The sequence below is a fragment of the Lolium perenne genome, chromosome 5 (genome assembly GCF_019359855.2).
Source record: "Lolium perenne isolate Kyuss_39 chromosome 5, Kyuss_2.0, whole genome shotgun sequence".
Lineage (NCBI taxonomy): Eukaryota > Viridiplantae > Streptophyta > Magnoliopsida > Poales > Poaceae > Lolium > Lolium perenne.
In genome coordinates, this window is record NC_067248.2 from 236060833 (window position 1) to 236132921 (window position 72089).

General features: G+C 45.7%; 2 protein-coding genes across 2 annotated transcripts; both read right to left on the reverse strand.

The window, feature by feature from the left end:
* Positions 1-26042: 26042 nt before the first annotated feature.
* LOC127302337 (probable protein S-acyltransferase 7) lies at positions 26043-31727 on the reverse strand. Its single transcript, XM_051332766.2, has 5 exons — positions 31365-31727; positions 28732-28914; positions 27347-27646; positions 26992-27225; positions 26043-26896 (listed from the first exon to the last, which is right to left on the reverse strand). Exons 1-5 carry the CDS (start codon positions 31449-31451, stop codon positions 26369-26371), a joined length of 1332 nt encoding a protein of 443 aa, XP_051188726.1. The 5' UTR covers positions 31452-31727; the 3' UTR covers positions 26043-26368.
* Positions 31728-37385: 5658 nt separating this feature from the next.
* LOC127304205 (leucine-rich repeat receptor protein kinase EMS1) lies at positions 37386-55765 on the reverse strand. Its single transcript, XM_071821098.1, has 5 exons — positions 55455-55765; positions 55158-55367; positions 52725-53008; positions 37772-37928; positions 37386-37670 (listed from the first exon to the last, which is right to left on the reverse strand). The coding sequence occupies exons 2-5, from the start codon at positions 55356-55358 to the stop codon at positions 37386-37388; spliced, it is 927 nt and encodes a 308-aa protein (XP_071677199.1). The 5' UTR covers positions 55359-55367; positions 55455-55765.
* Positions 55766-72089: the final 16324 nt, after the last annotated feature.

A 72089-nucleotide genomic window follows, 5' to 3' on the forward strand; every position in this document is an offset into this window, starting at 1 on the left:
CCACTTCCCAAGAAGAATCAAGCCAATGCTCCCATTGTGGAGAAATCTAGTGAGACGAAGGAGAAGAAAAGAACTTGCTACATATGCCGTGAGAAGGGCCACATCTCCTCCTTTTGCACTATTGGTACCTCATCCAAATCTATCACCATTGATGATGTTTATTCTCTTCGTAAGGATGAGGGTGGCAATGTGTTTGCCAAATTTGTTGGTGCTCAAAGTGGTGTCAAGAAAAGAACCATTTGGGTTGCCAAGCCTATTGTGACTAACCTCTTAGGACCCAACTTAGTTGGGGACCAACAATCCAAAACTTGATCAATAGGTGCTTGTTGGAGGGCATTGGAGACTTGGCTACATCATGAAGAATTAAGGGATCTTCATCATTTATATTATATAAAGCCAAGTATTTTGATTATCTTGCTACTATCATATATCCAATGTTCCTCCTTGCGGTAACATGTTCTCAACTCATTTATATTGAAAGTTACCCGCCCCTTTGCATGTGTTAGTTTTGTTCCTAACATGTGTTTGTATATGTTGTGCTTCCTAATTGTTTTGCTTGAGAAATCAAGTCTATGCATGTTGGGTTGCACACCATGTATTTGTGTTTGTGTTGGAGCCTCTTTGCATCTTGTTGTATCTTATATGGCTCTTATGAGCGATTAATGGACTATCCCATTTTGGAGGAGTGATATTCCTTTGGGAATTTCATGATCCTAACAATGTGTGTACATGAGGAGTATCACTTAGAATTGATATTGCAAGATTATCTAGTCTCTATGTGGTATGTCATCTTCATGGGAAATTCAAATTCTAATGTCCATTAATATCTCTAGTTGGATCTTATTAGCCTCTTGTGAAAATAAATTCCTTATCACATTATGGGGGAGTAATAATCTTTGTGCATATTACAAGCCTAGAAAATGTGAACATTTGAGGTTGTGTCACATATAATTGATATCGTAAATTATCTATCTCCTATGTGGCATGTTTGCTCAAACAAGCTCCAATTTGCTTAAATAGCTTCATTGCTAATATCTTTGTGGATCTTATTTGTGAAAGTTTTTCTTGGCATGGTTTTTCACAACGTGTCCCTCAATACATTTTTGGAAAACCATGTGCTTCAAGTCATACTATTAATTGCTTTGCATGTTGGTATGAATACTATTAATTGCTTTGCATGTTGGTATGACTAAATGAAGCAATCAAAAAACTTTCTTTGCATGATGGTTGATACGTCCATTTTGCATCACTATTTTATATCATAATTTGCTGTTATTCATTGATATATTTCATATTTAGAGGTGATACTTATGTTATTTCATCTATTTTGCATGTTTCATGATTATTGGAGGATCGCGCACCGGAGCCAGGATTCTGCTGGAAAAAGCGCCGTCAGAATGCAATATTTCGGAAGATCAACAATTGACGGAAATTATATGAAAAATCCTTATTTTCCAGAAGACGAAGAGAGCCAAAAGGAGGAGCCGAGGAGGGCCGCCATGGGCCCCCCTCATAGGTCGGCGCGGGCCCTGCCCTGGCCGCGCCGCCAAGTGAGGAGGGGGCCCACAGCCCCCTCTGGCCTCCTCTCCTTCGCGTACTTCTTCGTCCCGAAAACCTAAGCTCCAGAGGATAGTCGCGAAGAGTCACAGCCGCCTCTGCGGGGCGGAAAACACCAGAGAGAAAAGAGCTCTCCGGCAGGCTGAAATCTGCCAGGGAAATTCCCTCCCGGAGGGGGAAATCGACGCCATCGTCACCGTCATCGAGCTGGACATCATCTCCATCATCATCACCATCATCTCCATCATCATCACCGCCGTCTCCACCGGTGCACCTCATCACCGCTGTAACAATTAGGGTTGGATCTTGATTGTTTGATAGGGGAAACTCTCCCGGTATTGATTTCTACTTGTTATTGATGCTATTGAGTGAACCCATTGAACCAAGGTTTATGTTCAGATTGTTATTCATCATCATATCACCTCTGATCATGTTCCATATGATGTCTCGTGAGTAGTTCATTTAGTTCTTGAGGACATGGGTGAAGTCTAAATGTTAGTAGTGAATTATGGTTGAGTAATATTCAATGTTATGATATTTAAGTTGTGGTGTTATTCTTCTAGTGGTGTCATGTGAACGTCGACTACATGATACTTCACCTTTATGGGCCTAGGGGAATACATCTTGTATTCGTTTGCCAATTGCGGGGTTGCCGGAGTGACAGAAACCTAAACCCCCGTTGGGGTATATCGATGCAGGAGGGATAGCAGGATCTCAGAGTTTAAGGCTGTGGTTAGATTTATCTTAATTACTTTCTTGTAGTTGCGGATGCTTGCAAGGGGTATAATCACAAGTATGTATTAGTCCTAGGAAGGGCGGTGCATTAGCATAGGTTCACCCACACAACACTTATCAAAACAATGAAGATTAATCAGCTATATGAAGCGAAAGCACTAGACTAAATTCCCGTGTGTCCTCAAGAACGTTTGGTCATTATAAGTAAACAAACCGGCTTGTCCTTTGTGCTAAAAAGGATTGGGCCACTCGCTGCAATTATTTCTCTCGCATTTTACTTACTCGTACTTTATTCATCTGCTACATCAAAACCTCCTGAATACTTGTCTGTGAGCATTTACAGTGAATCCTACATCGAAACTGCTTGTCAACACCTTCTGCTCCTCGTTGGGTTCGACACTCTTACTTATCGAAAATACTACGATACACCCCCTATACTTGTGGGTCATCAAGACTATTTTCTGGCGCCGTTGCCGGGGAGTGAAGCGCTATTGGTAAGTGGAATTGGTAAGGGAAACTTTTACTGTTAGTGCTGATTTTATTTCACTTTCTTTGCTATAATTCATTATGGAGAGATCTTCTCTTGAATTTTTATTTGGAAAATCTACTACTACTGCAAAGGTAGTGGATGAGGCACCAGGTGAGGAAGAGGTTCCATACAAAATACCTATGAAAATTATTGAACGTGTTGTGGATAACCGTTATGCAGGGGATGGAACTGTCCATCCTGGAGATCATTTACTGTTCTTACATGAATTATGCGGTTTATTCAAGTGTGCAGGTATTGCTATGGATGAAGTGAGGAAGAAGCTATTCTCTATATCGCTGTCTGGTAAAGCGGCGCATTGGTATAAATTACTGAATAATGGGGATTCTCTTGAATGGAATGATATTGTGCCTCTATTTTATTCTAAATTCTATCCTCCAAGTGAGGTTCACAAGGACCGGAACCGCATATATAATTTCTGGCCTCATGATGGAGAGAGTATTGCCCAAGCGTGGGGGAGATTGAAGTCTTTAATGCTCAAATGCCCCATTCATGAGCTTCCTGGTAATGTTATCATTGATAATTTCTATGCAAGACTTTCTTTTCAAGACAAGACCTTGTTGGATACTTCTTGTTCTGGATCATTTACACGCAACAAAGAAGAGTTCAAAAGGGACCTTCTTAATCAGATTCAGGAGAATACTGAAGGATGGGAGAACGACAAAGATAGAGAGTCAGGTATAAATTATGATTATAAATGCATTAAAGCTTTTATGGATACTGATAAATTTCGTAATGAAGAGTGCTACTTATGGTCTTGATTCTCAAGTTGCTGCAAATCTTTATAAAGCTTTTGCCTCTCATTATGAATTGCCTAAGAAGAATTTTGATAAGTATCATGAACCGTATAAAGATAAAATTGATTCATCTATAAATAAATGTGTTGTAGTTGAAACTGTTGATCATGTTATTCCTGAAGCTTATATTGAAAAAACTCCTTTCCCTGCTAAAATGAAGGAGTATTCTGTTATAAATAGTGCGGTTAATAAAAGTGAAAAGAAACCTATAGAACCTGAAGAGCAAATAAAAGTTGAACCTGCTATTGCAATAGTTAAAGATCTTGTGACTAAAAATGTGGAATATGGTCATATTATTTTCTATGAAGATGCTTCTAATATTGTTTCACATCCTAATAAGTCTAGGAAAGCTAGTGTTCCTATGCTATCTGTTAGAATTGGTGATCATTGTTATTATGGCTTATGCGATATTGGTGCAAGTATTAGTGCTATTCCTTATGAGCTTTACACGGAGATCATGCATGAAATTGGTTCTTGTGAACTTGAAGATATTGATGTGGTTATTCGGCTAGCCAATAGAGAAACTATCTCTCCAATTGGTATTGTTCGAGATGTGGAAGTTCTATGTGGTAAGACTAAATATCCTGCTGACTTTTTGGTACTTGGTTCTGCTGCTAGTAAGTATTGTCCTATCATTTTTGGTAGACCTTTTCTAAATACTTGTGGAGCTGTTATAGATTGCAAGAAAGAGAAAATTTTGACTAAATTTGCTGGTGAATCTTATGAGTTTAATTTCTCTAAATTTGCCAAAACTCCTTATAAAGCTGATTCGCCTAATAATGATTTTAGAGTTGAACAGTGTGCATCTATTGCTCTTGATCCTAATAATCCTTTGCAGCAACATTTGGAGAATAGTGAGAGTGAAGTTTTTAGGGAAGAAAGAAATGAGCTTGATGAAATTTTCCTTCGTCAACCTATTCTTAAGCATGATTTATCGGTTGAAGATCTAGGTACAACACTGCCACCAAAGGAAGATCCTGTTTTTGATTTAAAACCATTGCCTGATAATCTTAAATATGTTCATATTGATGATAAGAAAATATATCCTGTTATTATTAGTTCTAAGCTTTCAGAGATTGAGGAAGAAAGGTTATTGGAAATATTGAAGAAACACCGAGGAGCTATTGGCTACACTCTTGATGACTTGAAGGGGATTTCTCCCTCTATTTGCCAACATGCCATTAATATGGAAGATGATGCAAAGCCTGTTGTTGAACATCAGCGTCGTCTAATTCCTAAGATGAAGGATGTGGTAAGAAATGAGGTATTAAAACTACTTGAAGCTGGTATTATATAGGGATTTCTATTTTCGTGCCCTCGGTTCCTTAGTTGTGCTCAGTTTTCCCCAGCTCCTTAGTTTTTCCTCAGTTTTCCCCAAGTCCTTGTTTGAAACCCGCAGAAGCAGCTCAGACGGTAGGATTCCCGTTAAGTTGACCGTTCCGTGCTGTGCTGACATGTGGGGCCGCGTCGTGTGGGCCCTCGTCGCGTGGAGCTGGTAGAAAGGGACCGCGTGGGACAGGACGAGATAGCGTTTCGTTGCACGTGAGCAGGAGCTCAGTTTTGTCTCTCTCGGCCCAAATTGGCATTTTCCCTTTTAAGAGCACCTTTTCCCCTCTTTCTCTCTCTGTCTTTTTCACCAAATTAGTATCAAATCTAGAGAAGCTTCTCTATTTCTGCCTTTTGACCCTCGTTTTTTGCCCAATATGGCAGCAAATCTAGAAGCTAGTATATGATAAATTCACATCAGCATAATCAGAAAATGTATAATACATAAACTGCATACAGCAGCCAAAAGCAGCCAATAACATTGTTAATGTTCACGACAAACTAAGATGAAAAAAACAAGACGCACGCAATGTATGGCCAGCTAGAAGATTCCTCATTGCTCATATATTTCTTCGTCGTCCCATCCGTGCATTATCCCAAAGAAATATTCATTGAACTCCTTCCGTCTGCAGTATGCGGCCAATACATCCTCCAGACGGTATGGCCTGTGTTCATTTCTCAGACCGTAGTTTCCCATTTTATTCACATATCGTGGCCACTCATCCCAGGCCTTTGTATCATGAATGTACTCTCTGATATAACCCAAATCGGCGTAGTAGATGCAGCCAGGTAGAAGTGTCGGGTGCACTCTGGTGTCGATGGAGATACACCGGATATAATGCACGAAGAAGGCATGACTGCCAATGTTACTGACTGGATGGAGAGAGCGGCTCTGAGTGTCCACACGGTACACCAATGGTTGGTCCTCCAAAAGCATGTTGTCCAACAACACAAGCAGCAGATCACCATCCGACTTCACAAGATAGAACTTGTCATTTCCAAGTTGTGGAAATGAAATTAGTGTCTCCATCTTGACAGTGCTCGCGCGCTGCTGCAACTGTACATTGGTGCACACTATTCTTCCGGACTCAAAATTATCCACAGCTATTGCATACAGTTCACCATTGAACGGGGTAATGCAACGCAAACTATGGTTCTCCATCGAAAAACTACCATCTCCCCAATCTTCATATATATCCTTAGTTGGAGTGCTCTCATCGACCCAACTAATTTCGTTCAGGTAATGTGAGCAAACAAAGACCATAGTCGGGGATTTGATCACAGCGACTGAATTCAGAAAAATAGATGGCATCTGCGCCTCAAACATAGTGTTCGATGCCTTTGTGAGTGGGTTCAGAAGCCGTATCTTGTGCGGCGCGTTCTTCTGGGCAAGCACGATGACACCACGGCAAAAGCCGACGAAGTAGTATCTAAAATATATTGATGAAGATAACATTCAACACTAAGATTGAAAATAAGAATATATTAACCCTATAGATATGGAGGAATTTGGAGGAATTTGAACCTTGCACGAACTTCCGATAGATCTATGGTGACATAGCGGGATGTGCCGAGTTGGAGGAAGGTGAACTCAGCGGCGCGTGGAAGGGCGTGGTCTACCATGATCCATTCGTGCAGGTGCACGTCGGGCTCAGGTAAACCTGAGCGCCAATTTCTACAGACTTGCCTCATAGCAGAGTAGGCGTCCACGTACTCCTCATTCGCCAGTAAGCATTCGCCAATCTTGTGAAGTGGTCCGTCACCCACGAGAGAGGCCCAGCTCACGGAGGCGCCACGCTTGGATGTGCTGCCCTCGGAGGCGACGGGCTCGGCGGCGACGGGCTCTGAGGCGCCGGGCTCGGCGGCGACGGGCTTGGAGGCGACGGGCTTGGAGGCGACGGGCTCGGAGGCGACGGGCTCAGCGGCGACGGGCTCGGATGCGACGGGCTCAGATGCGACGGGCTCGGCGGTGACGGGCTCGGATGCGACGGGCTCGGAGGCGACGGGCTCGGGGGCGATGGCCGCCGGCGCATTCTTCTTCTCCATCGCCGGCAGGGCTCGTACGGCGGTTGGGGTTTTTCCTTCGATTTGGAGAAGTTGATGGGACGTGAGAGGCGTGGTTTCGTGCGTGAGCGAGAATGAGACGTACTGTGTGCAGAGGGAGGGAGAGAGGGACTTACGCGTCCTAAATGCGACCCGCGTCCACTGGTGCACGTTTGCACCGCGACACGCGTCAACAATGGCACGTCTTCCACTTCTGCACCGCAACACGCGTCCTCGAGTCTAACCTTGGAAATTTAGATATACTCAGATATACCCTCGAGTCATATACTAGCATTTTTTGTGTGCTCAGTTTTCCCCTTGGGTGCTAATACTGGCTAGTGCAATATACTCAGTTTTACCCTCAAGTGGCTGGTCAACAGAGAGTCAGCAAATGGGATTAACCAGTTAAATGAGTTATTTAATGTGCAAAAAATTACGAAAAAGAGTGGCACTTACTCATGGAGTCTTTACCACAAGTTGCCACTTCTCAAATCATAGATAAATCATAGATAAATCAAGTTTTACCACAAATTGCCACTTCTCAAATCACCTAGTAGCTATGAAGGTGCATGGTTTTCCACAATAAGCCCTACCCATAACAGCTTTCCCCAAAACATACTTTGTCTGAATGAGGCCATAATTTTCACACTCATGTATATTTGTATTGCAAATAGTTTGAGGTAGGCCAAGATGGGTTTCATTGTACAAAACACGCATTTTTCATTTTTTAAATCTCATATTTGAATCCTTAGTCTGTTTACTACTCACTTGCCCTTGGTTTCTTGATACTACTTAGTTTTGCCCTCTCCCTTCACAAATTCTCACAGACGCCCAACATTGCCCTAATTGGTCTAGCCCATGTCACGCGGATCGTGCCCGCCGACCGTTGATCGTATGATTTAACAGGCAGGATAACCCCTATCTCTCTCTGGTCGGGGCCACCATCCTCTCTCTCTCTCTGTCGGCGGTTAGCTTCCACCCTCTATGTATGCTAAAGGGCGGTTACCCAGTACGCTAAAGTTTGGTTTTCTGTATTATTTTTCACGAGATAAATTATAAACTCTTTTATTTTTCACGCAAAAAATGATAAACCATCACCGATTTGTACTTTTCACGCAAAAAATGATACACCATCACCCATTTGTTGTAGCCATTACTTTTCACGCAAAAAATGATACACCATCACCAATTTATTGTAGCCATTACTTTCCACGCAAAAAATGATACACCATCACCCATCTCTTGTAGCCATTACTTTCCACACAAAAAATGATGAACAATCACCGATTTCTTGTAGCCATTACGGTAAAATGATAAACTGTCATGAATTACCATTTCTTTTAGGCATTACTTTTCACGGTAAAATGATGAACAATCACCCATTTCTTGTAGCCATTACGGTAAAATGATAAACTATCATGAATTACCATTTCTTTTAGGCAATACTTTTCATGGTAAAATGATGAACAATCACCCATTTCTTGTAGCCATTACGGTAAAATGATAAACTATCATGAATTACCATTTGAAGGGATCTCGGGATACTAAATTAGTGTCATAAATGCTACTACTTTTTCCTATATATGTGGTCAAAGTTTAAAGGGAAGTTTGACTAAACACAAAACCTAGATGACTACCCCCACAATGATCATGTCCTCCTTAATTTATTGTGTAAACCCCCACAAGGCCACAACGGTCACCTCCTCCTTAATTTATTGTGTAAACCCCTACAACGGTCATCTCTCCCATATAAACACCCACAACGGCCATCCCTTGTGTCAATAGGTTCTGCCTCTCTCTTCTTCGTTCACATATACTTAATCCATTGCCATGGCTTCCACGTGGATTATCATCATTGCCACCACCACCGTCAACACTGCCATTGATCATAGAGGAGTTCTTCATCGTCGTCTATGAAGATCCTTTGGTCAAGAAGGTACGTTCGCGTTCCCACATATATGATGCATGTGATTAATTATGGGGGCTACATGTATTTCGCCCTCCGTTTCGTTTCCAGACTATGTTACTATTGCATAATATCAGTGGCGGAGCTAATAACTAATAACCATGGTGCCAACACATATGGTGAAAATTTGCTATTTTGCAAAAAAATAAAAATTACCACCCTGCAGGTTGCACTTGCATCTGATCTGCCAGTGCATAATACCAGACACTATGATAGCCTTAGACATCTTGCATGAAAATTCCACCTAAATTTTTCCATGAAAGAATTAGGCAATAAATGGACTCTATTAATATTACATGTACTACTACTCGGACGACGAAGATACTGACGATGAAAGCGATGACGACGTGAAGCCATGCATCCATCCCCTTTAGATAAGGGAATTATGACCAAGAATATATATGTAGCTTCATATGCATCGATTTAGAGATCTAGCTATATATTATGCATTTAAAAAATTATATCGCAATTTCCATCATGATCCGAGCACCACAACCTCCAAACGATGCCGATATCAGCATGGTCAGAACGGCTATGCTCGCCACCACTGCTAGGTCACCGTCGGGAAGCACCATGTTTAGCATAAGATTCACTTTAGATTAAGCTGCGAAAATAGTCACCTGCCATTGGCTGAGGCGGCCCCACAGAGCGGCTCTATATGATATTCTCTAAATAAATAGACGACCCCAACGGTCATTGGCTGCGGAGGCCCCACAGAGCGGGAATATATAATTTTCTCTAAATAAATAGAAGACCCCACTGGTCATTGGCTGCGGCAGCCCCACAGAGCGGTAATATATGTCTTTTCCTGAAAAATAGACGACCCCACTGGTCATTGGCTGCGGCAGCCACACAGAGCGGTTATATATGTATTTTCTTGAAAAATAGACGACCCCACTGGTCATTGGCTGCGGCAGCCCTATAGAGCGGCCCCATTTGTCATTGGCAGCACCGCATATACAATCAGGAAATAACAGCCCATGCGTCAGCGACAAATGGATGGCTACCCGTCAGCACGAGACGGTCAGAGAGGAACTGCCCTCTGTGCAGCCCCACCTCAATCTGTGCAGTCCCACCCGTCAGATTAACGGTAACGGTAAGGCCTCTGACCTGACGGCAACCCTCCCGTCCGAGGGGTTTCAAACTAGAGGGAGGAGAAAACTGAGGAAAAGTTAAGAGGCTGGGGAAAACTGAGCACAACTAAGGAACCAGGGGCACGAAAATAGAAATCCCTATTATATATCCTATTGCTGATAGTAGATGGGTTAGTCCTGTGCATTGTGTTCCTAAGAAAGGAGGAATGACTGTTGTACCTAATGATAATGATGAGCTCATCCCTCAAAGAGTAGTTGTAGGGTATAGAATGTGCATTGATTATCAAAAAGTTAATAAGGTTACTAAGAAAGATCATTACCCTTTGCCTTTTATTGATCAAATGTTAGAAAGGTTGTCTAAAAATACTCATTTTTTCTTTCTTAATGGTTATTCTGGGTTTTCACAAATTGCTGTTAAAACTAAGGATCAAGAGAAAACCACTTTCACTTGTCCCTATGGAACTTATGCTTATAGACGTATGCCTTTTGGTTTATGTAATGCTCCTGCTACTTTTTAAAGATGCATGTCTGCTATCTTTGATGGCTTTTGCGAGAATATTGTAGAGGTATTCATGGATGATTTTTCTGTCTATGGGAATTCTTTTGATAATTGCTTGCGGAACCTTGATAAAGTTTTGCAGAGATGTGAAGAAACTAACCTTGTTCTTAATTGGGAGAAATGCCACTTTATGGTTAATGAAGGAATTGTATTGGCACATAAAATTTCTGAGGGAGGTATTGAAGTTGATAGAGCTAAAGTTGAAGCAATTGAGAAGATGCCCTATCGGAGGGATGTTAAAGGTATTCGTAGTGTTCTTGGTCATGCTGGGTTTTATAGGAGATTTATTAAAGACTTCTCCAAGATTTCAAAGCCTCTTACCAATCTTCTTCAAAAAGATGTTCCTTTTGTTTTTTATGATGATTGTAAGGAAGCTTTTGAAACTCTAAAGAAAGCATTAACAACTGCTCCTATAGTTGAACCTCCTGATTGGAACTTACCTTTTGAAATTATGTGTGATGCTAGTGATTTTGCCGTAGGCGCTGTTCTTGGACAGCGAGTAGATAAAAAATTGAATGTTATTCATTATGCTAGTAAAACTCTTGATGCTGCTCAAAGAAATTATGCTACAACCGAAAAGGAATTGTTAGTTGTAGTCTTTGCTTGTGATAAGTTCAGATCTTATATTGTTGATTCAAAAGTTACAATTCATACTGATCATGCTGCAATTAGATACCTTATGCAAAAGAAAGATGCAAAGCCAAGGCTTATTAGATGGGTGCTTCTATTGCAAGAATTTGATTTGCATATTATAGATAGGAAAGGTGGTGATAATCTTGTTGCTGATAATTTGTCTAGATTGGAAAATATTGCTTATGATCCTGTTCCTGTTAATGATAGTTTTCCAAATGAAAAATTGGCTGTAATAAAGGTGAGCTCGCGAGATAGCCCTTGGTATGCTGATTATGCTAACTTTATTGTTTCCAAGTACTTGCCTCCAACCTTTTCAGCTCAGCAAAGGAGAAAATTCTTTTATGACTTGAGGCATTATTTTTGGGATGACCCACACTTATATAAAGAAGGAGTGGATGGTATTCTGCGAAGATGTGTTCCCGAATATTAACAACAAGAGATATTGAGTAAATGTCATGGTAGTGCTTATGGAGGACATCACGCCGGAGATAGAACCGCGCAAAAGGTTCTACAATCAGGTTTTTATTGGCCAACTCTCTTCAAAGATGCAAGAAAGTTTATTTTATCATGTGATGAATGTAAAAGGGTTGGTAATATCTCCAGACGCAATGAAATGCCTATGAATTATACTCTTGTTATTGAACCATTCGATTGTTGGGGATTTGACTTCATGGGATCTTTCCCCTCTTCAGAAGGTAACACTCATATACTTGTTGTTGTTGATTATGTTACTAAATGGGTGGAAGCCATACCCACAAAAAGTGCTGATGGTGAGACCTCTTTAAGAATGCTTTTAGATATTATTTTTCCTAGATTTGGAGTTCCCAGATATCTTATGACTGATGGAGGTTCTCATTTTATTCATGGTGGTTTTAGAAAAACTCTTGCTAAATATGGTATTAATCATAGAATTGCTTCTGCTTATCATCCTCAAACTAGTGGGCAAGTAGAACTATCAAATAGAGAGATTAAATATATCTTGCAAAAGACTGTTAATAAATCTAGAAAGAATTGGGCTAGTAAATTGAAGGAAATATTATGGGCTTATAGAACTGCTTATAAAAATCCCATGGGTATGTCACCTTATAAAATGGTTTATGGGAAAGCTTGTCATTTACCTTTAGAACTAGAGCACAAAGCTTATTGGGCAGTAAGAGAACTAAATAAAGATCCTAAACTAGCCGGTAAGAAGAGATTGCTACAATTGAGTTCTCTAGATGAATGGAGAAGTGAAGCTTATGAAAATGCTAAACTCTTTAAAGAGAAAGTTAAGAAATGGCATGATAGAAGAATTATCAAAAGAGAATTTAATATTGGGGATAAAGTCCTATTGTATCGGTCTCGTCTCAGATTCTTTGCAGGGAAATTACTCTCGAAATGGGAAGGACCATATGTCATTGTGGAGGTGTATCGTTCAGGAGAAATTAAAATTAGTTCTCTGCAAGGCGATGCCACACAAGTGGTGAATGGACAAAGACTCAAGCATTATATCTCAGGTGATTCTTATAATGAAGATGTTGATGTTATTCGAGTAGAAACTCTGGAAGCTTTCATCAAAGGTCAAATTGACAGTCCGGCAGAGTTCGACTTTGAATAGGTAACAGTACTAGTAATAAAAACTTCGCGTTTTACTTTCCGAACAATGTTTTTGCTGTTTTTGGAAAATATGAAAAATCACGAGATCGAAACGGAGTTGAGGAGACGCACGAGGGCGTGCCCCCATAGGCCGGCGCGGGCCCCAGCCTGGCAGCGCCGCCCTATGAGGTGGCTCCCTCGTTGCCCCTCTCCGACTCTGGGTCGACCTGGTACTTTCCTTTTGTCGTAAAAATTCCTGCTATATAACCCCCCGGACCCCTGGAGGTCCGTATATCGTTTTCTCGACGTGTTTTGTTTCGAGCTGTTTTCTGCCAGGATCTGTCTTTGATCTAGAAGCACCATGGTCTCCAAAAACAAGGGCAAGGGACTTTCGGATGAAGATGTTCAAGATCCAGAGTGGAAAGAGGCGGACGAGAGCGTCAAGGAAGAAGATGAAGAAGAAGTGGAGGAAGACTCGCATGCATACCCGCGTGCTACCATCGCAAGTATCAAGGTGGTGGAAAACCCTTTCAGTACCAAGAAGAGCGCAAGAATTCGCACCGGAGGAAAGGTTCCACGTCACTACCTAGCTCCAAAGAGATCTCCTCCTGGCACCTACAACCCCTTCCGCAATATAATTTACAATAGTCAAATTGAAAGGACTCCCAAGGCAGTACTGCCTAGCAATTGGGATATAGATCGTTCTAACACTGCAGGAAGGATGAAGCCTGAAGCTGAAGAGTGGGGAAATAACTCCAAGAGTTGGGACTCGCCGTTGGACATACTTTTTAACCGCGTCGAGCACAATTCGGAGATGATCCGCAACCTCATGTCAAAATTGATGAGCTTCAGGAGCTTGTTGAGAAGCTTGTTAAGAATTCATCACCACCACCCCCGAAGGAGTAATTCATCATCGGTATTGGCATCCCCTTGGTTTGTTCCAAGCTTGGGGGAGTGCCGCGGTATCACATCATCACTATCTTTTACTTTTTACTATCAAGTAGTGTCATATCATGAGTAGGGAAGTTATCATATAAGATGGGTTGCAGTGTGGAAGTATCTCCTTTAGTTGGTTGTCTATGTATCCCTTGGTGTGAGTTATCGTTATGGAATATTAATGAGAAGTCTTATCATTTACATATTGCACATCTTATTTTAGTTTGCAATCTCTATTATATTATTGATCTTGTTATTAGTATTGGTATCACTTTGGGAGCATGGAGTAAATCTATTTGGTTTTGGCAAACTTAGCATTGGTCAATAACAACAACACTTTGAGGTTTAAGTAGAAAAGAGGAATACATGTAGGTTTCATTGTCTTCCTTTCTTGTTAGCTCATAGCTTATTATTCTGATGATAAAATTGTTTGTGCTTACAAGAAAGATGCATGATTGTTTCTATCACATGTATATTTGTTTGTTTCCCTCAACTCTTATGCTTGTTAATCAACCTTGCTAGCCAAAAACCTGTACTGAGAGGGAATGCTTCTCGTGCATCCAAACCTTAACCCAAACCTATGCCATTTGTGTCCACCATAACTACCTACTACATGGTATTTCCTGCCATTCCAAGTAAATACTTCGTGTGCTACCTTTAAACAATTCAAGATCTATCATCCCTTATTTGTGTCAATGTTTTATAGCTCATGAGGAAGTATGTGGTGTTTTATCTCTCAATCTTGTTGGGCAACTTTCACCAATGGACTAGTGGCTTCATCCGCTTATCCAATAACTTTGCAAAAAGAGCTGGCAATGGGGTTCCCAGCCCCAATTAATTAACTTTCATAATTTTACAAATAGACACTCCTCCATGGTATGTGATTGTTGGAAGGCACCCGAGGATTCGGTTAGCCATGGCTCGAGAAAGCAAAGGAGGGGAGGAGAGTCATCTAAATAAAACTAAAGTAAAAAGACACTCCTTCATGGTATGAGAATGATTGGAAGGCACCCGAGGATTCGGTTAGCCATGGTTTGTGAAAGCAAAGGTTGGAAGGAGTGTCAACCAAAAATAAAACTTTATGGGAGCCGCTCTTCGAGTGTTTGTCTGGCAATGGGGCCAGAGTACCCGCTACCATTCGTTGACAACAACAAACACCTCTCAAAATGTTACTTTTATTCTCTTTATATGATTTCAAAACTGAAAAAGCTCTAGCACATGATTTAATCCCTGCTTCCCTCTGTGAAGGGCCTCTCTTTTACTTTATGTTGAGTCAGTAAACCTATTTTCCTCCATCTTAAGCAAGTATTTGAGTTGTTGTGATCAAACCATTTATATTGTGATCTACTTCATCATGCCTTCTACTCTTCCTTGTTTAGTACAAGTTTTATCTGAATGAATATAGCTTTGAAAGTTATCAATGATTATGAGAGATTATTATGATTGAGTATGCAAGTTGTGCCATATAAGCTTTAACATAATCTATTAATTGTTCTCTGACCAAGAACGAAGTTTGCCATCACCAATTATGATTTCTTATGCACTTTTATTTGTGATTACCTTCTACTTGTTTCAAGTTGAATTATATGAGGAAGTTGTTCACTAGAATGTCTTGTGTGAATTAACATGATGCTTCTTGTCCGTATTTTATTTATCGACTCTTAACTCCATAAACATGTGGTCCTGTTTACCGAGTTCAGTTTCGCTTGGGGACAAGCGAAGTCTAAGCTTGGGGGGAGTTGATACGTCCATTTTGCATCACTATTTTATATCATAATTTGCTGTTATTCATTGATATATTTCATATTTAGAGGTGATACTTATGTTATTTCATCTATTTTGCATGTTTCATGATTATTGGAAGATCGCGCACCGGAGCCAGGATTCTGCTGGAAAAAGCGCCGTCAGAATGCAATATTTCGGAAGATTAACAATTGACGAAAATTATATGAAAAATCCTATTTTTCTAGAAGACGAAGAGAGCCAAAAGGAGGAGCCGAGGAGGGCCGCCATGGGCCCCCCTCATAGGCCGGCGCAGGCCCTGCCCTGGCCGCGCCGCCATGTGAGGAGGGGGCCCACAGCCCCCTCTGGCCTCCTCTCCTTCGCGTACTTCTTCGTCCCGAAAACCTAAGCTCCAGAGGATAGTCGCGAAGAGTCATAGCCGCCTCTGCGGGGCGGAAAACACCAGAGAGAAAAGAGCTCTCCGGCAGGCTGAAATCTGCCGGGGAAATTCCCTCCCGGAGGGGGAAATCGACGCCATCGTCACCATCATCGAGCTGGACATCATCTCCATCATCATCACCATCATCTCCATCATCATCACCGCCGTCTCCACCGCTGCACCTCGTCACCGCTGTAACAATTAGGGTTGGATCTTGATTGTTTGATAGGGGAAACTCTCCCGGTATTGATTTCTACTTGTTATTGATGCTATTGAGTGAAACCATTGAACCAAGGTTTATGTTCAGATTGTTATTCATCATCATATTACCACTGATCATGTTCCATATGATGTCTTGTGAGTAGTTCGTTTAGTTCTTGAGGACATGGGTGAAGTCTAAATGTTAGTAGTGAATTATGGTTGAGTAATATTCAATGTTATGATATTTAAGTTGTGGTGTTATTCTTCTAGTGGTGTCATGTGAACGTCGACTACATGATACTTCACCTTTATATGGGCCTAGGGGAATACATCTTGTATTCGTTTGCCAATTGCGGGGTTGCCGGAGTGACAGAAACCTAAACCCCCGTTGGGGTATATCGATGCAGGAGGGATAGCAGGATCTCAGAGTTTAAGGCTGTGGTTAGATTTATCTTAATTACTTTCTTGTAGTTGCGGATGCTTGCAAGGGGTATAATCACAAGTATGTATTAGTCCTAGGAAGGGTGGTGCATTAGCATAGGTTCACCCACACAACACTTATCAAAACAATGAAGATTAATCAGCTATATAAATCGAAAGCACTAGACTAAATTCCCGTGTGTCCTCAAGAACGTTTGGTCATTATAAGTAAACAAACCGGCTTGTCCTTTGTGCTAAAAAGGATTGGGCCACTCGCTGCAATTATTTCTCTCGCATTTTACTTACTCGTACTTTATTCATCTGCTACATCAAAACCCCCTGAATACTTGTCTGTGAGCATTTACAGTGAATCCTACATCGAAACTGCTTGTCAACACCTTCTGCTCCTCGTTGGGTTCGACACTCTTACTTATCGAAAATACTACGATACACCCCCTATACTTGTGGGTCATCAATGGTTAACTCTTATCTTTTATCATATGCTTTATTCGTTGTAAATATGATCTTATGTATATTTACAAACTACCACCGAGAAATATTTCCTAATACCTCTTGTCCTAGGACAAGTGGTAATCAATGATGAGGTAGATATTTATTGATCATATCTACATTGGCTCTTGTTTTCAAATTGCCTTATTTATTGCCATGAATTTGTTTTTCTTTGACTCTCATGTGTCTTCCTTGCATCTTATGGATCTAATTTGACTATTCAAACTTTCTTAGCATTTTAGTAGATATAGGTAGCGTGATGATCCTAGTTTGTGCATTTTGTATTCATATGAAAAATCCTAGATAATGCACTAATATTTGGTAGCTCTTATATATTTGTTAGAATGCTTAACATCTCTTGATCATTATCAAAAATTTGGTTTTGGGAGATATACAATTTTCTTTTTGGTACTTTGTACCATCATAAGAAGTGTCGAGGGTTTGGTTTATTTGTTGGAACCTTGCTCTCTTGGGAGTTGGTTATCTCATTCCTTTGTGCTTAGGCTTAATTAGCTTCTTATAATGAGATAAGTCTTTGGAGTCAATCTTGTGTTGATTTGATTCTTTGATATAATTTGGGCAACCATTGTCTCTTGATTTATTTGGTGTTTTGTCCAAATTGTATCTTCCTTTGGTTCTTGAAAGTATTGTGCATGCATATTTAATATATGTATATCTTATGGCATGTGTTACTTTCTTTGATCCAATATATAGGGTAAACTCCATCAAATCCTAATTTGGCTAAGATGTGCATGAAATTCAATTTCATACCTATATGCACATAGAATTGTGGAGTTTGTCCTATATGTTGTAGTGTGTCTAACTACTTTGGACCCAATTAGTTTGGGGACCATTTTGTACTTACCTTTGTGTTAGGTACAATGGATATGCATTGGATGCTTGTCTCACTCTTGAAGTGGTGACTCAATGGTAACTTGAGGCAAGCTAGGATGGTCAGCGAACACATATCTACAACATCCACACGAATGCTATCTTGGTAACATGTATCTTCTCATGCATACTTTTCTTGTATCCAACCTTATGGTTGCATCTTGGCATGAATCTCTTGATATGCAAATATTGTGCTTCTTGCAAAAGTTTTTATGAAACCTCTTTATTGTGAATATGAGTAATTTGAGATGAGTGCATTTGTTGGGAAGTATTTTAAATCATGCTCATGATTCATCCATCCCAACTATGCCTATCTAGCAATTTTATTGCATATCAATTCCTCAAGGCTCTCACGTGTACAATATAGATGAAAGTGCAAATTTAGTTATTTCTTTTGGTATCCTCGTTTGTGATACTTGTTGCCTTTCTCAAATGCATCCCAACTATCTTCTATCCCTTGTTGATATTTGTGATGTATTTGAGATGTTTGTGGTTGAAGTTCATGAATGTACAATAAGATAAAATTGAGCCTTTGGCCATGCTATTAAGCAAAAAATCCTTATTGGTATGTTGCATGACTTCTTCTTGGATATCATGCTATATTTCTTGTGTATCTATGTTGTGTGTGCATGTTTCTTTGTGGATAAATATCTTTGTGATATTGCCCACTTAGAGAAACTTATACACATAAGAGATGATACATGTCCATTTGATATCTTATTTTTGTTGCGTGTTGATTGGTCATGCTAAGCAATATAATTCATTGAAGACTATGATGATGCTATTTTCTCATCCTTGTAATAGTCCTATAATATGCTTTGTCATGCCCACATATCCTCGTGGTTGAGCCTTTTATTATGGTGCCTCTTACTTGTTGCTCAACCATTTGTTTGTTGCAAGTGTTAAGCTTAATTTTCTATATATGATCTATTGCAAATGTTTGTGCTTTAAATGGTACTGAGGGAGTGAGGATTCCATGTTATGCATACTGTATTCAAATGCAACATTTTAATTTATACATGTACCTTGGGGAGCTTCCTCATTTTATTTAAGGCACTATTTTGTGGTGATCATTAGAGCTTGATTCACTTGTTATCTTTTGTTTTGAATGATATTATGGGAGTGATGATTCCATGTTTGTGCACTTTATACTCCAATGCAAATTGTCTAGTTTTGTGCACAAACCTTGGGGAGCTTCCTCATATTATGTAGAGAAATCTTCTTGATCTTATCATAATATTTATCTTTCTTTTGGTATCTCCTTTGTGGTTCATTTGATTGCTTGCTTCATTTGTTGAAGCTTCTTGACTCTGTTATCTTTTTTGCAATCTTTGATCCTATCTATGGTGTGATTCCTTCCGAATATTCTTTATTGGATACGTGCACTTGATTCCACTTAAATTATGAGAAATGCACACGCTATGGAGGAACTCTCACTATATTGGCCTTCTAAATTTTTCACCCATTTTGGCAATTGGTGCCAATGGGGGAGAAGTTTGGAGGGTTTAAGGGAATTTGGTTATGTCTTTGCTTTGTGCTTAAGCATGTGCCTTTATTGCATTGCATCTTGTTGCTTTGCATAGTTGAATATTTAGAGGAAACTCCACTAGGCTTTGAATGCCAATATATGCAATGAAAGTCAAGATCATTCACACATGCATATATTATGGGGGAGTTTGCTCTATATATTGAACTTGTTTGTTACTTAAATTTCTTATATAAACCCTCTCAAAGAGATTGTCATCAATTACCAAAATGGGGGAGATTGAAAGTGCATGGAGCCCCCATGTGTGGTTTTGGTAATTAATGACAATCCCTATGGACTAATGTTTGCATTGAGTTATATTTGTAGGAGTTGTCCATAGGCAATGCTTGAACAGATTGCAATAAGAACCAAATGAAGAAGAACAAGTGTCAAGTATGTCTTGAAGAGGAAGATGAAGATGAAGTGAGCTCTCAAGGTTAACTTCAAGACATCAACGAAATGAAGTGCAAGTTCAAGATGAGCTAACTCGAAGAGATCATAAGCTTGAAGCTCAAGATTGCAATAAGAAGCAAATGAAGAAGATCAAGTGTCAAGTATGTCTTAAAGATGAAGATGAAGTGAGCTCTCAAGGTTAACTTCAAGACATCAACGAAATGAAGTGCAAGTTCAAGATGAGCCAACTCGAAGAGATCATAAGCTTGAAGCTTGCCATGAAGAAATGAAATGCAAGTTCAAGATGAGCCATCTTGAAGAGATCCTTTGATTGACTCTTGCCATCCATATGGTGATCATGGATATGTGAAGTTGCGCCGAAGAAGAAGCTCTCCCATGGTGGTTTATGGGGGAGCAATCTACAAGACTTTGTCAAGCAAGCAAAAGCAAGAAAGGCGTTCCATCTTGTTGCGGTCAAGATCGTCATCATCGAGCTCAAGTGGAATGCGCAAGTATAAGGTTTTCTCTTGATAGGGTTTCTTTCTCACCGGTCTCATAATGTAGTTGGAGACCGGTTTATAGTTTAGTTGCCGTACTATCAAGAGGGCTCTCGAGTGAGTAACTCGATCGTATCCTTCGGAGAGCTCAAACCTTTGCATCCTTGCATTATCCTTCTTGGTTGTTATTTGTATCTTATCCATATGGTGTTTTAGAGCTTGTGCTTATTCTCATGACAAGCTCTAGTTCATCGAAAACGGATTACGCATGAATCACTTGTTGCGTTTTCGATATTGGAGTTTTTCTTGGTTTCTCGTATTGAGAGGTTTCACTCTAAAATACATAGAAAAACCTAACCCACTTGTTCTTAAGCTTTTCACTCTTTGTGGGGTAGCTCTTGACATCTTCTTTACAACAAAATTGGTTTCACCTAAATCCGAGTTTCCTAACTCAAGTTGTTGCATTTTCGAGGTTGGAGGTTTTACCGGCATGTCTTTTTTAGATAGGTCAAACCATTCATCATTTATTTCTATCCTACCTTACTGGACTATGATTGTTCCCTGCATGATCTTGTAGAGCTTGTTACTAGCTTTGAAACGAGCCCAAAATCATCAAAATCGGAGTCCGGATGCAAAAGTTATTCAAGTTTCCGTGAAGCCTTTTTTGGCCGGAAGTTCCGGCAGCCGGAACTTCCGCCCTACTTCCGGTGAACTTCCGGAAATGACGATTCTGCACGCAGAAAACATACCGGGAGCATTCCGGGGGCGCCCTACTTCACCCGGAAGTTGGCCGGAACTTCCGGGGGGCGGAAGTTCCGCCCCAAATGACCGAAAGTTCCGGTTTTGACGAGTTTTGTGCATAACGGGCAGATTTCTCTTGCCCTATTTAAGGGGGTCTTCTTCCCCAAAGTTTCCCAACCGTTTGAGCTCGTTTTTGCCTCCATTGTTGACCTTCTTTGAGCTTGCTATCTCCCTCTCCCTCCCATGAATCTTGCATCTATTTGAGAGAAAGATAGAGGGGATCTAGATCTACATCTTCACCAATCAAATCCCTCTCTTTGTGAGGGGAATCCACTAGATCTAGATCTTGGAGAAATTTGGTGTTCCTCCTCCTATTTGTTCTTCCTCTCTTATTCCCCAATAGCTTTTGTAGCTTTGTTGGAATTTGAGAGAGAAGTACTTGAGCATCTTTGTGGTGTTCTTGCCATTGCATTTGGTGCATCGGTTTGAGTTCTCCACGGTGATTCGTGGAAGTGAAAGCAAGAAAGTTGTTACTCTTGGGTTCTTGGAACCCTAGACGGATTTGAGGCCTTTGTGGCGATTTCTTGGGAGCCTTCAATTAAGTTGTGGATGCGTGCCCCAAGCTTTGTGTAAGGCCCGGTTTCCACCTCGAAGGAAATCCCTTAGTGGAACCGTGACCTAGGCCTTTGTGGCGAGGGTCACCGGAGATTTAGGTGAGGCGCCTTCGTGGCGTTCGGTGTGTGGTGTGAGTACCGCATCTTGGGGTGAGGCCTTTGTGGCGTTGGTGTGCATCGAGCAACCACACCTCAAGGTGAGCCTCTTGTGGCGTTCGGGAGCACTAAGCCACCGCACCTCTCCAACGGAGATTAGCACTCGCAAGAGTGTGAACTTCGGGATAAATCATCGTCTCCTGCGTGCCTCGGTTATCTCTATACCCGAGCTCTTTACTTATGCACTTTACCTTGTGATAGCCATCGTGCTTGAAGTTATATATATATTGGTATCACATAAGTTGCTTTTATTGCTTAGCATAAGTTGTTGGTGCACATAGGTGAACCCTTGCTTAGAATAAGTTGTTGGTGCACATAGGTGAACCATAGTATATAGGCTTTGGGCTTGACAAAGTAAACGCTAGTTTTATTCCGCATTTGTTAAGCCCATCTCGTAAAAGTTTTAAACCGCCTATTCACCCCCCCTCTAGGCGACATCCGTGTCCTTTCAACAGTAAATCCTTGACATTGACTCTCATGGTTTGCTTCACAATATTTAGGGGTGTGGCATTTGACAACCTCGATCTATGGTGATGATGCAGCGGTTTTTGTGGCTCCGATCAAAGATGGCATACAAAGTCTATCAACCATTCTTAGTAGTTACGAAGTAATCGGCCTATGCACCAACTTTCGAAAAGCGTGGTTGTCCCAATCTATTGCAATAACGTTGACTTGGCTGACATTTAGACGGGTTATAGACGGAGTGGGCATCCTTCCCATTGAAGTATCATGGGCTTCCTCTCTCAGTTGGGCACATCCGGAGATTTGACTTTGAACATAATGAGGACAAGATGGTGATGAAAATTCCAACCTAGAATGGCAAATACGTCAACATGGCTGGTTGTACCGCTCTTGTTAAGTCCGTTCTTGCCTCCCAAGCAATTTATCACTTGACACCACTCCTTATACCACCGGGGGTCACCGGCAACATGGAAAAAATAGAGAGGGTATTCTTATGGGCGGCTAAGGACAAGGTCGCTGGGGCGTAATGCAAAGTTAATTGGACAGTCTTGGCATCCTTTGTATGGAAAAAAATCTAGAGCCTTACGGATTAGATGGCTATGGCTAGAGTGGAAACAGCTAAACAAGATTTGGGCGGGGTTAGGAAACCCATGTACGCAAGAGGCTATGGACCTATTCTACACTGCAACGAAAAGCAACGGGAAAAGACACTGTTTTGGGAATCCCCTTGGTTGAACAGTGAGAAGCCAAAAGACATCGTGCCCCTAATACACATTAGCTCCTCGAGGAAGAAATGGAATGTAAAAAGGCCTTGAATGAAAATGGGTGGGTAAGGAAAATCAAGAAGGATGACCTTACCGTTGCCCACATTGAGCAATTTGTGAAGCTTTGGTCTAAGCTACAAACATTCCAACTCATCGAGGATTTGGAAGATGGCATCAGTTTGACTCTTTTGACGAGTGGTCAATGCTCAGCAGCCTTCGCTTACAAGGCGCAATTCTTTGGCGCAATTTCTACCGACATAAATAAAATGGTTTGGAAGATTTAGGCACCTTCTAAGGTTAAGTCCTTTGCGCGGCTCGCTCTACAAAATAGTCTTTGGCCGGCGGATAGACTAGAGAATAGAGGAATGTCAAATTGTGGCTTAAGCCCTTTGTGCCAAAGAACAAAGGAGATGGTGATGCACTTGTTCTCGCATTGCCGTTACACCATTAGCTATGTGGTCTCATCAAGGAGTGTCTTGGGGTCTATTACCTCGAGAATTGGTGTTGTAGGACGACCTTTTTCCCCTCCCAAACCGAAAAGCTATGGGCTCACTTACTTTGTTAGCAACTTTGGAGATTTGGAACGGAACAAATGCAAGAGTTTTTCACAACAAGCAAGTGCCAACGATCAAGAAAGATGCGAAGCTTTAGATCTCTGCGAGGGCAAAGTGTTTGAGTGAAATAATAGGGGGAGAGCAATCCGTTTTGTATTCACTTTTATGGTGCTTTCGTTATAGCTTGTAAAACTATTTCTTAATTAATAGAATGAGACAAAGTTTTTGCCTTCATTTTTTTTAAAAAAAAATACTTTGCCTATCTCTGAAGGCGCAGCCAGAATGATATAGTGCGAGGCATGGCGACATGGCGTCATGGATGGTTGATGCTGGCAGCACATACCTACGTCATAATTAAGGTACGGTGTATAGTTCAAGTTTGACACGAAGCAAACCACCAAGTCAGGAATGTCAGAACCCAAACGAAGATTGAGAGAGAGGGATTATGCAACACTGATTCATTCCTTCACAGCAGTGTACATATTTGTAAGAGTACAGGTCGTGTCTAACTAACCCAGGTATGGGATGCCGTAAGACTAGGTCCTAATGAACGTTACAAGGTACACTATGTCCATGACTGTACACACGATCACTAACAAGGAATAACTCGAGAGTACCTCACGTGCTTCCTAAAATCCAAGCCGTTTACCTGATCCCCCTGAAGCGACCTGCCGGCCCTACCACTCCCATGATCGATCGAGCTCAGTTCGACTGAACAGGAAGAATATCCTGATCGTTTTCTCTTTCATCTTCTTCCAGCCACGAGCCCACGATCTTGCGAAGAAGACATGGGCAGTACAATGATAAGCTGGCCCTAGGCGCGAGTGCGTATATCTAGGCTATCTAGCTCTGGTACCTTCGCAACTGCAGCACAGCAAACTGCTGCGCTCACCGTTGCTGCAGCAAAACAGACTCACACAATATGCATTGTGTGTACGTCAAATTGCGGGACGGTGTAAGCTTTATAACCAAGAAGATGGAACCGCGATCCATCTTATCTTCAAATGATGCTGCACAATGCGGATTTGGAACATCGCTTTGCGCAACCTACAATTTTGTAAATGGGTGGTGGAAATCGGACATCTACACCAACGGCACTAGCAGAAAAATTTGGCGTCTCTTCATCGTGCTCACCACTTGGAAGATTTGGAATAAGCGCAATGTGAGGATTTTCCGCAACAAGTACGTCTACCATGCGCTGACTATTATGGACAAGATCAAAGTAGAGGCGGCTCTTTGGAGCGTTGCTCAATAATATCGCAAGAGTAGGCTTGTGGTCTCGAGCTCTTTGCTCGATTGTAATATCAAATGTGTAAACTCCTTTCTTATTTAATAAGATGAGGCAAAGATTTTACCTTGGTTTTCTTATCAAAAAATAAGTAAGTGTCCGGAGATTTATCTTGTGAGCTCGGTGCACCTACCACCATCTCGCTAGAGCTCGAATGGTCCATGTCAATCCATGTGTGTATCTTCCGTCTACTTTCTGCGCAAGTGTCTGTTCTGCAGAGGTAGATGGATGGATGGATGGATGAGTCTAGGTGCCACAGTGAAGCTCATTTGCTTTTCCTGTGAACAAAAGAAATGCGGTGTCCGTTTGCAATTTTTGCTCCAGGGTAAGACTAGTTGCAGACTGGTGGTGCTGCTCGAGCTGGAGGCCAGTACAGTAGTAGCAGAACACTCCACTACAACTGCGCTTGCTCTACCCTGCAGCCGGGCAGGGAGCAGAGATATTTTTCATCGCTTGTCCTTGCTTCAACTGAACTCTCCGCTGTTTTTTTTTTTCACATCGAACTTTATCTGCAGGAGAAAAAACAAAAGTACTACTGTATGTTACTACTTGCCCAATTATTGGAATGGGTTTGATAGGGTAGCTATCCACTAACAAATAAACTTGTGAGCTAAGCAAGTGCCGACAAATGACAAAGCACCACAAACACAGTCGAAAGAAGCTGCAAGTCGAGTGATTTTTCCCGCTATAAAATACCAGAGCACTCCATGATCTCTTCTCAGTCTGGGCATCCAAAGTTCCAAAAACTCTGCAGAATTGCGCTGGCAATGGTCGGGCAAAGCAAGTCGCAGCTCGCACCACCGAAGTTCCAAGCAACTGCCAGGGTCCTAGGAACCCATGCTACAGGAGCTGGAAAGTGCGGTAGAGCATTGACCTTTCGCGTTGGAAAGTAGCAGCACTGTATGAGCTGTGGAATCTCTATACCCAGTGGATCCCCTTGAGGAACAAACGAAAGAATGAGATAATATACCCAATGAGATATCCAGACTAAACAATAGCTGGAACTATCTGGCTTTTGTTAAGACATGACCCTGCAACCATGCAAACATTATTCCAAGGAAGCAGCCTACACGACTCCAAGAATTGCAACCATAAACTAGAGGGATAACAACAGTTACATTAAAATCGAGGCTAAGAAATTACAGGCGTGAAATATTCAAGCAGCAAACCAATCAGGGGACACTTTCTTACAGACTGATCCAATAATAATATATACAAGCAGATAGATAATCCAGGCCATAGAGTTAAAGCTCTTCTGTTATTTTCTTTGCTTAAAACACCAAACAGGAAGCACGTCAGAAGAACTGATGCCCTTCCAGCTCGAAGTTACACAAAGGCTGGTTCTTCATTTGGAGATCAGACAGGGTTGTTGTTCACTGTTGAGATCAGACCCAATAGTGTCAGGAAGTGGAAGTGCAGTTCGCTAATGAGTTCCACTGGTTGTGCCATGGCCACTACTAATCGATCCCCAGGTAGCTTCAGTTCCCATTTGCACAGCGATGCTGTCCATCGACTCTGAGGTCCCACTTCTGTGACCCCAGCTTGATCGTCTCGAGTGCATACCGGCCCTGCCTTCCATAAGGTCAGACGGAAGGGCTTCTCTGCTCAGGTCCGGGGATGCATGGGCTATTCTGCCCTCTTTTTCATCCAATATGCCCCCCATACCAACTTCTAAATCTCTAATATCTGCCCCTGACCGAGGTTCGTCCCATGATACTGGCTTCCTGCCCAATTCAAGATCGCCAACAGGTTTGCCCATGTTTGGGCTCATGAAACCTCTAGTTGGTGCACGTGATTGCTGCAAACTTTGCTCTACTGGGACCCTTGCTCGGAAATTGTTCTTAGAAGCAGGGACAGCAGTGCAGAAGGTCTCCAGGAAGTTGTTCACAACACCTCTATTATGTGGGTTAGCCCGTCGGTCATACCGATACCTAAAGTTCTCATAGGTAGTCTGCAAAGGTAAAAAGATTGGGTGATTAGCAAGTTATGGAAAAATGCTTCGAACACCAATTACTTCCAAGTGTTAACAGAGGAAAGGGAAGCAACCTGGTTGGTGCTTATCAGGTAGAAATGGAAGACAGAAAGACCACCGACAAACCACACACAAATGAAGCAGTAGATGATCAGAACCATGGAGGCTGGTGTCTTCAACATTGCCTTCCAAATCGATGAATCTTCTGCGTCTCTGATCTTGATTATGTACACCCAACAGAAGCCAAATACGTAGAGGCAGAGTAATGTAGTTGAGAATACAAACATATAGAAGAAACGATAATTACGCTGCACCAGAGAATCAGGTAGTTAGCATTGAATAATAATTAATCGTAGCAATTGAAATAATCCACCATGCAGATTCAGATAACAAATGACATACTGAGCTGTGAGGCATCAAGATACTTACCAGTCCTATGCATTGACCAACCCAAGGACAGTGATGATCAAAACGCTCCACACAGTTGTTACAGATAGAGCAGTGAGAGCATCGAGGTGGTCGATACAGCATGCAGGTGTCGCAGTACTTGACCTTTACAACGACTCCATTTACATAAACATCCTTCGTTCGTGGCAAGCGTAGTTGTTGTGGAGTCTGACCATTTCCAGTGTCATTGTGCAAATCACTGGGTTCAGGTTCAGGGGGATGGGTGTTACGAGGCACTATACCAGGATCTCTACCAGAGGTAAGAAGCAGCAGGGTCAAATCCTGGAAAACACAAGAAAGGAGGTTCAGACAAGTGTGAACTCTACAAAAGTGCACATTCATACGAACTGAGGTTAAAACAAAATTTATCAGCTTTATCCTTTAATTCAATCATCATGTTCCTCTTCTTGATCTTTAGAGTAGCAGTGGCAAACATTTTCTCTTTCTTTTCTTACATATACTGGGCTTATATTAAAAGGATCCAAGCGTTTCACAGGTATGCCCAGAAAAGGAACCATGACTAATGCGGAAACATATTCGGAGTGCGGTTAATCAACGGAAACATTAACAGAATGTATGGTTTGGGCTCATCTAATCCAGCATCAGTAAACTAATCCTGTAAAGAGTACTGACAAACCTTGATCGCTGAACAAAAAATTGATCAGATAGAAAAAGTTGCAGCTCATCTATATCCATTGTTTCAAAATTAATTGAAAAAAAATCTTCCGTACGTTTTTTACTCGGATAATCAGACCATGCCTTCCAATAAATCAATGATTGGGATCAGCTTCCATTCCAGCAACTGACATTTAAAAAACCTAATTGTACAGTTAACATGGCACAAGGGAAATGGTGAGGCTCCCTTGGTCACCATTTCCGAGAAACAGGGAGCCCATATCAATCTGAAGACGGTTTTTAGGTTATCAACAGCTACTTGAGGTACAATTGCCAGAAAAAAACATGGTACACGGAGCTGGGGTGGAGATGAAGGACAGGAGGAGGTAATCTGAAAAATACTCATTATCGAATATGTAACATGTAACAGTATAACCTTGCATTTTTAGACACTCTTATCTTTGTATTCATGGACGGTCACCTCTGACAGACTTGTGCAAAATTTTATCTAAAAGAGAATGGACTAACAATTTTTCACCAACCAAAATAAGGCCTGAAAGTTGGGATCCCGCGTATATAATAATTTGTTTTCCATCCATTTAATAATTAGTTATGTGTAAAAAATCCTTGATTGACATGCAAGGGAGCATGCTGTAAATGTGAATATGAACGGCGCAACTCCAGACTAGCTGGTTAAAATTGCTCTAAAATGATCACAGATAAACAGAAACAAAGTAATAACAAACACTTACATATACTGTGAAGACAACCACTACAACCACAACTGAAATCCCCCAGTTATCAGGAAAGTCATTGATTAGATGTCTGGCCACAAATATACAGAAGACCAACACTGGTGCAAGAATGAGGAATATAGTGAGAAACAGTGATCTCACATCTGGTCCAAATATGAACCTCCCTTGCAAAAGAAACTCCTGAAAGAACATTCAAAGCTGTCATCAACAAACACCAATTGATGAAAGTGAAAGTGACAATTGCAAATGAAGAAGCGATTAAACTCAAATTAGAATGTTATCTATGAAATATGGTATTGTTTGCACAACACATTAAGGTTAGCCACTGCTAATGGAAAATAAAGACAGGGGAAAACTATAAGCTCCAGAGAGCAAACAACTATCCAAAAGTTCTAAAAAAAGTATACCGGTACATGCACGTGTACACCTCTTCCTGCGCATGCACTATAATCCTTAACATGGGTCCTGTTACCTCAAGACTCAATAAAGGATTACTGAGGACTCTTAACTTGGCAACCTCTCTACGCAAGGCAATTTGCAAACTCTAAAAGCGCTGCCTCCCAAACACACACACCCTCCTTGATAATTTTATTCTTTGCTGAAAAAAGTATTAACCTCCTAGAAATAAGTTTAAACCCCTGATTCTTTACAAGTCCATGACAATTATACAAATATAAAAAAAACATGGCTAATGCATGGCCACCAAAAAGAAATTATTCTCAAGCACCATAGCCTACATACAGAGAAGCCCATATGGCTCATTTATACTCCTTCCATTCCTAGATATAAGGTGTATCATTTTTTGGCACGGATATTAAAGAATGCAAGTTGAGGAAAAATTACACCGGGTTTGGGCGGGATTACACCTGGAAAATTGACATGAGAAAATAGAGGAGTTTGCAAAAGATAAGTGGACACAATAAAATCCCTAAAAAAATTGTCCAGACAAGTTGTGCAATGCAATAGACCTTGTATTATGGACTTTTTCTCGAAAAACTATACACCTTATATCTAGGAACGGAGGGAGTAATATTCATTAGCGCCGTGGAGCATCAACCAATAAAGGGTACTGGAATAGAACAATAGGAAAGAGGTAGATGTATGAGGATTTGTCCATGTTCAAATGCCTACGTCAACTTAGTTCAATAGATGAAATACAGATATACATTAATTTATTGGCAGTACACGTGTCCGAGCAAAACAGGGGCTGCACATAACACGTGCAGGGAGGGCACCACACACGTGCATTTTCTGTACAGATAAGGTGGATTTACACTAGCAAGATTCCATGTGAAGCGCATTAAAAGGCAGTTAAACATATCTCCAGCTGGAGAGTACTGCAATCCAACGTAAGCTAGTATTTACCCTGCAAAGCATTATCAATGCACTGCAAATATAAACCTCTCATGCCAAATGTTCTTAAAGCCCTGATTCTATACAAGCTCACGAAATTACACACACAAAAAAAGGCTAATGTGTGGTTGGCAACAGTTTTATGTATCAACCATGCAGGATGTAATGCATTCCACCTGTCCAGGAGCTTGCAACTCGTAGTGACGTAGCCTACATACATAGAATCTCATAATGCTCACTGACAACATCTATTAGCTCCATGGAGCAGCAACGAATGAAGGATTACTTAAATAGATCACCGATCAAAGCTGGTTAACTACCCCAATCAGCTAGTCGAGATACGTACAAAGCATCGGTATAATAGGCAAGAGGTAGATACAGGAGAAAATGACAAGAAACAAGTGCAGGGGGAGCACCACACACGTGCATTTTATGTGCAGATAAGGTGAATTCTTACCAGTAGCAAGAAACAAGTTATTTCATGTGAAGCACATTAAAAGGAAGTTAAACGTATCTCCAGCTGAAGAGTATTGCAACCCCACTTAAACTAGTATTTACCCCGCCAAGCATTATCAATGCACTGCAAATATAAACCTCTGATGTCAAATTTTCTGAAACTAATGTAAACAGTCGTAAGAAAGCACACAGACCTACTACTACTAGATGACAATGACACATCATGATCCATACAATCATACCAGAGCAAAGCCATGTCCACAACAAGTTGAACGTTTCCAACAAAAGCATTTGACATGATGCAAACTATATTTCCCATGCAAGTTGTTTAAAGCACTGCAGCTATACTACTACTACTCTTTACACTCCATGTAGTCAGTGCTCATTTCCAAAGATTCCGGCCAACATTCCATATGCGTAGCGCAACACAGACGCGACACGCTAACATGTACTCCACTACTTATCCAATTATGAAGAGCAACATTTCCCGACTGATGAAAAGTAGTAGAGCATCATAAAGTTGGGTTTAACGCAACCCAGTTTCGTCGCCATCCAGGTATGCTACCCCGAGGATTCGAAACCTAGCGAAGGGCAGGGTGGCAAAGAGGTGAACCGAGGGGACAGCATCTAATTCCCCGCGCGCGCAATGGAACGGAATCGACACCGGAAAAGGCTAAAATCCACACGCAAACCCCCTAGCTAGCCAGCCAATCATGTCGCGCGCGCGCGCGGGGACGGCCAGATCCAGATCCGCTGTTACGCGAGCACACGGCGCCGAATCGAGGGAGGGAGGGAGGGAGGGAGGGAGGGAGAGCGCTTACGTTGCTTCCCCGCCAGACTTGGTAAACCCTAGGCTGGTCCGCGGCGGAGGCGGAGGCGGCGCCGCGGGACGACTGCGGCGCGTACATCCTCGTGCGCCGAAGGCTCCCGCGCCTGCTCCCGGAGAAACGGTAGGCCGCGTCACTCCGCCCAGCAGCAGCGCAGTCACGACGGCGCGCGCAGCAGCAGACCCCGAGATCCCGCCGCACGGAGCGCGCCCAGACACAGCGCGGCCGAGAGCGGAGCACCTCCCGCGCAGCCCGCGGAGGCGAAGAGGCGGCGGCGAGGGGCGAAATGGGGAAGCGAGCGGAGGGTGGGTGCGGGAGGGAACGAATAGTCTTGGTTGGAGAGGAGAGCAGCCGCGGCTCGCGATGCGAGAGAGGGAGATGGGTACGGTGGGCTTGGGGGACAAGGCGGCGTGCGCGTAGCAGCAGCTGCCTGCCTACCGCGGCCACCGGTGGGACCCGGGTGTCAGCGAGGTGGCGGGACCGTTGGGAAACCGGTGGGGGTTGAAGGCGGGGGGAATTATTTGACCTTTTCTTTCAGCCGTGGTAGTGTGGTACGCTGCTGCTGACTGGTGTGGGTGTGGCGGCGAGTGGGTGAGCGGCTGATGATGGTGGTGACTGATGAGGGATCTCTCTTCGTTTGATGCCGTCCTTTGACCGGCTTGTGCTGCTGATCTCAGATAATTTTCACCGTTTTGTTTTTGGTGGTACAAGGAAATGTGAAATGGGAATTTTAATTGTGGGTACCAAATATTCATGTCGGACTTCCCTATACAACGAGGCATGCCGTATTATTGGATTACTCATTTTCCATCATGATTTTCCAGGAGATGCCAACTTCTGCAACGATCTTATAGAATTGATGTACAAAACATGCAAGTCTTGCTAGCAAATACCTTGTAAATGTTAGGCCCAACTTTTGATAGCTTCTCCAATAAACTGTTTTAAAAAAAAAGGCTTTCAAACTAATTTCCTCCTTACCAGTTGGAAGCATAATGTGGGAATAGTACATTGACTAATTATTTTCTATCTCAAATAGTTTTATTGTATATTTCTCTCGTGGGTACAGAACTTTTTGACCAATGGTCCAAATGTGATTGGAAGTTAATTGTGTGCATTTTACTCACTACGCTGAATATGCAAAAAAATTCAACAAAGGAGATATGTTAATACCGCGGAGATACCAATTACAACTAGCCTCCGCAACAACGTAGTGCTCTAAAGGCAATACATATGCACACAACAACAAAAAAAAAAGAATTACATAAAAGAAACATTCCGCTATAGTGATCTATTCGTTTTAGCAACGGGCCAAACACCACCTAGACAACACCAGAAATCCATCATCTTCAAAAAGCGACGCCTCCAAGAACTAAACAGTGTGCAAATGCAGCCATCGCCTAGATCCATATATCATAGGTTTTCACCGATGAGAACGTATGCGCCTCGTAAAACAATCCCTTTAACAAGATCATTGCCAGACACAACAAATTAAGGTCAGACCTTGAATTTTCACCCTGCAAATTTAGACCCTGAATTTCTCTTGTTTTGTCGCCCCAACTTGTCGATGGCACGACTTGAACCACCATTACTAGTCCACGTATCTACGCTTTCACGACATTCTCCATGCAAACCATTTATCTATTCATCGTCCAAGTTACTATTAACCAAGCTCAAAGTAAATCAATGGCAGAGATGTGCCATGTAAAGAACTGAAATACGGAAACCACAAACTGGAACTTTGCACGATATATTGTACTTACTGTTCTAGTACCATGCTTTTCATAAATATTTCTTTGTGTAAATAAATATTACCTTAACCCTAAAAGATTGTTGGTCATTTTTTGCGAAAAGTCTATTGATCTTTTGATAATCATCAACCCATGGGTCTCATACATTTTTTTTTTTTTTTGCATATACTCATTGGACCACCTAGCGACGACTACAATTAGACGAGCAAGCCAAAGGCTTGCACTATCCTTGCAACTCTCTCACTGAAACGGTGCGAACCTTGTTATAGTATAGTAGATATATGGAAAGTCATCGTGACAAGGTCCCAGAGAACCAACGCACGAGTAACAAACATCACCAATAATAGAAATCATAGGTTACAAGAGATAAACCTACAACTACACCAACAACACAAAAGCCGACCGAACCGAATTTCATAAAATCCACCGGACACTGTACATGGAATAATCAATTTACCGCAGCGAAAATACATAGAGGCATGAGCTCTACTTGATGCATTACGCTACTAGCAGTATCTTGCTGTGATGATCTCAAAAAAGTGCCTTGCTGTGTTCACACATCGGTCTGATCCAACTCAAAATGTAATAGAAAACTAAACAAATCCGTACCATATTATACGTCATTTGCAGCAAATGAGCTATGAGCAACCTGCAGACGCAGTAGTTGCTGACAGCATTAGACTAGATCTAGTCTAGGATCAAACTGCGAGGAAATGGCATACAAGTATAATTTTCAACGGGGAGTAGTGTGCATGTGATTGACCTCGTGTGTAGAAACTAATCTGTTCAAAATGGAAGTGATGAAAATGCTGACAACACACGCGCAAAAAAGTAGTAGACATATAAGCATATGTGTCTGATGATTGCAGCATCTCCAACGACTTTGCCGTCGGATCGACTTGGTAGTACATATATAGGTATAATTTTCTTTAGCCTTTAACAAGAAATTGGAAAGAAAAGGAATAATAGGGCAGGGCAAGGCTCTGAAAAGTCAGTGTTTTGACCGTGGTCTACATGTACAACGGGTATCATCAACGGCAAAAGTCAAGCACACAAGTGCTCATCACTTTATTTGTTTGTCAGGATAAATAAAGAGCGGCCTCATGGCGACAAGTCGGCAAGTGCCAGGCAATATTCCATTCTCACGAGCTGTATAAACCAAACTCCGTCGTTTAAATTAGCAATATCCTCCGTCGTTTAAATTAGCAATATCCTCCGTCATACGCCACCAAGGGTCCCCCCCCCCCCCTACCGGGACTCATCCATCACTTGCCACGACCGATGTGTGGAGGCGTTTGAGCGGGCTTACCACCACCCGAAGACATGGGCGGTCTAGAGGTTTCGCTAGAAGGGATCAAAGCTGAACAAAAAAGCAAAGTTTTGAAGATAATATCAGCTGGATGGTTAATAGATTTTATGGCAAGTTTATTCCTAATAAGCCAAAGAGCCCAAGATTGGGCCACAAAAATGATTCAAACGATTCTACGGAATCTGCCCGAAAAGCTGCCGAAAAGCTGGAAAGAATTATGAAGAATTAGGCGAAGTTTGCCAGACAGCAGCTGCCGAAAAGCAACTGGCGGAGCACACTCCACGCAAACTTCGCTGGGGAGCACACTCCACGCTTGACACATGTCAAAAGAGTCTTTGCCGAGCACGCAAAAAAAAGCACATGGCGAAGATTCTTGGCAAAGATTCTTCTCCGAGTGCATCTTCGCCGTGTCGATTTTACCGAGTGGTGTACACGGTGAAGTCGTCGCCAAGTGTTTTTAGCCATTCGTCGTGTAATTTCGGTACAGGGCAAAGATTGCTGTTTCCTGTAGTGACTAGTTCGTGCATCTTCTGCTTTAAGAGGTGTCACAATATAGAGTAAGTCTCTGAAGCTTTCGCTTAATCATAATATTTGAATTACAAAAAGAAACAATATGTTACCAGAACTGCACACCTAAAAAAATTCGGGTTCATCAGGTAATGGCGGAGCGCTAAATAACAACGGTCAACGTCACCTCATCGACCAACTTGCCTGACTTCTTGTTGAACATGTCTTCGTGGATATACTCAGCTGTGATGCCCTGGTTCACAGCGGCGCACCGCACGATGAACTCGTCCTTGCACATTGTATCACATGGCGCCGCCTTCCGTGGTTGCAGCGTTACAATGACATTACACTTGGATCCTGCTGGCACAACACCTTTGTCAGGCTCTACGAAGTATTCCAGCATTCCTCCCTTTTGGATATGGAAGGCAGCGTAACCATCTGTTACGTTGGTTAACTCAAGTAAGCATGGTATCTGCTTGTTTTTCTCAAAGGGGAAATTCAGCTCGAGCTTGTCAAACTCTAGCAGCTCCCATGGGTAAGGTCTTATCTGCATAAATGTATCCGTAGTTCCATACATAAGTATTTTTCTAAACTAATAGTGCCTGCTTGATGCAGAGACTGGGATACCCCTTTTTGAAAGAAAAAAAAATGAGGCTCTAGGGCGTACGAGCTTACCGGGCAAACTAGAGATTGACCAGCACTGTTGATCTGAGCATCTGTGATTTCATTTGAATTGAGCATACTTAATATATCCCTTACGTATGGTCTTTTATTTGGGGAGTCTGACAAGCATCTTGACGCAATTTCAATACACTTGGTTACTTGTTGGTATCCCAATGGTGGATACTTCAATGATTTATTCCACCTGTTCCTCCACCTTCTAAGTACCTAGCGGTCACAAAGAGATTTTTTAAAACGAGTTTGCAATACTTCGATCCAAACAAAATGTGTGCCCCTTGTGCAAACCAGCATCCGCCGGATATTGAGTATGGAAATTTTTCTCGAGTGAACTTTACAATACTGTAAATTTTCAAATACTAGTATGCATGCAGTACTATTTCAGTAATAGTAAGATGGAATTATAACTCAAGATAGTAGACACTTCTTCTCCTAATAAAGTCAGTCGTATGCTCAGGATCTCGTCCTCTATTTCAAAAAGAAGTAGATACTTCTTCTACCCCTTGGCTTGCGCCAACCGTTAGACCCGGTAAAGTATATGGCAGGTGATATCTACATGTTCGGTAGGGCCAAGACTTAAGCAAACAGACACCTCCAAATTAACAGCTACTGCAAACTATTGAACCTACTACCTGAAACAGCATAAATGCCAAGTATTGTGAGATTTGCCGAGTGCAATTTGGGCACAATGTCACTGTGATGCCTAATGCCTGAAAAGTCGTGGTTCTACATGGAACTTACTCTATATAGTTCAATTTTCAAAAAATAATGAAAATTGTATTTAGCCTACCATATTCTCTGAAATGTAGTAGATGTATTTATCTCTTTGCCGAAACTTAGTGTACGCGACAAGATAGAAGACGAAATTGTATACAGCCATATTTTTAATTAGCATCTTTTTTTTGAAACATCAATCGATGCGTATGACTATTTAATTTGCATCATGCCTGTAGACACTCATACAGATACATTCTACACTTTTTTGTAACATGTAATTTTTGTTACGACTCTCCAATATAGCCTACTTCTTTTAGTGAAAAGTTCACTCACAATATATCTTGTCCCAGACCTAGTAATATTTGATTTCAGTATAAACATGTAATATAGGTCAAAAATTAATCCAGTATATAAATAAAACTAGATGTGAGGGTACATTGTGGCTATGCAAAATACTTGGAAAGAGAATAAAGTAGACAAGTTTGAAATATGGGTCCAGTTATTCTTACATTGTTAATATCTGGGTTGCCCTTACGTCCAGACACGAGCTCCATGATTATAACTCCCAGACTATAGATATCTGACTTGAATGACACCACACCATGATGTATGAATTCCGGAGCGGTGTATCCACTACATAAGCACGATGTACAATTGATTTTCATAAAACCTTTTATTGAAAAAAGCATGCTGTACAGTTATATCATTTGTGGTATAAATTAAAGTAGACTTTGCAAAAGTGCGCTCTCCGTATGCAAGCTTACATTGATATTGCAGAGTTACTAGTGACCGCGTGTGTTGCTCCATCAAGGAGTTTTGATATACCAAAATCTGTTATTTTTGGTACCATAAGATCATCAACCAGTATGTTGGGAGGTTTCAGATCTCTGTGAATAATACCCTTTTCATGGTGAAGATAATCCAGGCCGTTGCATATTCCTTTAATAATTTGGTACCGTGTGTGCCATTCAAGTCCCCTTAATTCATCTATATAAGAAAGAAAAGACTAAAAGTGAGGAAGAAAGAAAGATAATGAAATAAATTACAATATGTTGTTTACATTATTGTACCTTTAATATATCTGTCGAGGCTTCCGTTCTTGATATACTCAAAACAGAGTAATCGTTCTCTTATCTCGGCAAATATAAACTTGATTGCTTCTTCCGGGTTTGGATTTGCCATTGCTTTACCCTCTGTATTAGCACAGTAGCCTAGCAAACGTACTATGTTTTGGTGCTTAACACTGATCATAGAAGTAGCCTCGCAATAAAATAGTTTCTCATCGATTGTATGGCTGTTTAAGAGCCTTTTAACAGCAACACTCCCGTTTTGTAGATCCCCCTGTTTAAGTTGTCTTGTTAGCAGAACCAACAGATTTTGGACCAAGTTCAGGTCTGCAGTGAGAAAGCTTTTATGATGTGAATTTTCCAACTTAAGTTTACCTTGTAAACGACTCCGAATCCACCCTGGCCAATTACTCTGGTGACAGCGAAATATTCCGTGATGTGCTGTAAAAGTGCTAATGACACATTTATTGGCTCCACGTTCACGTCAAGTATCATATGCTCCAGGACATTAGATTCAAATTCTATATTCACCCTGATCACAACGTGCACATCCATTAGCATACCATCATAAATTAATTTGTTTCCTAAATACAGAATGTTCATCGACAGTACAGGGCAGACATTCATATTTGATTCAATTATTCCTTCATATTAGTTAATTAATTGAAGCATGAAAAGAATAAAATAAACTTTATTAATTTTGTTGATGGTACTAACTAATAAATCTGCATCGTGAAAGCATGAACTACAAGTCAGCATTGCCGAGAGGCAGCTCAGTTGCAAATTCTTACGCATGAGCATTGAACAAGGTTGGAAGTTAAGACACCAGCATACAGAAGTCAGAACCATTTGAAATAGCTCTAAGCAATCAAATGAAGTCTCTGATAACGTACCGTTGTGTCTAGCGGTCAGCCGAGCCTGTATTTTATGTGATGATTTAGATGATTTTTCTGATGAAAATACTGAGATGCACACAGACCATATGGTCACCCATACTGTAGCTAAACGTGTACATAGGAAAAAAGTCTTATGACAAGACTAAAATTCGGAGAAGTGACAGACTAAGAATAAAAAAGATAACAAAAAAATCTGATGGAGGGTTTAAGGGGTATGACATGGAATAGTGAGGGGTTTCGGGATCTGGGCAATCATCTGTTTGTTACCGAGGCAATTAGGGAACACCGTTTGAATTTTATCGCCCTTTTGGAAACAGGGAGATCAAACTTCAGTTGAGCTTTTTATCTAGTTTGGCAGCGGGTCGTGAATTTGCGTGATTTTGTCTTCCACCTCATGGCCGATCGGGAGGGATTCTTGTGGGAATTAACACTCAAACCCTCTCGGTTAAGAAAGTGGATAATGGAGATTTTTGTGTCAAACTTCATATTAGATCTAAGCTAGATGGTTTTGAGTGGGTTCTTCAAGTATATGGCGCTGCTCAAGATGTTCATAAAGCCGAATTTTTATCCGAGTCCGTATGTGTGAAACTGAAACCTTACCGACACTACTGAAACCTTACTGAGATGGCAATGACTTGACCGCACGGATAGCGAGATTGCGCACGTACGGTGCATCCCAAGAGGACCCTGCAAGCAAAGGACTATCGCCGAGGGCCTGACAATGCACCACTGGGCACCGGACATCCACAATCCTGGGCATACACGAAATCGCCCAATACTTGCAAGTCTGACGCCTGCTCAAGGACATGGCGCTGTCAACTGAACCTGACAAACTGGTATAGCAGCTACTGTTTAACTCGCCTCCTTCCAGGGATCAGTGGCCTGCAGCACATCGAAGCTTAGAGCATCTCCAGTCGCGTCCCCCAAACCATCCTCCAAACCGCGCCGGATCGAGCGTTTTGGGGACGTGTTTTGTTCGTGCCGCGTTTGGGGGACGTCGCTCCCCAGCCGCGTCCCCCAAACGCCGCCCCCAAATGAATATTTGTGCACGAAAATAAAGGTTTTTCATTCAATTTTGATTATATATTACAAAGTTTGAATGAAAACGGCTAGATTTCATCTAAACCTAGACTACTGACCGCCCGGCGGCGCGTTCGACGGCCCCGCCCCGTCGTCGCCTCCCCTACGCCGCAGCTCCTCCTGCGCGCGCCTCCTCTCCTTGCGTTCGGCGGTGGCCGACGGTGCCGCTCCCGCCGCGCGTCCTCCGCCGTCCCTCGCTGCGCCGCTCGGAGGGAGAGCTCGATGGCGCGATGAATATGCGCCTCTTCGAGGGCACGGGCGTCGTCCCGGAGCTTCTTCTCCGACTCGAAGGACTCGACGAGGGCGCGTTGCTGATCGGCCGTCTCGTCCCGGGTGCGGGCGTCGTCGTCGGACCGGTCGAACTTCGTTGCCGTCGTCGCTGCCGTGCCCTCCACCTCGGTCTCCTCCGCCTCGGCCTCCTCCTCCTCCTCCATTGGCGCCTCCTCCTCCACATCCGTTGGCGCCTCCATCATCGCCGCCGCAAACGCGTCGGCCGCCGCCAACTGCTCGCCCGCCTCCCCCATAGCGCCGTAAGCGCCGCCTCGCCGCCGACGCTCCTCCGCCGTCGCCGCCGGCTGAGCTCGATCGACTCACGCCGCCGGCGCTCGATCGAGTCACGCCGTTCACGGAACAGGCGCCGCCGCTCATCGCGCCGGCGCCGGCGCTCGTCACCCCATCGCTGCTCCATCTCCTCCCGCACGGCGCCGTCGCGCCTCTTGTCCCGTCGAGGCGTCGAACGCCGCAACGGTGTCGCACCGTCGCTCGCCACGCTGCGCCGCCGCGGCCTCCTCGCCGCGGAGGCAGGGGCGGAGAACGCCGCTAGATCCGCCGCCGTCGCGCTCACGCCGGCGGCGGGCCTCCTCCTCGAGTGCCTCCTCGAGTGCCGCACGCCGCCGCCGGCTCGTCAATGGAGGAGACGGCGGTGGAGGGAAGTGGCCATCGCCGGGCGGTTCGCCATTGCCACCGGTGATGGAGGAGACGGCCGTGGAGCGACGAGGGCTGTGTTTGTTGCCGGCGGGGTGTGGTGGCTACCATTGATGAGCCGGGAGACCTTTTATAGACGCCGGCGTCGGGAAGAAAGCGGGAACGTACGAGAAGAGGCGGGAAGATCGCGCGAACGGGCGGTGGCGTGCGAACGCCGGCGACGCGTGGAGGCTGCACAGCACCGACGAGACGTCTCGCCTGCCCCTCCGTCGCCATTAAGGCAAAGATGCCGCTGCGCGCGAATAACTTCCGTCGCGAGGTAGGCGACGGTTAGGTTAAAATTAACTGTGCCGCTGACGCGTCGGCCCCGCGCCTCCTCGCCTCTCATTTCGTTGTGTCCAGCGTCCTCGGAGCGTCCCCTGTGGGACGGGGACGGGCTCGGGGCGCCGGACACCGTATCGGGCCGCGCCGGACAAAAATGGGCTTTGGGGGATGCGGCTGGAACTCTTTTTTTGTCCGGCGCGCCCCAAATCCCTTTGGGGGACGGTTTGGGGGACGCGACTGGAGATGCTCTTATACGGAAGACATGGGCGCCGGCGAGCCACGAGTGAAATTCTTGCAATCACGATGGATCCCTCTTCAAGCTCTCTGCTTGGACTTCGGATTTGGAAGCGATACCGGTGGCTAGGAGGTTGGCGATCCCGGAGCCAATGTCGGGAAAGGGGGCGCGCCCAACTCCAGCCAGTACGGCGGCGGTGACGAACGTTGCCGGACAGATCAAAATCCTCCAGTACAGCGTCCTTGTTCATGTCGTGAGGGTGGAGGAAGTGATCGAGGAGTTTCAGGTCCGGGCACATGGATCGCTGGGTCGTGGGCCGGCGGGGTCCAGGGACCTTGGAGACGGAGGGCCTGATGGCGGCGGCGGCGGGGGCAGAGCGCTGGTCCTCAGAGGGCCTGGCACAACCTGGCTTGGTCGCGCCTGGTTCCTGATCGTCGTCGAGGCCCAGGAGGTGGTGGCGGTGCTGCCCGGCCGTGCAATGATCCGGATCGTCGCCGCGGACTTGCTGTGCATGCGGCGGCGCCGGAGCCAGAGAAGAGGGGGGCCCTGCCAGGTGTGAACAGTCCGGCGCCCTTGACCATTCAAACGCACGGCGTCGAGACAAAGCAACGGCAGACCTTGGCAGGTAAAGCTGCGGAGACAGCAGCAGAGGCGACCGCCTTTGGTCAGAGAGAAGGGAAAGAAAAGTGGGTTGGACCAGTCGTGGTTGAGGTGTTGGAGCCGTTGGGAGCGAAGCGCTTGGCAGTTCGAGAGCCTCTCGTTTTGGAGGCGGGACACGCTGCCGACCAGGTGCAGTGGGAAGATGCGCCGGATACGCTGCCGATCGCTGATCCCGAGCTGATCGTCCCTGAGACCGCGGAGTTGGGGGGGGGGGGGGCAGACAGAGGTGCAGAGCCAATCGGAGGCGTCCCCTGCTGGCTCGTCAGTGGGGCCTTCTGAGCGCCCCCTATCCACCGATTTGGACGGCACCTACGCGGGAAAAGAGGTGTGCGTGACACGCACCGGTTTGGACGGCGTTTGCGCGGGAGAGGAGGAGTTCGTGTCACATGCCGAAGGTTACGTGCCTATCAGCGTGTCGGAGCAGGGTTCGACGCGAGGTGTTCCGTTGGAGTCGCCTGGGTCGAGCAGCCCCTTGGCAGGCAGTGGGACCCAGAGGTCTTATACGGGCCCAAACAGTCAGATGCAGATGGTGCCTAGAAGGCTGGCCCAACAGCTTGAACAGGAGCAGGTTTCGGTGGAGGGCCAGCATGAGGAGGATCGGGAGGGACTGGCTGCTGAGAGGGAGAAGGAGAAGCTAGAACTTGCTCGCGTCAAGAACTTTTGCTCCTCCCTTCTCAAAACCCTAGCTCCTCGTCTTCTAAATGAGTATGAGAAGGCTACAGGGCTCAGGGCGGACGCGGAGCCATTCACTCCAAAACGGGTGACGAGAAGATCGGCGGCAGCGCTGGCCGGCACGCAAGTCAAGATGGCATCCGCGGCGGAGAGCTCGTTGCTCAAAGCGTTGGGCTTTTGCCCGGAGAACCTCTCGGTAGGTGAGGATGATCTCAGGCGCTTCAAGGAGTTCTTCAACTCCCCGATCCATGACACACACCCGAGAGTGATGTTGCCATCTTTGGCAAGGAGATCCCCACGAGCTTAGAGAGAGAGGTGCACTGCAGGGTGGCAGTGCCGGCGCAGTAGGACGCAGGAGCTTGGAGAGAGTTTTAGATTAGATCCATGGATTGTACTTTCGAGATTCTGTGCTAGAACGTCAGAGGTCTGAACGATCCAGCCAAGAGAGATGCGGTGCGTGAGTTCATTTGCTAGTCTTAGAGTAAGCATTGTGTGCCTCCAGGAGATGAGGTTGGATGTAATCGATAACTTCTTGGTAATGCAATGTCTGGGACCATCGTTTGATGGGTATGTTCATTTGCCTGCAGTGGAGACGAGAGGAGGGATCTTGTTAGCTTGGAACAAATCCGTTGTAGACATTGCACCTATTAGCTTCGATGCGTATGCAGTTACCGGGGAAGTAATCCCTAGAGATAATAATAGGTGGTAGTTAACCACGGTGTATGGGACGCAAACCCATGAGGATAAGCTGAGCTTCTTACTTGAGCTTATGGAGAGGAGAAGCCTTTGCCCTGGGCCATGGTTGCTTCTTGGCGACTTCAACATGATCATGTATGCGGATGAGAAAAACAATGACCGTCTAGACAAATTCATGATGACGACTTTTAGGCATTTTGTCCAGGAGCATGAGATCAAAGATCTCTACCTTCATGGTCGGAGGTTTACTTGGAGTACTGAGAGGGAGGTGCCCACGCTTACTCGTATTGACAAGGCCTTTGTATCTGTGGACTGGGATCTGATGCACCTTGATTCCATCCTGCAGGCCCTTTCCTCTTCGGTTTCGGATCATGCTCCAATCCACCTTTCCCTAAGCGCGCCTTTCAAGCCAAAGAGGAGGTTCAAATTCGAGACCTTTTGGCTAAACCTTGAGGGTTTTGAGGATGCCCTGAGAGAAGCTTGGGTTTGCGACCCCAGCATTATAGACCCCTTTAGACGCCTTGATGCCCTTTTCCTCAATGCTGCGGAATTCTTCCAAGCATGGGGAGAGAAAAAAGTGGGGAACATCAAACTCAAAATCGCGATGGCGAACACCTAGATCCTTAGATTTGACGTAGCGCAAGAGTCTAGAGCACTTTCACAGGAGGAGGCATGGTTGAGGAAAATGCTAAAGCACGTGGTGCTGGGGCTGGCTTCCCTAGAGTGTACCATTGCGAGACAAAGATCGAGAATAAGATGGCTGAAAGAGGGGGACGCTAATACTAAGCTTTTCCATGCCGTGGCGAATGAGAGGAGGACGAAAAACTACATCGCAGCGGTGAGAGTGGGAGATGAAACTGCGACCACCCAGGAGAGAAAGAATGAGATGTTCACGGAGGAGTTTGAGAGGCTTATGGGGAGCATTCAAACCAGAGCTCACACCATCGACCTGGAAGCGCTTGACATTCCGGTAGCGGACCTTGCTGAGTTAGACAACATGTTCACGCAGGAGGAAGTTTGGAACACTATCCGCGAGATGCCGAATGACCGTGCACCTCGGCCGGATGGCTTCACTAGCGCGTTTTACCAGAGAGCCTGGCCGATCATAAAACATGATATTCTGGCAGGGATTATGAAACTGGGAGTGGGAGATGGTAGAGGTTTTGCTAGGCTAAACAGAGCACTGATCACGCTCATCCCCAAGAGACCTGAGGCTATTGAGACAAAGGACTTTAGGCCCATCAGTCTAGTTCATAGCTTTGCGAAACTGTTCTCTAAAATCATTGCTAATCGTCTCCGGTCAAGGCTTGGGAGATTGTGAGTATGAATCAATCGGCGTTCATCAAACACCGGAGTTTACATGACAATTTTGTTCTAGTTAGACAGGTGGCCAGAAGATCAACATGAGGAGACAGACTGGGGTGCTTCTGAAGCTAGACCTAGCGAGAGCGTTCGACTCTATCTCTTGGAGTTTCATGTTTGAGGTGCTGAGGAGAATGGGGTTTGGCGAGAGATTCCTAAAATGGATCGCCCTTCTGTTACACATGGCGAACACGAGGGTCATGGTGAACGGAGTGCCAGGAGACAGGGTCTACCGTGGACGAGGTTTGAAGCAGGGTGACCCAACTTCACCCATGCTGCTTGTGGCGGCGATGGAGTCCCTGTCTGCCATGATCACTATGGCGGCTGAGAACGGGCTCTTTGGGAACCTGGCGGCTATCTCGCCCTTACAGAGGCTATCAATTTATGCTGATGACGTGGTGATATTCCTAAAACTGGAGAGCAGGGAGTTATGGGCCATAAGACAGATCCTAGGCCTTTTTGGCGAGGCCTCAGGCCTAAAGGTCAACTATAGAAAGACGTCGGCTACCCTGATTCGAGGAACACGGGAAGATGAGGAGAGGACCACCCGAATCCTAGGATGTGAGTTGGTGCGGTTCTCGATCAGATATCTGGGGCTTCAGTTAGCTCTCAGACCCCTGACTAAAGCGGAGTGGCAACCGATGTTGGACCAAGTTATCAAATGCGTGCCATCGTGGCAGAGAGGGCTCATTCGGAGAGAGGGGAGGCTTGTGCTAGTAAACTCAGTTGTGGAGACTAGGGCAGTGCATCAAATGGTGGTCGTAGAGGCCCCTGTATGGCTGCTGGAGGAAATAAACAAATGGATGAGAGCGTTTTTCTGGGCTGGCAAGGATGAGGTCCAAGGAGGGCAGTGCCTAGTGGGTGGAAAACCATTTGCAAACCAAAGAAGTTTGGAGGTCTAGGAGTGAAGGATCCGAGGTTGCAGGGCTTGGCGCTCCGAGTGAGGTGGTTCTGGCTCCGACGTACGGACGGGACAAGGCCGTGGCAGGGCTTGCCAGGGCTGAAGGACCCAGAGGCGGAGGAGCTGTTCCAGAGCCTAGCACACTTCCAAGTGGGCGATGGGGTATCAACATACTTCTGGAAGGATAGATGGATCAGCGGGTTTACCGCGGCGAGGGTCCCAACAAGGAGGAAAAATGAGCGGCTCGTAGGAGAGGAACTTCTTGAGGACGGATGGATAGACGATATGTTGGGAGAGATGACAGAGGAGCTCTGGAGGGAATGTCTGACTCTTTGGGAGGCAGTAGAATCTGTGCAGAGGGTTGCAGGAAGCCCGGACCACATCTGCTGGAAAGGGGTGGAATCCGGAAGGTATCCGGCGAAAGGCACCTACGGTATGCTTTGCCAAGGGAGCATGAGGTGGAGCATGAGTAAGCTAGTGTGGGGATCCTTCTCCCCCATGAAATGCAAGATGTTCGCATGGCTTACCTGAGATATCGGTTGTGGACCTCGGACAGGAGGGCGAGACATGGGCTCCAGGAGCACCCGGATGCTTGCTACACATGCCTGCAGGAGGAGGACAATGTGGATCATATTCTAACCATTTGTCCTTATGCGAGATAGGTGTGGTGCACAGTCTTACACAGTGCAAGCCTACAGCTCACGGACCCAGGATCCACAGGCAACTTGCAGAGATGGTGGATGGAGACCCGCAAGCGAGTGAGGAGGATCGACAGGAAACGCTTCGACTCCATGGTGATTTGCACGGCTTTAACGCTCTGGAAGCAACGGAACGCGAGGGCTTTCGTGGACACAAGGAGGCAGAAGAATGTTGATCAAATGCTACAGGAGATCAGAGACGAGTTCCATCTTTGGGAGAGAGCGAAGAGAGGAAGGAGTTTAGATGTCGCGAGATAGTAGGCCTAGGCAGAGTTAGGGCATGCGTGGCTTCTCGGGCATGATGTTCACATATGGTTACCGAGTCTTGTAAATATTGTTGCTCTCTTCTTTAAAGATAAGGCACGTTTTGCGCGTGCTCTTGAAAAAAAATTGTTACTATCGCTTCGGACCGGTTGTTGGACAGCCAATCACTTAGCACGACGCAGGCTGCAGCACCACCGACGATGCCTACTCTGTGATCAAGAACCAGAGACAATGCGCCACCTAAATCTTGCGTTGCCCATTCTCCAGGCAGGTAGGTCTGGCATGAAGTCCTGTCATGGCTGCGCATGACCTGCACCCCTCCATCCAATGAAACATCACTGCTGGACTGGTGGGTAAGCGAGAGACAGAGCGCCTTTAAGACGATGCACGCAGGCCTCGCTTCCAGGATGTCGCTCACGCCATGGAGTATGGAAGCACTCGAACGACTGCATTTTAAACAATGCGAGGCCAACAGTGAGCGTTCTAGTCAACAAAATCAAGGATGAAGCTATGCATTGGCTCAAGGGCTCAAGGCAGGTGCAATGGGGCTAGGCGTTGTGCTACCGAGGATCTGGGATGTCCACCAAGAGCATCTTCAGTCCTCTCCCCGGGAAGGTCTTCAGGACGCCTTTTTTCATTCGGATGGACGAAAACGGCCTAGTCACGCTCCCAGATCCTCGTTTCCGCTCGGATTTAGCCTTTCATCCATCCGGTGAACCCATGTCAATCCCCCCCCCCCCCCCGGGGGAGCGCTCGGGAACTCCGGACGAGAGAAAAGCGCGGGAATCGTCTGGTGGCCCCGACTTGTCGGTGACAAAGGCCGATCGTCATCCTCGTCACATCGTCTTCCCGAGATACGCCACACATGCGTTTGAGGGTAATTTTTAGAAGAAATTTGTAGTTCTACGGAAATACCCTCGTCGAACGAAAGCTTTGAACAAACTAAGTGGTGCAACATAGACAAATTACATATAAAACTTCGGAAAAACATAAAAAATACATATGAAAACTTTGAAACAAAATTAAACTACTTCTTCCTAGATGGCCCCGTCTCATCATCCTCACGGTGACGCTTCCGGCTCGTCACCTCCTCCGAAGAGCCGGTGTCCTTCGACGTGTCAGAGGAAGTTGTGTCCTCCTCGACGTCGAAGGTGCTCGCCGGCTGCGCCTTCTCCTTCGCCTTCGCATCTGCCTGCGCCTTCGCCCGGGCCGCCGCATCAGCCTCCTCCTCCTCCTCCTCCTCAGCCTCTTCCTCGGCCTCTTCATCCTCCTCCTCATCGGCATCCCATTCCTCCTTGCTGCCCAGCGGCGGGGAATCGTTGCTGCTAGACGTTGCAGCTCGGACCCACCAATGGCGCCATCCAGGCAATTTCCCCTCGCTGTTGGTGTCCGATGGCAAAGAGATATTGCTCATGCTGACAGAGGATGGTGAGGAGAGAAGAGATGAATGGCGTCGGCCATCGGAAACCGTATATGTAGGTCTATCGACGAAGAGAGCGGCGGTTGCTCTTCCGCGAAGTTCGTGCTCTATTACGGCGGTTCTCGCGTCGAGGCCACTGCGACGGTTCCCGACGAGGCGTTTGGGCTCCCCAGACCACTTCGCGGACCATTATGGTGGTTCAATGCGTCGAGGCCACTCTGACGGTTCCCCTTCCCGGTGACTGCATCATCGCTATGTACGCGGTGGGTGAGCGTCAGCAGGCGACCATGGGCTCACCGCTGGGAAAATGGGCCTCCCCAGGCCAAAAAAAAATACATCTATCCGGCGCAAAATAGCGCCGGATTTCAGCCTGGCGAGCCCCAACGGCTGGAGATGCTCGCGTCCCCAAACCGTCCCCAAAGGGATTTAGGGCGCGCTGGACAAAAAAACGTTCCCAGCCGCGTCCCCCAAACCTATTTTTTGTCCGGCGCGGCCCGATACGGTGTCCGGCGCCCCGAGCCCGCCCCCATCCCACAAGGGACGCACCGGGCACGCCGGACACAATGAAAAGCGAGGCGAGGCATGGCGGGACCGACGCATCAGCGACTCAGAAGCCTAAACCCCGTCGCCTACCTTTGGTCAAGTGACGTTAATGGCGTCCCAGTTTTCCCAGGCGACGCAGGGACGCGTCTCGTCGTGCATGGCCGTGTGGCCGCCCGCGCCGGTGTTATTGCGTCCAACTGCCCACTTCCGCTTCACCTGCCGCCGCTGTACATTAAGAGGCCCTGCGGTTCATCCCAATCTCTCGCCGCTCCCAAATATTGTCCTCGCCGCCCCCAGATCTTCTCCTCGCCATTCCAAGCAATGTCGTCGTCCTCCCGCAAGATCACCGCGGCGAACGGCTTCGGCCGCATCAACCTCACCGTGAAGGAGAGGTGGGCGTTGTACCAAGCGGGATATCCCGTCCCGCCGGATAGGCGTCTGCCAAGCAACAGCGGCTGGAAGATGGCCGTGAAAGGCATAGGCATCCCGCCGCCGCCGATGCCGGGCACGGAGCGCTGGAAGGACGCCATCAGGGCCTGGTGGGCTGCACTCGACGCCGAGGAGCGGGCCGTTCTGACCTGGGCGGCCAAAGACAACGACGCCTGGTGGGGCACCTACTTCCGGCGCAGTACGACATGGAGATGCGCAGCACCATCGGCCTCGTCGGTGGGCCGAACAGCTGGAACATGGACGGGCGCACCCTGTTCTGGGGCGTTCCGGGGCGCACCCTGCAGAACGTCATCCACGGCATCCACAATGGCGGGCATCATCCTTACCGCCACCGTCTTCCTCCTCAGGACCGGCCCGATCGACGCCATCCTCGTCGTACCGCTCCATGTCCTACACCGTCCCCAATTGCGTGGTGAAGGAGGAGCCGGCGACGCCCGTCAATCTGAGGCACGGCGGCAGCGGCAGCCGGCGACAGCAAGAGAGGCGCGGCGGCGCCCTCCTCATCCCGAAGCCGGAGGTGAAGGAGGAGCAGGACGACGAGGAAGCAGCGAAGGCGGCGCGGCTGGCGGAGTACGAGCGGTAGCAGCGGCTCATCGCCAGCAGCGACGACCCCGTAGACGACCCAGGGCTGCGAGCGGCGTTCTTGGCGTCGCTGAACGACAAGGACGCCTGGAGGGGCGAACTCGACACGGCGATCGCCATGTCCATCCGCGACACCGGCAAGCCGCTCGTGGACCTCACCGACGACGGCGAGGCAGGACCAAGCGGCCTGGTGAAGGACGAGCCCGTCGACGAGCATGTCAAGAAGGAGGTCGTCACTGACGACATGTACAACTTCCACCAGTACTACGACGCCTCCGGCCGCCGCAAGTACTTTTAGATTATGTTTAGTTTAAATTTAGTCGAATCTCGTTCGAATCTATGTAATATATGCCAATCTGGATGAATTTAATCGAATCTCGCTCAAGTTTTAAATTTCTGAAATTTTGTTTGGAGGACGCGACTAGGGAGTAACGTCCCCAAACGCGGCAGGAACAAAACACGTCCCCCAAACGTTCAATCTGGTGCCGTTTAGGGACGATTTGGATGACGCGACGACGGGAGACGTCCCCCAAAGTTTTCTTTTTTGTAGTTTGCAATTCACCTCCTAGGAGGTTTGTAGCCAAACTCTACCATGAAACGCAAAGGTTATTGTGTTTTCTCGAAAAATATAGGAAATCCGGAGATTACATGGGGTGAAGTATACATTGCTTTTGCATATCTTTTCCTCCTCGAAATAGGCTTTCGCCCCGCTATATTAATATAGCAACCAACCAACCGATACAAGATCGAGATCAACGCTGGGGCAAGCAGCACACCAAAGCCCAAGAGAAACAAAAGAAGAAGAAAAAAAGAAAGCAAAGTCGACCAAGTCGGCTCGACGAAAACGCTAATGATCCGCCACCGTTGCGCCCTCCGGAGAATTCCCACCACAAACTTAGCCCTCCGAAGCGCCGCATACCAAAGCAACACCTTCAAGAAGGGATGCGACGATGACGACGCTGCTGCCCGGACAAATCCTAGGGTTTCCCCCGGTATGCGGGAGGGGTGTGGGGAGGGGGGAACCCAACGCCCTCCAAGAAGGAATGGCGGCGCCCGCAGACGTCACCGCGTTGGTGTCGGAACTCCGACAGGGATTTCTCCCACCCCCCAAAGAACCACGACCCCGGACGCTCCATCGCGCTCCGCCCACCTCACCACCCACCAGCTTGCGCCACCACGGTCTTGGAGTCACTACCGCCGTCTCACCGTGGTCAAGCAACGACGACCGACCGAAACGAGAAGAGACAAGCAGGGCTAGGAAGCGGCTGAACAGCGACAACGCGGGAGGGCACAACCTCCACCGCCGCCTGCGGTAACCGACCGGACGTGGCTCGAGGAGCAAACCAGGCCCCTACTGGCCCGGCCGAGCCCTGCAGGCTCGTGAAGCTCCCATGGCCACGCTGCAGTCAGCGCGCCGCCGTCCAGACCCCCGCAGCACAGGCCGCTCCGTCGCTCGCCGGAGACAAACACAGGGAGCCGTACCTAGCCCGCCCAGGCCCAGATGGGGCCCAAAGGACCCAGATCCGGGCCAGGAGCGCGCCGCCGGCAGCTTCCATGTCGCCGCGCCGCCAAGTGGCCGCGCCGCCGCCATCAGGCCACCCAGCACCGCGCCGCCCGAGAGCCGCGCCGCCGCCGGAACGCAGAAGAACTAGGGAGCACCGCCGCCAGCTCGCCAGCCCCGCCTGGAGAAGGAGCGCGCCGGGTAGAGGAGGGGCCACCGCCGCCGGCACCGCCCGGGCTTTGCCCGGCGGCGGCGACGGGGGAAGGGCGGAGGGGGAGGGTCGACGGGGGCTAGGGTTGGGGCGCCCTGGAGCCGCCCGCGGGGGGAGCGACCCGAGGACGAGGGGGAAAAAGGATCATCTCAATTCTTGCATATCTTTTTAAGCAAGACGCATCCTGCGAATCGTATATAATTCCAGATCGAGCAGTCAGGACTCAAGCGAGCAAGAAAGAAATGTTGAACCTCGTAAAAGAGTGCACTGGCCTCAAGCCGTCAACCATACTTTTTTTTAACAAAGGGAAAAGCTTTTCTTTTATCTATTAATTAAAAAGAAAATGCTTATATAACAGAAAATCAAGTAAAATCCGATACAAATAGGGTCAAGCCCACCGAGCAACAACACAACAGTGTCGTGCCCACTCTTGCGACAACACATCAAACACCACAACAAGAGACCAACCACGCGAGCACAACCAACGGTGATCCAATCCACCAAACTAGCCGATCTCCCACCACTGCCGAAGAGAACAAGCCGCACCTACAATGGGAGGAGCAAACTCGGAACGATCCCACAAAGGTGAAGAAATGGCGACCGATACACCAACAACCAAAGTTGTCGAACATCCGAAGTCCCCGCTCCACGCAGGGACGTGGTCAACCAAGACGACCATCTTCTGGGGCCACCACCCAGGCATACCACCACTCACTCTCGAGTTGCAACGCCATACGAACCGTCAACCCATAGCCCAAGGTTCAAAGGGAAGCCGGCCGCAGACCATTACCATCACACCAACTCATCCGAGGCCGCCGCCCCGACATAAAGACGAAGCACCCGTTCTAGGACGCGTCGATCAAGCCAGTAGTACCACCGCATAAGCGACACAACACTGCCACCCAAGCCATGAGGCGCCACAGCCAGACCTCATAAGGCCACCACTGCGATGATTTCCAAGGCCACCTCCTCGGCGCACAAACACAACCTCTCGAGGCTGCCACCCCGATATCCACCACACCATCGATGAGAGAGACACGAGCAACGGAGCAAGCATCCAATTGTGGACCCTACAAGGTGATGCCTCCAACGAGGTAGCGCGTATCCGGTGTCCGTCACCATCGCCCGCTTTGGCAACCTAAAGTTAGGATTTCTCCCGGAGAGCCACAACCCCGTGAGGCGAGAAGTGGAGCTGCACAACTACATGACGCCGAGGGTGGCGCTGTTTTCTGCATTGACCAGTGTCAATGCAAGGCTTTCACCTGCAGCTTCTCTTCACCCTCGACGGATCTAAGGCACCAATGACATCCACAGCGCCGGAATATTGGATACTGCATGAAAGCACTCTCTTGTCGTCCGCCTAGCACTACCGCGGGAACATCCGTCGTGGCACCTCACGCCACAAAGAAGGCTTCATCACCATTGCTCGGGGAAGAGCACACTCACGCCATGAACAGACCCAGCAGCTCACCATCAAGCCCGGGTCGCGGTCCCGGGTACCTCGCACTTCCTCCAACGGGGCTACACCGCAACCTCGCTACGCCTAGAGATCACCACAGCTGACCGCAGAACCTGCCGCCACGACCCGGCCGCAAGTCCGCCATATCTGAATGCGAGGGCACGCCGGCAGGCTGGCCATGCAGCACCGGCCGTCTGCCGTAGGCCATGGCCCCTCTCCTTCCGTCGCGCACAGGAGCCCCTCCTACTTCATCCGGGCAGTCGCTGGTGGCAGCGGCGGCGAGTTGGGGATCGGGAGTGGGACTTGGCGGCGGTGGATCTGGTGCGCCCCCTGCATGCTGCCCCTGAGAGCAGCACGGGAGCGAGTTTTCTACTATAGTTTTATTTTTTTCAAATCAACCATACTTATCAGGTACATGCAGCAGAGATATCAGATGAGAGCTCGTCTTACCTGTCGCTTGAAGTATCAGGTAAATCTTCTTGGACTGTCTCCCTCCGAGGGTTAAAATAGATACCAATTGCGAAAATCATGTCTTCAGCACTGATAAAGAAGCCAACAATGCTTCCGTTGGTCTGCCGAGGACTGCGGAAAAGAGTCCCCCCTCCTTTTCCATACGGTCCATAGCTACCGGTATTCGTGACAAAGAAAAGCGATGTTACAACATCTGAATATTCGGAGCTCGGACCGATTGTTCCAGAAATTTCCATCAGATAATCAGACTGGCCAAGAAGAATCTACAATTGAAGTAAATTGATTACCATCCTTGCTATTTGTTTATGGTGATAATTAATGGATAACATGGAATAACAAATGAAAGAGAAATGACATTTTGCTATTTTTTCTTGAGAAATCTTTATTGCACTAGAGTTGAACAACACCCCACATTAAAATATTAGTCATCTCTTTTTAACGTGAATAGTCTATTTTTAACCAAAAACGTACTATGATCATATCACCAAGGGTGAGGAAATATTTCAAAGGAATGGAAGTTCGTTAAACCGCATATAGTATTTCATGGAAAGTCTCCTTCTGTGTGTACTACTTCCGTTTCACAATAGGTTACATCCTAGAAAATAATGCAACTTCTTACTTGCAAGGAAAAAGCAAAGACACTTGCCTCACTTTGACTTAGAATGCAAAAAAAAAAAACTATTTAGGTTGGTGGGATATGGAAATAGTATCATCATACTCTTCATAAATAATAGTTTCAAAATATCATAAGTTTATCTCTATTGCCTGCTCACAAAAATAGTAGTAAGGCTGGTTGTTTAGTTTGACACACATTTTGTTTGCTTGTAAACCAAAGTACTCGCTTCGTTCCAAATTAATTGACATAACTTTGTCTAGATTCGGTCAATTAATTAGAACTGTGGGGGTATGTTTTATGTGTTTGTAATTTAATGTTTGCTTGCATTTTCTGTTTAACTTAGCGTGTATATGCGTGTCCAAGCAGTTGACTTTTAGTTCCCGTCAATTTCAGATGACGTATGTTCCCTCTCTCTACTCTAGGCAGCTTTTTAGACAAAGAGCATATATAATATCACGGAGATATCAATTACACCCAGCCTCGACAACAATATCATGCTCTAATGGCATAAATGATGCACCTAGCCAAAAGAGAGAAAATAATTACAGAAAAAAAAAGTCCCGCTACAAAGATCCATAACTTGAAACAACAACACTGACACCACCAAGATAACACCAGAAGCTCAGCTTCTCCATAAACGACGCCCCCAAGAAGAAAATAGTATAAAAATGTTATCGTCGCCCGATCATAGATCTTAGGTTTTCACCCTGAAGAAAATTATCTCTCTCAAAACAATGCCTTCAAGAAGAACATTGCTAGGCACAACCAATTAAGGCCAGACCATTGGTTTTCACCCTGAAACATAAGACTCTAAACTTCTCCTGTGCAGCCGCCCCACATAATAGTCGATGTTACAAGCCACGAATCGCAAAGCCAATTCCACATCAGCTCCAAGATCTGACCATCATAGCTATTCCACTGATCTCGGCTTGATGACCTTCTCCGCTAGCACCATGGAAAGAAACTGAGATCCATGATATTAATAGCCAGCAGAGCTTTGAGGTGCTCCCTCTCAAACCGAACGGTCAGATAAAAATATGGGTACACAGGACTGAAAACCACCCAATCTAGCACTCTGAAGGCATTGTTCGCACAATGAATTTCGCCGGCAGGGCTTCCGGAACACGACAATCCACCCAGACTGGTTGGAACAAGCATCCGACATATCTTCGAACTTGGTGCGAGAAGAATCCTAGAACCGCCACCTTTATTTTTCGACGCGGATGAACCGACCCCCACGCCGCCGTCCGCCACCCGACGACGACGAAGGAGGTAATCGCCTCGCTAAGTCGTCGCCGCCAAGCCAATGGCAGACGCAGAAAAGAAAGCTCGGCAGCAAGTTGCGTTCCCTGGTCAGGAGCCCGGCGACGCTGCCCATGGTCGCCCGAACGAATCGGTCGAAGCCATCGTCATGGAATACCATAGAAGACGAAGCAGAACGACCAGACCCTCTAGGCCCAAAACAGGCCCAGATCGGACCCGCGCCGCCGTCGCCCACCGCTGGCTACCCGCACCCCGTCGTGTCGCTGCCTCAACCACCGCGCCAAACCCGCCTGATGTCGCACCTCCCCGCCCGGATGCGCTGGCGGACGCGCTGCCTCCACTACTCTAGGCAGCTAATCATGGCACTTCACAAGAAAGGTGTTTGACTTTGGAACCAAATGAATACCATTTAAAAAAATCAATAGCACAACAAGAATTCATACATACACATCAATAGAAAGTATACAATAATCTATATTGAAGCATCGCCATATTGTGATTGATAAACAAGTTATTACGAGACTTGTACTCACCGTATGAGAACTCCCGTCTAGAGGCTCAACCGTCCTTCCCCATGGACCAGTGGTGTGTTCTTGTCCATTGCAATCACTATATGTAAATGTGAGTGAATTGATTGCCTTACCACTGTGAACTGTCACACTTATCAGACGTCGAGGTAACACATCCACATCGTTAGGTGTCCCTGAATCGCCACCCCACGGTCCAATTTTCATAACAGAATCCTGAGTCCACTCCGGTTTAGAAAACTTATAAAGATTGACTATCTGAAACAAACGGATAACAAAAAATCACTACAGGTAAGCAAGTACCTGTTCTTTTGTTGGTTCCCTCTCAAGGTTCACATAAAGACCAATTGCGTCAACCACCTTTTCAGCATGTGCGAAGAAGCCAACAATGGTGCCACTGCGCAACACTGGACTACGGAAAGGAATTCCTCCCCCTCCTCCATAAGGTCCGTACCGACGAGTATTGGTGATAAACGTAACAGACGTTACAACATCAAAAGATTTATGGGGAGCGAAATAAGTTGTTCCAGAAACATCAGTTATTAGACCGGAGGAATATTTGGAAGAGGGACCAATTGTTCCAGAAACTTCAGTCAGGAACTCTAAGGATCCGAGTTGAATCTACAAGGGGAGAAAATGATAATCAGCCTAGATATATGTACAAGGAGGTATGCAGCTAGAGACAACTCAGACAAGCATGTATATTCTTGAGATAGAAATAAAACTTAAGTATCATATTTTTCTAATGAAATGTAGGTGGTACCCCTACCCTCTTCGTCGGTCATACAAATATTTAAACTTGAGTAAATATTAACACACTAACCGTATCAAAGCTCCCATAAGAAAAACCTTCCGAAGCTCCCCATGGACCTGCGTGGTGCAGTTTTCCCTTGTCATCTTTGTATGAAAAACAAAGTGAATATACAACCTCTCCACTACGGATTGTGACACTGTTAAGACATAAAGGTGTCCCCACAATGTCCTTATGGTTGCCTTTACACCCACCCCATGGCCCAATCTTCCTCGTAGATGCCTAATGGAAACCACATACACTTAGAAGAGAATTAATAACCAGATACAAAATAGTAATATCCTGTTTCAAAAAAAGACAAGGCGCATAAATGTAGTAAAAAATCAAATCTTACTATAGTTGACTAAGTACATGAAAGAAACTATCAAAACATATAATGATGAATACATGTACTATGAAAATATAGTGTTACCACCTAGCAGTCGCAACCCCCTGGTATGTGCCGCTTTCCTATTCAAAAGATACGAGGGCAACCCTTCTCCGAAGTTACGGGGTTATTACCCCACCCTTGCTTTGCGTGATTGAGTGATCTGCCTCGCCACTGATCTCCGACGCGGAACCTTTCTCCCCTAGACGGACATGATTGGTAGCGGCAGCGGCAATGCCAGTTACGGCGTCCAAGCAACCCGAGATGGCATATTCGCAGCAGAAATGGTGGTATCACCCTAACAGATCTGCAAGTTGGCGATGAAGCTCTTCAAGAATTCAAAATGCTCTTCGATTCCCCTTTAAGAGAGAAACAACTTCATACTATGGTGTCCATCTTCGCCGAGGTATACCGTCCTCAAGTGCCATGCGTGCACATGGACAAGTGGAGGTCTCTGTGCAGTAAGATCACATCAGATGGTGTTGTTGTTTTTTTCGATAAAGAGACGGTGTTGTTTTATTCTATGCTCATGGATTTAAATCCGGATCTAGATATTTGGAATGTGTGTGACCTCAATGATATGGCCAATTAAGGGATATTCGTTGATATTCTGCATGGAGTTGACCCATGTCAAAATGGTTTGTCTCCACTTCCGAGGAGACAAAACTCGAGGTTATTGATGATCTTACGGTAATGCAATGTTTTTTTCGAAATGGGGGACATACCCAGCCCAGCCTCTGCATCAAAATGATGCATATGACTGATTTATTGCTTTATTAATTTATTCAGTTCATACACAATACTTAGGCCCATCTTTTGATGGGTATGCTTAATTGCCGACAGAGGAGACAAGGGGAGGGATTATATTAGCTTGGGATACCTCGGTACGTGATGTCAGTAATATTACCTAGCTAATCTCACCGAATGGTGAAGTAGGCTCGAAGTATAATGACGTCTATGAACCGCAGGGTACGGAGAATAAACTAGAGTTCTTGGAAGAGCTAGAAGAGAGACGTATTTTATGCCTAGATCCATGGATTATAAGTGGGGATTTCAATATGACACTAATCTGAACAGGAGGATTATGCCAAAGTCCAAATAATTCGTGAAGAGAAATGGGATGAAATAGCTATACCTGCGGCGACGGATCTTTACTTGGAGCAACAAGAGGGAAACTCCGACGATGAAAAAAATCGACACTGTGTTTGTTTCATTGGATTGGTATCTAAATCACCAGGATTGCAAGCTACATGTGCTTACTTCTTCACCATTCGCCATTGCACCTTTCCCTGAATGAGGGGTTTAGACCTGAGTAACGGTTCAGATTTGAATCGTTCAGGCTCAGTTTGCTTGATTTCGAGCAGGCGTTATGGGAAGGATGGAATACTTCTGCGATGTGATATTTGCAAATGAAAATTTCTTTGTGTACTCTGTTGTATCATTTCTCATGTTAGTACTTTGCAAGTAACACCAATCATGTTTCAGACAGAAACATGTCACAGAGGAGTGGAGAAAGACCGTTCACCTACTGATGTGGCGATGCCAGTAGTTAGCTCTGCGTATGAAGGATCTTTCGTCTCAAGTAGAAAAGTATGACAAGGAACTTGCGTTGATCCAGAATGAGAAAATTTTGGAGCGGGAGATGATGAAAGAAGATAGTTCTAATCAAGAATTAGCAACACCCGATGCCCAAAGCCATGATAGGAATATTATGAAGAGGAGAAAACGACAAAGGCATGAAAACATTGTGGACAACTCACTGTACATGAACAACCATCAAATATTATCCTATTAACGTGGTAGGGATAGAAGATTTTCTATCTTGCAGTAGCATGCATATTTTGCATTAACGATATTTGTCTCAATCTTTTGCAGAAAAGAAAAACAGTGGACCTGAAACAGAGGGTCTACTAATTCATGATGGTTTTAACAATGCAGGTATGTTTAATAGCTTTGCACATGTACTCAAATTTTCCCATTTTTTAGTTCGAGACGGAAAGTGTAATATTTATCAGAGTGAATTCCACCTTTTACCCTCTAGTTATGCATTTGTGACAGTAACTACCCGTCGAGTGAAAATTCATGTAGATTACCCATTATGGAAGCTTTGGACCCTTATTTTCTGATGTGTGTCTATTGGACAAGGTGTTAGGTGGTGATAGGGATCCAAAAATATCTAGATGATAGTGAGGAATGGTACATATGGATTAAAGAAGTTTGGACATAATCGTTCATAAGACCCTCTGATATTTACATATTTTGTTGCTCCACGTCGACATATGATGCCTATTCTATCTAATAATAAGAAGAAAAAAATGCTAAATTAGTGTTAAACCATGTTTAAAGATTCCTAAATAGAATATTTTGGTAGAAGTTTCACTAAATGCGGTAATATGTGTCACAAATGCACAACTACAGGGTAAAAAGTGGAATTCACTCTATTTATCAAGTATGCCCTCTGTTTACTAGCTATTTAGCACATGTACTCAAATTATTTTGGTACTCTATTTATCAAACATTAAATTTTGTGGTTTACTAGCTAGTGGCAACTAACTGTTTGATCAACATAATTGTGGATCATTTCAAGTGTCTCAACGTGCTATTTAGAAACACAGCTTCTTATTTGCAAGCTATTCAGGTGGGGAACGGTGAGAAGATCCTGCTTTTGGAAAGTGAGACGGCTCCAATGTGTACAAGTGAATGCGGTTGCTCCTCTGATTGTTTCCTTAGTCAGCAAATAAAGGACAGTGGCGGGAGATGACTAGTGAAATGGGGCGTCATGTTTGCAGCTATGGCTAACAATCCGAAGAGCAGAGGAGCCGCAACGAGGAAGTTCAATTCTGCTGGCCATGAGACCCCTCCAACCAATCACAGCTTAGTGTACAAACTTGTCCGCCAGCTGTTATATTGTAATCTAAATTTATAAGAAGGCTAACTTCTGAGGAACGGAATGAGACCCGTCGCCGGAGGCTTGGGCCGAAGCGGATCATCATCACTGTCTATATATACCTCTTGTAAGCCGCCGGCTAGAATTTATCAGAATATAAGATAATCCATGATATTTGTAAACACTCCCTTCATATTGTGAGGTTTTGCTCGGCTGACGCCCTTGGTTTTTATCTCTCTTTATTGAAGAGGGTTTTCCACGTTAAAAACTTGTGTTTTCCGCTGTGATTTTCTTTTCGTACTTCGTTATTGCTTATCGAGTTTATATCAAGAACAACCAGCAAAACCTATTTAGAAATGCGAGGCACCCTTAATGTGTAAAGAGTAAAATGCAACCAAGGTACCGGAATTTGGATCACAAAATCGATACGATCACCGACCTTTGAAATACGTGATATCCAGTACCTAAATACGGCATAGAGTTCATCTGGATACTGGCTCACCGTATAGAATTGTATTTGTTGAGTTGGCACTAAGTGGACCCCATACGCCAGCCTCATAACGTTCACACGGAATATATTTTCTAATAAAGAAATAACTGGGCTAAAATGCAAAACTGACAAAGAAATAAGATTCCCCTCTGCCTCCACACCTCCGGCAAGATGCCCCGCCGCCGCCCCCTACGCTCGGCTCGGACCACCTCCTGGCCAGCGCGACCTTCCACCTCCTCTTCAGGCGCCGCCCTCTATCCCGGTGAGCGTTTCTCCTCCGCGGGTTCGCCGGAGTCGTCGTCCGGTTACTTCGTCCAGTTGCTAATGGGCGAAGGCGGAAATGTACCATTTCCCACCTCCACACTGATTCGGGGATCATTGTGGACCCGATGGCCCTCCAGGCGCACGTATATGATTTCTACTGTGCGCTTATGGGGGCCCAGAGCCTCTTCCACCTTAACCCAACCATCTGGTACGGGTCGGGAGGCGTGTCAGATGAGGAGAATGATAACCTCATGATTGCCTTCTCGGGGGAAGAGATCAATGCGGTTTTGGCAAGTATGAAGGTCAACACAGCGCCAGGGCCGGATGGCTTCCCTGTCTTTTTCTTCAAACGCTTCTAGCACCTGGTGAAGCCCTTGATCCTTGACATTGCAAATGGTTTCGCTCTTGGGAGAGTGGACATTTCCAGGCTCAACTTTGTTGTGCTCTCGCTCATCCCGAAGGTCCCCGGGGCGGAGGACATTAAGCAATTTAGACCTATTGCGTTGATTACCATCATTTTCAAATTTGTCGCTAAAGTGTACGCTATTCGGCTTTCTCCGGTTGCACATAGGACGATTAGTAGAATGCAGTCGGCGTTAATCAAAGGTAGACACATTCATGAGGGGTCCTTTCTCGGCAAGAGATCATCCATAAATCTAAATCCAAGAAACTTAGGGGAGTTTTCCTGAAGATCGATTTCGAGAAGGCCTACGATAGGGTGAATTGGCCTTTTCTCCGGGAAGTGCTCCTGGTAAAGGTTTCGAACCCGCTTGGGTTCACAGGGCAATGGGTCTGGTCTCGGTGGGCTAGACTGCCATCACCCTTAACGGTGACATTGGTAACTACTTCCGTAACGGCCGCGGGGTGCGCCAAGGAGACCCCTTGTCTCATCTTCTCTTCGACTATGTTGTTGAAGCCCTAGCCGTTATCATGGAGAAGGCTAGAGAGGTGGGCCACATTGCGGGTGTGGTCCCACACCTGATTCCTGTGGGAGTCTCTCATTTGCAATACACAGATGACACCATCATCATGATTCAACAAGATGACCTCGCAGTTGCGAACCTGAAGTACGTTTTGCTGTGCTTTGAGAGCATGTCAGGTCTCCAGATCAATTTCCACAAAAGTGATATCATGGTGTTGGGGGTGGAGGCTGAGGAGGGCATAAGGGTTTCCCATATGCTCAATTGCAAGCAAGGCTCCTTCCCTTCACCTACTTGGGACTTCCGGTCAGTGACCGAGCCCTCATGGTAGCAGACTAGGGTCCCCTGACGATCAAGGTGGGCAAGCGTGTTGAACCTTGGATGGGAAAATTGATGTCCTCGGCGGCACGATCAACCCTTATCAACGCTTGCTTGTCCAACCTACCTCTCCATTCTATGGCAGTCTTCCTGCTTGGAGAGGGCACTCATGGCACTATGGACAAGCACCGCTCGCGCTTCTTTTGGGAAGCTAATAGCACGAAGCGCAAATACCATTGGGTACGTTGGTCGGCTCTGTGCGAGCCAAAGAGCCTGGGGGCTAGGGATAGTCGATACACGGCTAATGAACATGGGTCTCCTAGTAAAATGGATATGGAGGCTGTACGACGGGGAACATGGCCTTTGGGCTGATATCATTCGGAACAAATACCTTAGAGATAAGGATCTATTGTTGGATGCCCATCGTCCCGGTTCGCAATTCTGGAATGCGGTCCAGAAACTCAAGCACCCGTTACGGCTTGGGGCCAAACACACTATGCATAATGGTGGGCAAGCGACTAGTTTTTGGCGGGGTTGGTGGCAGGGGTCGGGGCCCTGGGCACTAGATTCCATGATCTTTTTGCTATTGCGGAGGAGCAAGAGGCCTCGGTTGAGGCGGCGCGCATGGAGGGGAGCTGGCACATCCCCTTCTGGCGTCAGTTGGGCACTGGGGAGCGCTTCGATTGGGCCAATTTGACTAGAAAGGTCTCGATACCTCCGATGTCCCAACAACAGGACACTATGGTTTGGACGCTTGAGCCTTTAGGGAGGGTTCTCGGTCCGCTCGCTTTATCTTAAGCTCTGTAAAGGCACCACTAGCAAGTACTTCAGTGACCTCTGGCGGATTGCGGTCCCCATGAAGGGGCGGATCTTCCTTTGGCAGCTTGCCAGGAAGCGCCTCCCATCTAATGAGGACATTAGGAGGCGTAGGGGACCATGGACGGGTGTTTGTGCCCTTTGTGTGGAGATAGAGGACAATAACCACATCTTCTTCTCCTGCCCTCTGGCCAAGTTTTTTTGGAGCGCACTTAGGGAACCGCTTGGTCACACTTTGCTTTGCGGATATCTTCCGGCTCCTTCAGATTCAAGTGGGACAAACTAAACGAGTTCTTTGGATTGCATGTGCGGCGCTCTTATGGATGCTTTGGAACCTTAGAAACAAGTTAACTATCGAGCCAACCTGCTGATGAGTTGTACAAAATGTCTATTTATATGCAGGTGTGGAAGCCAGTGGCTAGGAGGCAAGATCGCGCTGTGGTGGAGGAGGCGATCACCCGGATTTGCTCCCTCCATGAGACCACCAGGGGCCAAGACTAGGCGGTCTCCCTCGGGTCATGTATCTCCGGTGTGGTGCTTTAGCGATGTGTTGGGGTACTAGCTGATGTACTGAGTGTGCTCTCCTTTCTAGAGCATCTGTTGTTGTGGTTGTGCTGGACTCCCACTTTGTTTCCGTTATGTATGTTCGTGATGGTGGTACTATGACCTTTGTATATACTCTGGCCGTTGTAACTTTATTAATTTAAAGCTAGGTTCTGCTCGAACCTTCTGTCTAAACACGGTGAGATGGTGGTCGTGGGGATATATATCGGGAGGAAGCATACAGGAAGATGAAGGCCCAGCGACCACGTCCTCGTCTCCCGGCGTGAGCGCGGTTGAGGCTGGGCAGAGCGGGCATGCCGGTGAGGCCTCCTTGGAATTCTTCTGCATCTTCAGATTTTTGCCGTGTGTCTCTAGGATAGCCACAGGCCGAATTCAGCGCAGAAGTCGGGACAGTGATGATCACCCGCCCGCTCTCGGCAGCAGCAGCTCACCGCATCCTCGCGCCTCTGTCGCGCACGCATGCCTGGTCGTCGCGCTCGCCGCCGTTCCGCTTGATATCACGCTTGTACGCATGCAGCATGGATGTGTTGCTGTTGCTAGCTAGTGTGTGGCTGCAATCAACGCGTCTGTGTTAGAGCATCTCTAGTCGCTTTCTTCAAAAAGCGTTCGGCACGATGATTTAGAACGTGTTTAGAAACTGCGCCGGATAAAAAGAGAAAAAATTGTTAAAAAAAGAGGTTCTTTCTAGCTGCATCTCTCAAACAGCGTCGGGATGCATGCATTTTAATAGAGGAGACCACTCCATGTAAAAAAAGTAGGTGAGAGAAAATGTGGAAAAAGAGAATGGCATGTGGGAACTAGAGGCTGCATGCATGCATTCGGATGTTGTTTTTCTATCCCGTCTCAGTCTCTACTAGAGACATCGGACACAAAATGAGACGCTATTTAGTTTTAAGAGACGCGATTAAAAAAACAATTTTCTCCAATTTTTTATCCGCGGTCCCTCAAACGGCATTGGGGACGCAACTGTAGATGCTATTAGCTTGTTGCTTTCCTGCGGCAGCACGGGCTGGAGTTGAGGCGGCTGCCATATGGGGATCCTCTGGTCAACGAAGAAAAGAGATTAGACCAAGGGCTGCCAGGTACGCCTAGAGCATCAGCCAGATTTCTTGAAGGGTTTTTCTGCAAAAATATCATGGCTGCAGACTGGTCAACTAGTGCCACGTCAGCAAATACGATTCTATATGGTGAGCTAGTGACCTAGATGAACTCTAAGCCGTATTTAGATACCGTACATCACGTATTTCGAAGGCTGGTGACTGTATTGATTTTGCGTTGCAAGTTTAGGTACTGTGGTTGCATTTTACTCATGTGTAAAGTATTCTGCTAGTTTGCCTTACAATATATAATCTGGACCTCTCACCACCGTCATCAACTTGGATTGAAAGATACAAACAATACAATATTTTTCTTTTTCATGCCTTTTGCAACAATTATTTGGAGGATTATTTATATGATTTTTAATATACCTCGTCCATCTAGTTTCTTAAATCTGTTTGAAAATTTGCTAAATGGTGTTGCAAAAAAAGATAAATGCCACATTAGAATTGGTGTGCACTTTACTTTGGGTTATGTGAACTGTCCATAAAAATTCTATCTTTAAAAAAAGTGTTTTACGTCATTTCTGCAGGTTATTCCTTTGATTACGCATTGGATCCAGATGTGATCCTTTCTATAGCCAGAGGAGAACCAACGGGACATGGATACTAGGTGCAACCGCTTGGTTCAATGTTACACTGAAAACCACGGTCGATAAGTATGCGAATCTGAATCCATGTTCAATGTATTATATCTGGGTGAAAATTGATTATGGCGTTTGGAAATTTTGTATAAGGTTGGTGGTCAAATTTCATTCCCAGCTAAAAAGAAAATTCCTACCTAAGAGGCTTTGGTGTTAATGACAACATAATTAGCAGATTAACCATGTTCTTGAGCTGGATGACGGTGCCTAGGCAACGCCTCGACAATTTCCTTTTACTAACTCGCTAGGAAAATCGTACTATTAACTAGGGGTCCGCTTCAACGGGAATCAAATCACGTAGACAAGCTTGTACTTACACCCTTCAATTCATATATGTAGAAGCCTTTTGGGCGAACTAGAACGTTGCACTCTTGCACGTGCAGTTCTATGTTTTTTTTTCTTTTTTTGACAAATCTTCTGCTAGGGCAATATACTTGTTGTATTACCAGAGGGCCAAAGGCCACAATATATAGTATATGTACAGGTGGACATATGCAGAAAGCCCCCTAACATATGGGGAAACTATAATATACAGATATATATATCTAACACCCCCCCTCAAACTCATGGTGGATCCACAACAATGAGTTTGGAGAGTAAGAAATCATGTTGCGCTCGAGTCTGTGCCTTCGTAAAGAAATCCGCCAACTGCAAATCTGAAGGCACATAATGAACCGCAACAACATCATCCTGTACCTGTGCACGTGTGTAAAAAGCATCAACACCGATATGCTTGGTCAGCTCATGCTTGACCGGATCACGTGCAATACTGATAGCACTCTTTGTCGGACAAAAGTGGAGTGGGTGTCGTAACAGAGACCCCAAAATCTGCAAGCAACCACCGTAACCAAGTCACCTCAGCAATCAACAAAGCCATAGCCCGCAACTCAGCCTCAACACTCGAACGGGAAACTGCGACCTGTTTCTTCGTCTTCCAAGCAACAAGCGAACCACCAAGAAACACACAGTAAGCAGAAAGCGAACGACGATCCGTAGGATCACTCGCCCACGTAGCATCCGAATAGCACTGGAGCTGGAGAGAGCTGGAACGAGGAAAGAAAAGGCGACGAGTGATCGTGCCACGAAGATAACGAAGAACACGGAGGAGATGACTATAGTGAACAGTGGTAGGAGATGAGACAAACTGACTCAGAATATGAACAGGATAAGAAATATCAGGACGAGTGACAGCAAGATAGACAAGACTCCCAACAAGATGGCGATAACGGGTGGGATCAGGAAGAGGATCACCATCAGTAGGACGAAGCTTAACATTAAGCTCCATAGGAGTATCGACTGTGCGCTCATCCCCAAGAGCAGCACGAGCAAGAAGATCCTGAATGTACTTTTCCTCAGAGATAGAAAAGCCATCAGAAGTGGAGGAAACCTCAATGCCAAGAAAATAGCGAAGAGGACCAAGATCAGTCATAAGAAACTGATCACGAAGACGAGCCTTGACAAAGGCAATATACTCCGGATCATCGCCAGTAATGATCATATCATCAACATAGAGAAGAAGAAGAGTACGTCCACGAGGAGAAGTGTGAACGAAAAGTGCTGGATCATGAAGACTAGGAGAGAAACCAGCAGCAGTCACCACAGAAGCAAAGCGCTCAAACCAGGCACGAGGGGCCTGTTTGAGACCATAGAGAGAACATCGAAGACGACAAATCATCCCATCGGGAACAGAATACCCAGGAGGAGGTTGCATGTAAACCTCCTCACTCAACTCGCCATTAAGAAAAGCATTCTGAACATCAAGCTGGGAGACAGACCAGCGGCGAACAGAAGCAACAGCAAGAAGGGTACGCACAGTAGTCATATGAGCCACAGGGGCAAAAGTCTCATCATAGTCACGGCCGTGCTCCTGCTGAAAGCCACGAGCCACAAGACGCGCTTTATAGCGCTCAAGAGATCCATCAGAACGAGTCTTAATTTTATAGACCCACTTACACGTGATAGGACGAACACCAGAAGGTGGAGAAACAAGATCCCAAGTGCCAGTGCACTCAAGCGCAACGATCTCCTCAGCCATGGCAAGCTGCCATTCAGGATGACGCTCGGCATCCCGATAAGAAGTCGGCTCGGAAACGACAGAGAGACCATACTGACTAGGAGAGTAACGAGCTGGAGCACGACGCTGACGGACAGGCCGTGAATGGGGGAAGGTCATCAGCAGAGGACAACTCATCAGAAGAAGCAGAAGAAGGGACAGCGTCAGAAGGATCCGAAGCCGGAGAACGAGGAGTACTAGGTGGACTAGACGGAGGAGAGGACGGCGCCGAAGGGGGCACATCAGGACTAGGAGGGGGAGGAGACGGGATAGCAGGGGGTGCATCCGGAAAAAGAAGAAAAGAGATATCATCCACCGGGTAAGTACCCGAGGTGGGACGAGGATAGAAGGGACGCGTCTCATCAAACGTGACATCACGAGAGATGCGCATCCGACGACCAACGGGGTCCCAACAGCGATAGCCCTTATGCTCATCACTGTATCCGAGAAAAACACACTCAACAGACTGAGCGGTCAGCTTGGTGCGATCGCGAGGAGGGAGAAGAACATAGCAAACGCAACCAAATAAACGAAGTGTCGAGTAATCTGGAGAGCAACCAGAAAGACGCTCGAGAGGAGTGCCACATGTCCCTGCTGTCTGACTGTGCGCGCGGATCTGGAGTTTCAGCGCGTTTTTGAGTTCTTGTCGCGGCTCCGTAAGGAGTTTGAGCCGCGTCGGGCCCAGCTGCTTGCCCGTGGTCGTGTTCCGCTCTCTGAGGTACTTGCTGAGCTTCGTGCTGAGGAGACTCGTCTTCGTGGTGCTGGTCTTCTTGAGGTTCCCTCTGTTCTTGCTGCTCGTGGCCCTCCTGTGCCGTCTGCTCGTGGACCTCCTATGCCGCTGGCTTCGTTGCGGCCTCCGGCACAGCCGATACTTCCTACTCCTCCATTCCAGGGTCAGCGTCAGCCCCAGCAGCCTCGTGGTTCGACGTCACCTCCTTGCACCTACTGTGGCAGGCCTGGCCACACTATCTCTACTTGCTGGCAGAGGGATCCCAGCTTACGCCCGCCGCATCTTACTCGTCGTCAGGCTGGTTCTTCAGGATCTTCTGCTGTTGCGCTATCTGATCAGGACATTATTCGTGGTCTTCGTGGTCTGCTCGCTGGTACAGGCTCTTCCTCGACGGGTACTGCTGGTTCTGTGCCTGGCTCTTCTGGCACCGCGCGACCACCACCTTTCACACAGTCAGGTACGTCATCCCCGTGGTATCTGGATTCTGGAGCTTCTTTTCATATGACCTCTGCGTCTTCTATTCTTTCTGCTCTTCGCTCTCTTGTTTCGCCTGTTCGTGTTATCACGGCTGATGGTACCTCTCTCCCTGTTTCCAGTCGAGGCACCCTTTCTACTACCTCTTTCTCTGTTCCTGATGTTTCTCATGTTCCTAGTCTTAAGATGAATATGTTTTCCGCTAGTCAGCTTACTGATTCTGGTTGTCGCGTCATTCTTGATGCTGATTCTTGTGCTGTTCAGGACCGTCGTACACAGGCCCTGGTTGGAGCTGGCCCTCGCAGCCTTGAGTCCCCGGGGCTCTGGGAGTTAGACTGGCTTCGCGTTCCTTCTACTGCCACTTCATCTACCAGTTCTCCTGTGGTTGCTGCTTCTGTCACTGGATCTTTTCAGCAGTGGCATCATCGGCTGGGTCACCTCTGTCACAGATATATACATCTAACATCCTCTATGTTGCACTTGAAGGTAGCCGGCGAGTTCACCCGAGCCTCAGCCTGCGGAGCTTCTTGCCCTCCTCTGTTAGCACTGTGTTGACCCGGGAGGTAGCATGGAGCCTTTGGCCCCCGGAAGCTCTAGGCACCCCTTGAACCTCTGAGCGTAGCAGAAAACTGATGACTCCATTATATCTCCTTTTTTTTTGCACAAGCTTAAATCTTTGAGATCTCCCTCCTAGTGTTAGATCTTGTTGATCTTTTAGGGAAGGGAGGAGGAGATCTAGATCTACACTTGTACCAAAAAAATTGATTCTCCTTTTTATTCTTTTGTGGGTCTTGCTACTATTGGGTGTTATGGCACCCTAGACTGGAGGAGTTGTCACCAACCCAATCTTCGTGGATATTTTTTCCAAGTTTTTTGACTTCTTAAATGTGCTTTCAAACATTCGTATGCACCCGATAGCCAATTGAATTTCCATATTGTACTCGCCTATTCCCTGTTGTAGAAAACCTATATTCTTTTTATTTCCTAAATTGTTAAGGAAATATATTCCCCACCCTCTAGTTGACCTCTTCAACCGTTTCACCAATAAGCTTACCTTATCCAGCTTCTTTATATCATCTTCTAGCTTTCGGTTGGTACATGCAGCCTCATTGATGACCTGCCCAGTTTAGCCATTAGTATGAGTGTAAATCATAAATACGTTGTTGCAACCAAAAAAAAGTATGCATTGTCATATTACATTTAAAAATGTGAAAGGGGAGATCTAGAAATTTGGGTCATCTAGAGGAAAATAGGCAAGCAGGAGGGGTCGTCTCGTCTGGGTGGAAGCAACCGAAGGGGTGTTCTGGGGAGTTGACCTCATCATGGCGGCCATGCTCTCGGCGTCATCCTCATCTGTACAGAGGGCGATGCCGGCGGTCTCCTAGCCCGGGGATGTGCGCCTCCACTGCCGAGCACGCACTGGCGCGCAGCACTGCCATGGAGGTGGGGTAACGACGGGCACGTCCATCGTGCGCGGCAGCAGAGTTAAACCAATCGGAAGCTTGCTTGGCCTCCACTAATTACGTGTGTGTGGCTGCTTCGTTTCCCTGCATGGATCGCAACATGGGCTGGCCGAGTTGATGCCCCGGCTCTCTGCCGGCCGGCCGACCTGGACTCCGTGCCACCACCGGACTTCCACGCCTTCCACCTGGGATTTTCGTCCAGCTCAAACACGGCAACGTAGGAGAGGACAAACTCTGCTCTCCTTTCAAAGGTACAAGTAGTACTCGGTTTCGGCAATACTACCTCCGTTTCAAAGAATAAGACGCCCTCGTTTTACGAGCTTTTTGTTTGATCAAAAATTATTTTATATAGATAAAAATTGTTTGTATGAAATTAACATCATTAAAAAGTGTTTTTCAATACGAATCCAACGATACTATAGACATATAATATAATCAAGATTTTGTTGATCAACTTTTATGGTCAAAGTTCTTTTGGAATACGTGTGCGCCTTATTCTTTGAAACGGAGGTAGTATGTAAGAAACTGATGCAGCGCTACGATCAGCACGCAGCCTAAATAAGGGCCTCGAAAGGTGCCGACCCGGACCTAGGTGGCGGCGGTCTTGGAAATCGAGGGCATTGAGCGGCGGAGTTATGGCGGCGGCAGAAATTGAGCAGGCTTCACACAAACATATAGGCCGCGATCGGCCAGAGAGCCTGTTCTTGCCGGCAAAGCAAAAAACAGAATTTTCAAAATCGCTGGACTCAAACCAATCCAAATGATCTTCAATGATTGTCATGTGAGGCTGCGACCAAACTGGCAATGACGCATTTGATCCGGCAGATAACCCGCTTCCCAACCAGTACGCGTCTTTCATTGACTCATGTTGGTCCGGCACAGCAGTTTCAGCGTCCCGTTGCCTCTCCATATGTGACAAATTAAGAATTTCAGCAGCAGGCCGGGAGGCCGGTGCAAGTTCGTGCAGCCATGCTTAGCAGTATTGGCCGAGCGTGATCCAATTGAACCATGTCCCATCTATAAATATTCATCTCTTGGTTATTACTCTATATATACATTTTATCATGTTTATTTAATAGGTGCATGATAGACATTTCTCAGTTTTGATGTGGACAAGAGACGTGTACATATGTGTACTTTGGAGGGCAATATTGGGGAAAGATAAATTCTTCATTTCATATGTCAAAACCACTCCATCTATGGCTGTTATTTAACCCGGCACACTGATGTGACGATATAAACTTACTTTTTAGTTTGCGTGATGCAAAGTTTTCTCTCCGGTCGCAACGCACGAGCATATTTCCTATGTTTAATAAAATAAAATAAGATCCAAAGGTTGTTGGGACGATAAGGATTGTTCGATGAGAATCAAAATTAACGTGGCGTCTGACTTAAGCACGTAAAATTTCTTCATGGGCGACTGAGATTTATGAAGAGAGTAGACACCTCAAAATTAGCAAAAGCATATTCTCAAAAATTAATCCGCCGCAACGCGCGGGCATATTTCCTAGTAAATACCAATACATGCATTTTAAATTTGGATCGTAAACTACATAGTAAAAAATGATAATTATTCAAGAAAGATTACTTCACGTGAAAGTAGTCTTGGACTCAAGAATATCTATTCATTTTGAAGTTCAATGGTGTATTTATGTATCTATTTTTATCATATTTTTAGACTAATCTTCAAAAATATGCCATTGGGTAGGTTTCAACCTTTATCTTGTCCATTTTTTATTTTTTGACCGTGGAGTATGAGTCTATGAGGCAACCGCCCAACAGAAATTTATTTCGACCAAAAGAGTACATATATACAAATCAGACCAAGGGCCAATAGAAAAAGACTAAGAAACTAGAACACAAAACTAAGGAAGAGTATTCATGTCGAAAAACTATTCAAATGCTTGGCCTCGAGTCTATGCCCAAGCAAAGAGTGATCATGAGCAAAACAACCACTCATCTCGAAATTGTAGGCCTCTCATGCCAGAATATTTAAAATTGTGTAGATATGCCAACAGCCAGCGATCATGTCTTCCATGAAAATAGGCTTTTGAAAAATCCTCTTTTCTGCCGTCATCGTGGTATGAAGATTATCACTTTGAATCCAACCTTTTTTTCGACAAAGAGTATATATTAATATCGCCGCGATACCAATTACACCTAACCTCTGCAACAACGCATTGCCCTAGCGGCATTACGGATGCACACAACAACAAAAAAGAAAATTCCTGCTACAGTGATCTATTTCTTAAAACAACAGTACTCTAATTTCACCAAGACAACACCAAAAGTTCAGCTTCTCCATAAGTGACGCCTTCAAAAAGGAAACAAAGTACAAGCATGGTCGTCGCCCGATCATAGATCTTAGGTTTTCACCCTGAAGAAAGTCCACACTCTCAAAACAATGCCTTCAACAAGAATATTTCCAGGTACAACCAATTAAGGCCAAACTTTAGATTTTCACCTTAAAGGGTAAGACTACGAACTTCTCATGTGTAGTCACCCCGCTTGCATGCCGCTGCTCTAATTCACGAATCACCAAGCTAATTCCTCATCGTCACCCAGACTCAAACCACCTTGCTAGTCCTCATATCTCAGCACCCATGATATTCTCCGCCAACAACATGGAACCAGAACGTGCTCCATGCTCCATGATATTAACAATCAGCCGAGCTTTGAAACGCTTCCTATGGACTCAAACGATTAGAGTAAACATGGGTGCGTACGACCGAATTCCACCTGATCCAGCAGTCTCCAGGAATGAATCGCCCAATGGAATTCACCGGCGGATCAACACAACACTTCAGCCAGATCAATGAGAACATGCATTCGGCCGATCTTCTTCTTGACGTGAGTTGGAACCCTAGAACAGCCGTCTTTGTTGGGGCATCTCTAGCGGCGCGACGCATTTTAATGTCCGCGAGCGTCCGTTTGCGTCGCGTTGCGGACGCTAAAATGACCGTTTTTGTCCGCGCGTCCGTTTGCGTCTGGGGTCTGCTCCAGCGGGGCGACGCATTTTTTTCTTTTTTTCCCTTTTCTC

Bases quoted from the DNA above. Each gene is read 5' to 3' on its own strand.
- LOC127304205 (XM_071821098.1), bottom strand. From the start codon at position 55,358: ATGAAAATTGGACCGTGGGGTGGCGATTCAGGGACACCTAACGATGTG. The intron at 37,929-52,724 runs GTAAGACGAGCT...CGTTGTGATCAG, and splicing joins CCTGATACTTCAAGCGACAG to GGTGAATATAGAATTTGAAT. The intron at 37,671-37,771 runs GTAAACTTAAGT...CAACTTAAACAG, and splicing joins GATTCGGAGTCGTTTACAAG to GGGGATCTACAAAACGGGAG.
- LOC127302337 (XM_051332766.2), bottom strand. From the start codon at position 31,451: ATGTACGCGCCGCAGTCGTCCCGCGGCGCCGCCTCCGCCTCCGCCGCG. The intron at 27,647-28,731 runs GTAAGTGTTTGT...TGTGTTTTCCAG, and splicing joins TGGTTGTCTTCACAGTATAT to GATTTGACCCTGCTGCTTCT. The intron at 26,897-26,991 runs GTTGCTTCCCTT...TTACCTTTGCAG, and splicing joins ACCTGATAAGCACCAACCAG to ACTACCTATGAGAACTTTAG.